The sequence below is a fragment of the Kogia breviceps genome, chromosome 1 (assembly GCF_026419965.1).
Source record: "Kogia breviceps isolate mKogBre1 chromosome 1, mKogBre1 haplotype 1, whole genome shotgun sequence".
NCBI lineage: Eukaryota > Metazoa > Chordata > Mammalia > Artiodactyla > Physeteridae > Kogia > Kogia breviceps.
In genome coordinates this window covers 176,464,377-176,535,776 of record NC_081310.1, presented here as the reverse complement: position 1 = coordinate 176,535,776, position 71,400 = coordinate 176,464,377, and the positions used below count along the sequence as shown (strand labels likewise).

Genomic DNA, 71,400 nt, shown 5'->3' with positions numbered 1-71,400 from the left:
ATTCCCTCTGGATCAGGAATGGTGAATGCCACTGGCCTAGTCAGTCTGATCTGGGTGGCCTCCTATCTCCTAGGTTTCCTGGCCCTTCCCCCTCCCTACCTGCCTCGGTGAATGGCCTCCCCATCCACCTGGAAGTCCTCCTGCCTCTGACCTGTCCTCCGACCCCCATATCCAAGTCTTATTTACTCCAAAGTGCTTAATGAACCTCACCCTGGTTCAGGCCTCATCATCCCTCTTGCCTGCACTTTGACCTCAGCTCCTCAATTGGTGTCTTTTGTGAAATCATCTGCTCATGTCACAGCCCCTCCTCAAAACACTTTCTACAGTTCCCACTGCCAGCCTCATCTCCTTCCATGCATCTTGCTTCTTTGCAAATGCTAGTCCCTCTGCTTGTAATCCCATGCATAATTCCAGGTTCATTTCCATGGTCACCACTTCCCTTTCTACTTTCAGACTCACCTCCCTCCCTCTCTTGTGTCCCCAGGGCACGATGTAGATAACACCAGTGTCACACCTATAACTAGGATGACCACATGATTTACTGTCCAAACCCAGGACACTTTTGAGAATGAAAGAGAATGCTATTATCAATTGCCCTGGTTCAACAGGTGTCAGATCAGTCTGTTCTGGGCAAACTAGAAGGTATGGTCATCCACCCTACAGCGAACATTGTCATAAAACCTGGCACTTGGTGCTTTCATATCTTTCAGCCCTTTGAGATGATATTGTTATCCCCATTTTTAAGATGAGGAGGTGAAGCCTCAGAGAGAGAAGAGACTTGTGGTCACACAGCCAGAAGGCAGCAAAGCTGGCCCGGGAGGTCAATCATCAGATTTCAAATCCTGAACTCTTCTGACTCTAGAGGTTGGTATGGGCCACCACCCCTGACTCCCCAATACCACAGAGTCTTACTGTCTAGGTTAGTCATGTGTAGTCCCCCCTCCCCAGATGTGGGGGGAAGGTAGAAATGCAGTCTTGCTCATCTTGTGCACTGGTCCCTCGCAGCACCTGGTGTAGAGAAGGTCTCAGGGTGGGTTTGTTGGATAGATGACTTCTTGAGGCTAGAGCCGTGTGTTTCATCTCAAAATCTGAGCCCCTTTTCCACACCTAGTACAGTACTTGCTGTGCATCTGTTCGTTCATTCAGTTAACACTTATTAAGCACCTACTATGTGCCTGGTACGGTGCTGGTGATACAGCAATGAGCAGAATAGATAAGGTCCCTGTTCTCATGGAGCTCACTTACAGTCCAGTGGGAAAAACTGTACAAAAACAATCACAAATAAACATAGTTACAAATCAGGGTAGATACTAAGGAAAAATACTGGGTACTGAGTTTGAAGAACTATTTTGGAGGTAAATTTAATAGGTTTTTGTCATAGATTTGACGGAGGACAGTGAGACAGAGATGGCTTTTGGGCTTCTTGCCTGAAACAGAGATGAAGACAAAAAGAAGGCGCAGTTTGGAGAGAGAAAAATGTCGGTTTGGATGTGTGGAGGCTGGAAGTGTCTGTGGGATTTCTGTTTTAATCTTCGCCACCTCCAGCCAGGTTAACTGATTTACCCCAAATTGCAACATTGCGGCCAGTAACAGAAACCTACTTCAGCTAGCCTAAACAAAGCTGGCCTCCAGCTAGCATGGTAGTAAGAGGGGCAGACTTGGGAAGGCGGGAGAGAAGCAGAGAAGGGATGTGCTCACGGAGACAATAATCAGACCTCCCAAGATGCAGTGAGGACCGTGGCGAGCGGCCGGGCAGCAGGCTGCGTTACACCCTGCGGAGTGAGCAGCAGCCCCACCCTACCCTCCTCCGCAAGAGACCAGCGCACCCCGGAGCCCTCGAACGAGGGGAGGGGGCTGCTCCGTGCCCGGAAACCCAAGCAGCCCGGGGGGGGCTCCGCTGCGGGACCTGCCAATCGGACTGTGCCTAGTGGCGGCACCACGTGACCAGCCTCCCCATCTCCTCCCCTCCTCGCCTTCCGGGGGAGACTGGCATCCCCGCCATCCTGCCACCCCCGCTCTCCCGCCCCCGCCCCTCGCGTGCCGCAGCCGCGCAGGAGTGGGCTCCGGCGAGGGGCCGGGATTCCGCCGCAGTCCGCTGCGGCGCGGGGGAGGGGCGGGGAGGAGAGTGAGCTGCCTCCGCAGCGCACGCAATGTTTTCCGTCTAGGTCAAGCGTACCCACTCCAGGGCAAGGCTGCCTCCGGAATCCCTCCGAGCCATTACTACTGCCGCTGCCACACAGTCAGGCCGCGGCATCCCTGGCCCTCCTGGACCACTGCCCCAGCCTGTCGCTGGGCTTCCTGCAGGGACAGCGGGGGACAGGAGGGTTTCAATCTGTCCTGCCCCACAAGCTTCGCAGCCACTTTTCTCTTACCGCACACCTCATGATGATGTGTCGCCCTGCTTTAAACCCCACACTGGCTCCCAGTAGCCCTATAGGAGAGCATTAAGGCCCTTCATAACCAAGCCCCGGCTTAACCCTTTCCAGTCCCACTGCTCTCTTGCACCAGAGACCCAGTCCCTCTGGACCTCTTGCCCTTCCAGGAACAGCCATCACTTTCATACTCAAGTGACTATTCTTGCTGTACTTTTTGCGTAGGGTGCCCTTTGCGAACCTAGCACATTCATAGACCCAACTTTATTATAATAATTCGATGGGGGGTGGGAACTGCTGCTGAAATGCTTCTTAGCAAAGGTCACAAATTTGAAAGATTACAGGGGTCAAACAGGAGAAATAAATAGGGCCAGTGGGCAGGGGCATATAAGAAGAACCTGGCTAGAGGGCGGGGACTCTGCTCTCCATTGAGGCCAACATGCTTCTTGCGGGGACTGTGGGTCCTATGACGCCAGATATTATGAGTGTAAAGGAAAAGCCACAAATCCAGATTTTTATGTGTAATCGCTCACTTTTAAAATATTGATTTGATATTTTGAACATCCTGTGGACCAGATGCAGCTCAGAGACCCTCAGTGTGTGACCTCTTCTCTTTAGGAAAGAGGATGGCTTTCACTGGGAAAATACTTTGAAAAACTGTTTAAGGTGAAGGTGTGGTCTTGAAGCTCCCAGAGGCAGCTGTTGTGGAGGCAACAACGAAGAGGAATTGGATTTTAATTTGTTCTTAAAACGACTCTAGACGTCTTAAGCTACTGAGGACTCAGGGAATCTACCAGAAACTTGACGACTGGGTTTGGGAAATGGGTAGGAACCGAGGCGGGGGGAGGGCAGAGGCAGCAGAAAGCCAGCCAGGACACCTACCCACCAGCATCAACTGCTGTGAATGATGGCAAACATTTCCTCATTCATGGGGTCTACATGAAGGCCAGGGAGGGGCCCTGTTGTGCTTGGACTTGCAGGGGGTGAGGGAGAGCGTGAGGGGGTGACTGGAGACTGGAGGGGAAGCCAGCCCCCCAACCCCTAAGGCTTCATACAGTGGGATAATGCCTGGAAGGGAAATTGGAGAGTTCCTTAGGAAGAGAGAGTAGAGACAATAGCCAAATGGCAGATATCCATGGCCAGGAGACAGGAGCTGGCCACAGCTGAGGGGGTAGGAACAGTATAGAGGGAAGTAGGATGCTGTCTTGGGAACCAGTGTATTTTTAGTTCACCCTGAAGTCTTTTGTAACTGTGATGTGGTCTCTTCCTCTGTCTCCCATTCCTGGAAATCTTCAAAAAAGTCTTCTAGACTCACTGAAGCTGCCCCGACTGGGGTGTTTGTGAAAATGGCTGAAGAGGCCAAGCTTTACATCTGTTTTGGCATAGTGCTGGTCAAAGACAGTACAGGCTGAATCAGGAGCTGGACTGCGAGATATCAAATCTCCCAAGAATTTGCAGTAATTTTGGTGAGGGTTTTGGAATGAGTGCTTGGTCTCATACCATGATCTCAAGGGGTCAGGAGGCCCCTGGCTGACATCTAGGTTAGAGTAATAACGAACCAGCTATAATTTACTAAGTGCTTACTTGTGCCAGACATTGTGCAAATACATACATTATCTCTGTTATCCCCACAGTGATTGTATGAGAGAGATATTATTATCATAATCCCCATTTTACAGATGAAGAAATTAAAGCCCAGAGAGGTGCAGTAACTTGCCCAAAGCCACAGAGATAGGAAATAGTGGAACGGACTCGCTCTCCAGCCGATTACCCCCAGCAGAAGAAATAATCATCTTCTCTGGAGTTTTCCTGGACAGCACTTACTATGCAGAGTTATAATTATTGTTTTAACTTGCATGTCTGTCCTTCCCACTCATCTATAAGGGGTCAGGAGCCAAGCTGCTAATTTCAAGTGCCTGGCACACAGTGGGTGCTGAGTACATGTTAAATCAATTAGTTTAAGGAAAGCCAAAAGCAGCACCTCAAGTCTCAGGTGTTTGTGCCCTTGGACAAGTCATTCACCCTCTCTAGGCCTCAGTTTTCTTGTCTGTGAAATGGGAATTATAGACCTCACAGGATTATTGTGAGATTTAAATGAGACCAGGTCATGGAATTTCTGTAAATTTCCATTCAACCAGCAGCTGTTGTTGCTGCTATAAAGATGATGATGATGATGACGACAACGACATGATGATGACTGAGAAAGGAGCAGGGGAAAGAAACCAGGATCCAGAAATTCCAGAGCCGTATCAGTTCAAACAGGGAGGCCTAGACAGTGTGCAACGTTTCCAAGACTACTGTGTCTTCATTCATTCATCATTGCTGGAACACCTACTATGTGCCACCACTTGATCATTCAAAACTCTGCAGAACAGAAACTCAAATTATCCTCATTTTTCAAGTGAAAAAAATGAGGTAAGATATATGACGTGGCTTCCTCAAGGGGAACACAGTGACAAGGTGGCAGAGGCAGTATTTGAACCTAGATCTGTGTGGTTCTAAAATCCTTGATCTTTCGGGCTTCCCAGGTGGCAGCAGTGGTTGAGAGTCCGCCTGCCGATGCAGGGGATGCGGGTTCGTGCCCCGGTCCGGGAAGATCCCACATGCCGCGGAGCGGCTGGGCCCGTGAGCCATGGCCACTGAGCCTGCGCGTCCGGAGCCTGTGCTCCACAACGGGAGGGGCCACAGCAGTGAGAGGCCCGCGTACCACAAAAAAAACAAAAAACAAAAAACCAAAAAAATAAAATCCTTGATCTTTCTGCTTTCAATTCCACAGCTTCTTCAGTCTTCACTCAATTCACCAGAACATTTATCAAGCATCAACTAAGTGCTAGGCCTTCTGCAGGGGTAGGGGATACAAGGCCCAGACTGTCTGAAAGCCATTTCTAGGTCAAGCTGGTGAGGCAGACAACTCAGCAGACTTTTCCAATTCAGTGTGATAAGCTCTGTGCTGGGTGAAGTGTGGGTGATAGGAGAGTGTACCATTGCCTTAGACTAGCCTTTCTCTTTGGTCTGTGGACCCCAGGTACATCTCAAACTTGCCAAGTGGTTCCCTTCAAGTCCACCTCTCTGGGGTGGAGGGGGTTTTGCAGTGGGGACCAAAGAATAACCAACAGTCCTCTCCATAAGAAATCCCTACCAGGGCTTCCCTGGTGGTGCAGTGGTTAAGAATCTGCCTGCCAATGCAGGGGACATGGGTTCAAGCCCTGGCCTGGGAAGATCCCACATGCTGCGGAGCAACTAAACCCATGCACCACAACTACTGAGCCTGTGCTCTAGAGCCCTCGAGCCACAACTACTGAGCCTGCATGCTGCAACTACTGAAGCCTGTGCGCCTAGAGCCTGTACGCTGCAACAAGAGAAGCCAGCACAGTGAGAAGCCCATGCACTGCAACGAAGAGTAGCCCTGACTCACCGCAACTAGAGAAAGCCCACGCACAGCAACAAAGACCCAACGCAGCCAAAAAAATAAATCAATAAGATAAATAAATTAAAAATTTTAAAAAAAGAAAAGAAATCCCTCCCAACCAGCCTCTCCTCTCTCTTCATCTCTGTCTCTGTTTCTCTCACAGACACACACACACTCCATGCTGACCGGAGGTGGGTGATGGGGTAATGCTGGTAGAACTGGTTTCTCCATCCTTCGGCATGCTCTGCCTGGGTGGTCCATGGTTCATGGCATTTGTTACCTCTGCCAAAACAACAGGGACATCCTGTTACACATTCATTAAAAAGAAATGAGGGAGGAAAGTCACCCAATCAATAGTGATTATCGCTGGGTGGTGAAGTTATTTGTAATCTCTATTTTCTTCTTTTTACTTATTTGCTTAACATTTTTTTTCTAGCATGGATTTATTACTTTTGTAATCAGTAAAACTATTTTAACAGTTATCTGTGGCCTCATAGATGTGGGAGAAGGTCTATGAGAAGCAGTCTCAGAAGGGGCTTTGTCCTGAGCACAGCAGGGACTAGACAAGGCAGCACACAGGGGAGAGGTGAGGAAGTGAGAGGTCGTTGAGGATTAAAAGCAAAAGCCACCATTCCTGAAGGCTTGCTCTGAGCCTAGGTCCTTCCTGGCCTTGATGTGCATTTCTCAGTTAACCCTCAAAACCAGTTTAGGAGACAAACTATTATTTCACAGCTGAGGAAACCAAGGGCCCATTTTATAGAAAAAGAAACCAAGACTCAGAGAGGGTCCATTACGTGCCTAGGAATGCACAGCTAGAAAGTGATGGAGGCAGGATTTGAATCCAGGTCTGTGTATTTTTAACTTATGGACTTAGTGGCCATTCCAAGGCCTCCCAGTTGCACAGTGCTTACGTATTCCCAGCTCCTCACACATACTCATTGATACTAGTACAATGCAGAGGGGCAGGTGAGATAAAGATCTGATTCTCTGGCCCTTTTCTGCAAGATGACCTAGAGTGGACTTGTTTGCAATTGAGAAAGCTAACTGATCCAGTGCTGATACTGAGTGCCCACTTCTAGGCCTGGTACTTTACATTCATTTTTTCATTTGCTCCCATTTTCCAAAATGAGAAAATTAAGACCAGAGAGGAGATTTGCTCAGCATGGAGCTGAGAAGTGGTAGCACTCCTAGAATCCTCCTTTCTCTCTTCTGCTACCTTCTGCCTACTGCAGGGGCTTCCTTCGAGAAACAAATGACTCAAGGTAAATTGCTGGCTGGACTTCCCCTTTCTCAAAACACAGGAAGTCTGTGTTGTTTGCCATTGTGAGATAATAATTTCAGGTCAGTTACAATATAGGCCACAGAGAGGATTGGGTCCTGGGGTGGGGGTGGCAGGCAGGGCTCCCTGCGACCTGGGCTGTCTGGAGACACCTGTATTTTTCCTTCCTGAGGTTCATGTCAGTGTGTCTGCCCAGGCTTGAAGTCACACCCCAGATAGCTGACCGAACTATTATGGAATTTAGAAAAATGAGCCCATGAGGAGAGAAGGGGGGGCCCTTCAATAATAATAATAGTAAGAGTGATGATGATGATGGCAGCCCACATTTATGGTACAATAACCTTTGTACCAGGCACTGTGCTAAGTGGCTGACACATGTGAACTCATCTGAGCCTCACTAACAGCCCTAGGAAGAAGATTCTATAGCTTTGGAACCAAATAAAATTGAATTCTAATCACAGCCATGCTGCTTCCCAGCTGTGTGACCTCAGGGACATTATGTACATTCATTCAAACGAATACTTTTGAGCACCTACTATGTGCCATACTTTGTTCAGTGAACAGAACAAAGATCCACGCTCTCGTGGTGCTTACAAGGGAGAGCAGACAACTTGTAAACATAATAAGTAAGTTATGTCAGAAGGTGATAAGGGCTAAGCAGGGTAAGGAGGTCAGGGAGTGCTGATGGGGTGGAGGAGGAGGAGGATGCAACGTTAAACAATGGTGTCAGGGAAGTGAGCCTGCAGAGCATCCCTGGTGCATGCTTCCCTATCTGTGCCATGTACTTGCATTCTGGGGGTGTTGTTTTTCGCTGTATAGCCTCTCAGCCTGATTCTCTGGCCCTTTTCTGCAAGATGACCTAGAGTGGACTTGTTTGCAATTGAGAAAGCTAACTGATCCAGTGCTGATACTGAGTGCCCACTTCTAGGCCTGGTACTTTACATTCATTTTTTCATTTGCTCCTTATCCAGACCTGAGAGGTAGAAATGATGAATCCCACTTTACAGATGAGGCAACCAACTCAGAGAGGTGGAGTGACCTAAGGTCACATAGCCAATGAGTGGCAGAGCCAGGGTTTGGGCCCAGGTGTGTCTCCAGATTACTCTCTTAAGGTGCCTCTCAGTGGTGATGAAAAGGCCCCGGGAGGCTTTTCTCCTCCAGCACTTGCTGCTGTTGTGTGCTGACAGCCCACAGCTCAGCTCTGCCTAGAGAGAAGGAGTCATGTAAATCTGTCCCTAAGCTAGAAAGATAGACAAGTTTGGGCTGCCTGGGAGGACCTCTAGGACCTGGAAGGGAACTGACTGCCTCACCTGGGTCAGTGCTTCAGAAGGAGAAGCCTTCCTCCCTACTGCCCCGTAAGCCAGAGACTTTTCTCTCTGAGGTCTGAGCCCAGTTGTCACTGGGTGGCCTGATTCCCATGGAAGTGTGGAGATAGAAAACATCTGGGGCTGCTGCAGTTGCCAGGCAACAACCAGCTACTCACTCACTTGACCAAGTCTTGGATCTGAGTCTTTTTTTTTTTTTTTTTTTTTTTAATTTTTGTGGTACGTGGGCCTCTCACTGTTGTGGCCTCTCCCGTTGCAGAGCACAGGCTCCGGACGCGCAGGCTCAGCGGCCATGGCTCACGGGCCCAGCCGCTCCACGGCATGTGGGATCTTCCCGGACCGGGGCACGAACCCGTGTCTCCTGCATCGGCAGGCGGACTCTCAACCACTGCGCCACCAGGGAAGCCCCTGAGTCATTTTTTTCATTTGCTCCTTATCCAGACCTGAGAGGTAGATATGATGAGCCCCATTTTACAGATGAGGAAACCAACTCAGAGAGGTAGAGTGACCTGACTAAGGTCACATAGCCTTAGAGATTCTTGGATGCTGTCAGAGATTCTTGGATCTGAGACCTGGAGACTTCAATTCTGGTTCTGATTTGCTGTGTGATCTTGGGCAAGTCCCTACCCCTATCTGGGACTCAGTTTCCTATCCCTTGTATCAAGAGCAGTCAGACTGTCTAAGCTGCAATATGAATAGACACCAGGTGGTCAGAATCAAAGTGGGGCAGGGCCAGAGGCTCAGGGGCTGGTCATAGGTGAGGGAAGACTCAGTCCTCCTCCTGTCCATCCTGTCCCAGCCTGTCTTGGCCCTGGTTACCAGCTGAGGGCGAGGGACATTTCCCTTCCCACCCTGAACTATTTTAGGCTACCCAGACTCCATCCCAGGCCTGCTCCTGCAGCTCAGTCTGGGAATCGTCTTTGTACTCACAAGTTAGTGCAGCCACCGCCCACCCATCATAACTCCCTGTGGGGAGTTTCCTCAGTTCCTGCCAAATGCAGCTATCCAGTTCTGGGTGTTTCCCTGAACACCCATCAGAGGACCTTCTGACGCTGTTTGCCGAGACTGCACTGGTGGTAAACCCTGAGGGTGGTGCATTCTGCAGAAATCAGCAGAGTTAACTCATTCCATTTCACAACCATAACAAAAAATGACCACAGCTGCAACAGCAACAAATGCTTTATGTCCCTGATCTCATTTAATCCTCGTACAATCCAGAGGGATGGGAACAAAGGCCTCATCTGTAAAACAGATGAGGAAATGGAGCCTCAGAGAGTGAAATGACTTGCCCCAGGTCCCAGTAAATGGTGGAGTCAGGACTCCCACTCAGAGCTGGTGCCACAGTCTGGGGTTTCAAACCACTGTAGGGCGCTATTTCTCCACAGTCCCAGAGGCACTGTGTCAGGGCTGGAAGGGCTCAACCCATTTTACAGATGGACAGAGCAAGGCCCAGAGAGACCTGACTTGTCCAAGGTCACACAGCAAGTTGATGTCAGAACAGATTCTAGGACCACTCCCTGCAAAGCCTCACCACACTGTTCCAGAAAACAAAAAGTGCCCCAGGCATGAACAAGAAATCCCAAATCTTAAGAAATCCCCAGTGTTTTCTAGGAAGTAGAACTTGTCTGTGCCTAGTGTTCACAGACAAGATCTCTTAAAGGTCTCAGGGTTAGGGCAGAGAGTCCCAGGCTAACTTTGGGCAGCAAGGGGACTGTGGGTGTCACTCTCTTGGGTCTGCAGAGGAAGTCTCAATTCAAGCCACTTACTGAGGTAGTTTGCATGCCTGGAATATTCTCCCGGTCAGTCATCTTTGCTGGTTAATGTTCACCTGTCCCCCTGTCCTGCAGGTGTCAGTTCAATGTCACTTGCTCTGGGAAGACCTCTGTGGGACCCCGTGTTCTTCCAACCATAGCTTCTCATGGGTTCAGCCCTTTTCCATAATAATACTGCCCACAGTTTGCCCTGTGGATTCATATCCGAGGCATATTTAAATAATACGAACTTATCCTCCAACCACTGACCTCCAAAGATGCAGCTCCAGAATTTGTATTTCCTCATAAAAACAAACTAATCTTTTAAGATGCTCTAAGATGATACATGCGTAATACAAAAGCAGACTGGAATCACCCTGCAGGTGCCAGATGCACTCCCAAATTCTCTGCCCAACCTCAATTCATCCCTAGAGATGGGGTCTTTTTCTTAAAGGCAGACCAGCTTCAATGTACAGATATCTCAAGACAGCCTTTCCTTTAGTTATTTCCTTCAACCAAGTTCTCAGACCCAAGCATGCAAAAGAATTATTGTGCATTATAGGTAATTTAAGGGCTTTCAAATGTAATTTTGAATGATGTATCCTTTCCTCCTGGGTGCTGACTTTAGAACTGAACCCCCTTCTGAGACACCCACACTATAATTATGAATGTGAAAGAGCACTGAATTTCTGTGCCCCACCCCCAGACCAGAAGCCCCATGAGGATCCGTTTGGCTCATCTTTCATACCCATATGTGGCACCAAGCTGAGCCCAAAGCAGGTACTCAGGAAATGTTTATTGAGGAAATGAATCACCTTTGCTTACTTGTGGAAATAAGCCCAGAAGTGGTCTGTGTGGGTCTAGGTGGCTCCAGGTACTCTCACTCTTTGAGGCCGGATGCCACTGAGGCCACCGTATGCACGTGCTCCCCTGCATGCACAAGGCAGAAGCAGTGTGAGTGTGAATGTGGATGTGTGCGTATTTATTGGCTCACACATTTATGGAACAACTAGAGGCAGTTTTCTATTTTTGGCACATATTCATACCAGTTTCCTATAGCTTCTGTAACAGATTACAATAAATTTAGTGGCTTAAAACAAGACAGTTTTATTATCTTATAGTTGGAGGTCAGAAGTCCAAAATGGGTCTTGCAGGGATTAAAATCAGGGTGTTGACAGGGCTTGCATTTCTTCTGGAGGCTTTAGGAAAGAATCTGTTTCCTTTCTTTTTCAGCTTCTAAAGCTGCATCCCTTGGCTTGTGGCCCTTTCTCCATCTTCAAAGCTAGCAGCCAAGCATCTTCCAAACTCTCTCTCTGTGCTTGCCTTCTCTCTTATAAGGACCCTTGTGACTATATTGGGCCCACCCTGATAACCCAGGATGATCTCCCCATTTTAAGTTTCTTGATGTAAACGCATCTGTGAAATCCCTTTTGCCATATAAGGTAACATTCACAGGTTCTGGGGATTAGGACCTGGTATCATTGGGTGGCCATTATTCAGCCTACCCTGCTCTATCGAACAAGATGCTCAGTCCGTGCTTGGTCAATGGCATCCTAAGAAAGGGAAGAACGACTGCCCCAGCAGACAGTCCCCAACGCGGGATCCTGAAGCTGTAAGAACTGAGAAATGCTGGGCAAGGTATAATCCAAAGCCCCTCCCACATGGAGGGAGAGACTGAATCATCACTCCCGCCTCCCCCGCAGGGCTTTGCTTTTTCTCCGCCTCTGGAATACTGGTAACTCCTGGCCAGCCTCTTCCAGGATCAAAATTTTTATTTCTTTAATAACTTGAAGGAAAAATTCGTAGGTTTGTTACCAAATAAGAAATCTTTAAAAAAAAATGTTATTGAACTATAGTTGATTTACAATGTTATGTTAATTTCAAACAACAGAATCTTGATTTCTATTTATTAGTTAACTGAAGAAAAGAACTGATTGTTTTGGTTAAGTCTGAAATTTGGAGTCAGAAAAACCTGGATTCAAATCTAGGCTCTGCCACTTACTAGCTGTAAACAGTAATTTTACCTCCGTGAGGAACATCGGATGAGTCTTGTTTTGTTTGTTTTTTGATCTGTAAAATGGGGCTGATAACAGAACCTCTATTGTAAGGCGGTTGTGACAAATAAATAAGATAATGTATATTGTGGTTCTCGAAGTGTGGTTCCCAGACCAGCCACGTTTAATCATCTGTGAATTAGCCCCACCCCTGACATACTGAATCAGAAACTCTTGGGGTGGGACCCAGCAATCTGTGTGGCAAGAGGCCTTCCAGAGGATTCTAGTGTAGCTCAAATTTGAAAGTCACTGGTATATATATCACCAGGTTCTTTATGCCTAACTCTCTCTCTCCAGTTATATTATAAACATTATATTTTATATTATATAATTATATTATATAACATACCATATATAATAATTGACATAATTTATATTATATATTGTATATAATTACATGTATTACATACTTATAATGTGCTAGGCTTAAAGAGCCTGGCACACAGTAGGCACTCAATAAACAATTCTCATTATTGCTATCACTATTGTTTACTATTGATAGTTCCAGCATATTCCCTCTGAGATGCTGAGTTGGGGATGTATCTCTCTCCCCTCATATCTGACTGACATTGTACATATTAAGGAGGTCTCCTAATGCGATCTATCACCCACACAGCTACCCTTTAATGAGGTGGTCTTCCAGCCTCTCCTTGCTCACTATTTCTCCAGACAAGTTAAGCCCCCTGGTCGCCCTGCTCATACCTGCACGCCAATTGTGTGTGTATTGTGAAGACCTCTCCCCAGGTGCCTCTTCTCCAAGGTCCCTCAACTGTGCTTAGGTCTCTCTCCAGCTGCAGGGCAGCTCTCCATCTTGCCTGAGCCTCAGATGAGGTCTGACCAGCCCTGAGGTGCAGGGGAGGTTTCCTTCTCCAATCTGGGGCTGGTGTTTCTACTTGTCTGCCCAGTGTTTGACAGCTACTTCACTGAGATGACTCACTCTTGTCTGAGGTCAACCAATACTCCCAAGCCTTTTTCTCCGGAACTGCCTGAGCTCTGGTGGTTCAGGTCATTGAGTACTTGACGTGTGCAATTCATTTCTTAAAAATAGCATTTACTTTCGAATTACAAAGGTAATTCATGCTTGCTGCAGTAAGTTAGGAAAACAGAGGGAAAATAATCACTGAAAATGGTTATTTTTAAAAGGACTGATTTTCAGAAAATGATACTATATTTTTGTAATCAAGGAAGAAGAAAAAAACCCCATAGTCAAGCAATTTCCGTTTCTGGAGGAAGAAGAAGAATAGGAGAAAACAAAACTTATCTGCCATAGGGAAATTTTGAATTCTAACATATACAGATATCTCATCTCATACATAATTCAAATGCATAACAATGTAAACTCATCTCCCAGAGACTACCGTTGCTAATATTTGGGGTAGAGCCTCCAGGCCTTTATAGTTAATTGTTTTTTTGCTTTTGTTCCCCCCCCCCCCCCCGCCCGCCCCTCCGTATGCGGGCCTCTCACTGCTGTGGCCTCTCCCGTTGCGGAGCGCAGGCTCAGTGGCCATGGCTCACGGGCCCAGCCGCTCCACGGCATGTTGGATCTTCCCGGACGGGGCCACGAACCCTCGTCCCCTGCATCGGCAGGCGGACTCCCAACCACTGCACCACCAGGGAAGCCCAACAATTGGTATTTTTAAACTTAAATCTAGGTCTAAACTTGGAGATAGACCTGGTTCAGATTCTGGCTTTTTAAAAATTTATTGGTTGTATCACTGTGGACAGTTTATGTAAACTCTTGAAGCCTCAGTTTCCTCATGTGTAAAATGAAGGTGAAAATATCTACTTCCCAAGATTGTAGTAAAGATGAAAAGTAATGGAAATAAAGCAGGCAGTAAGAGCCTGCAAAAAGCTTATATTTGGGTTGTTACTATTATTAACTTCACCTGGCCATCTGTTGCTCCCTTCCTGATCCAGGTCAGATGCCTCTCCCCTTTGTAGCCTTGCCTGGCTGCTCTCACACTTGAGGCTCCCTCCCCATCTTGTTGCTGTCCTGCGCCCATCCTTCTGTTATAGCATCAGACACATGCTGCTGTGCCCCTTACACTCTTTTTTTTTTTTAATTACTTAATTTATTTTTGGCTGTCTTGGGTCTTCATGCTGCATGAGGGCTTTCTCTAGTTGTGGTCAGCGGCACCTACTCTTCGTTGTGGTGCGCGGACTTCTCATTGTGGTGGCTTCTCTTGTTGTGGAGCACGGGCTCTAGGCAGGCGGGCCTCAGTAGTGGTGGCGCATGGGCCCAGTTGCTCTGCGTCATGTGGGATCTTCCCGTACCAGGGATCGAACCCGTAACCCCTGCATTGGCAGGTGGATTCTTAACCACTGCACCATCAAGGAAGTCCCTCCTAACACTCTTAAACTCCTCCAGAGCAGAGACCATGTTCACCTTGTTCATTTCTGCGTCCCCAGAGTCCAGCAAAAGGTGTGACCCAGTGTGGCTGTCTGCAGGAGTCTAGTGAGAGAATTAGAAGGTTCTGGGATAAGAATTTGCTGATGGAGTGCACGAATGAACATCAGGGAAGTTGAATGCATGAATGGATGAGAGTATGAATGAGTCAGTAGCAGCAGGCATCGCCCACCAGCCAGACCCTCTTTCTCCTATGGGAGCGAACCTTTCACCTCCCACGGTGGGCCTCCTCAGGTAGAGGGGCGGGGCTCCCGCCTGGCCCCGCTGGGACGAGAGGCTCCGCCCCTTACACCTGGCGCATCGCTGGGGGCGGAGCCTTTCAAGTCCTCTGGTGCTTGGGGTACAGGGGACGGCGCGGGGTCAGGGCTGGAGGGGTCCGGGAAGCTAGAGGGGGCTGAAGGACCTGCCCGCGCCAAAGGGGGCGGGGCGAGATCTCTGCACCCACACAGATAAAATGGTTTCCGCGGACGCAGCTCCCATAGTCTGCGGCGCCACCAGAGGCATGAGCTCTGGAAGGGCTCCCCGCCTAGAGAGCCGAGAAGCTGAGGCCTTAGGGATGGGAGGCGGCAGCCCTGGTGTCAGGGTGCAAGCCTGGCAGTTGCTTCCTGCCGCCAAGTCTGACCCCAGCCAGTTAGTTAGTTCGCTTGCCGTGTGACCTTCCCTAAGTCAGGTCTCCTTTCCCGCTCCAGTTTCCCCAACCCCGGGGCACCCTTCCGCTTTGGCGCATTGCGAAGCTTAACTCTGCCAGGCAACCTCCAAAATAACCTCCGAAAGCTAAACAAACTCAGAACGTGATACTCGACACCACTGAGCAGACCCTTAGGAGGAAAAGATTGCTCAGTCAGAGGGAAAAGTCGTTACTCAGAGCTCTTTCCTGCTTTCAGTTTCCTTACCTGTAAAAGGGCCATTGATAATAACTGTTCCCACCCCCACGGGATGGCTGTGAGGATTAAGTGAGCTGTTGTGTGTGATGTGTGATGGCTTTGCAACAACGGGAGCGTGTTACTCTGAGGCTAACCCTGCACACACCCTCAGCTGTGGCAGTAGCAGAGGCAAGAGGGCCTCCTGGGACATTCCTGAGCCTGGTGTGGCTACAGCTAGAGAAACTCATCTGGGTCCTCCCTGTTGACAGCCTGGCTGGCCTCAGAGCCTGTGGCGAAGGGAGTTTTTAGAGAAGGAAATGGTTGTGGTGAGACAGGGTGATGGAGCAACTTCTCTCAGAGATCTGGGAGGAAAGCCCCTCGCTCCTGGTGTGCTTTCATGGTGGGATGTGGAGCAGGCACTGGGGCCCAGCCCATCCTCCATCACTGCCAGAAAGTACCTGGTGTTTGCCAAGTGGTGTGATAGGGCAGCAACAGGTCTTAGCTCGTGGAGCCTCAGGCCAGCCCCTTGCCATCTCCGGGCCTTAGAACCTTCCTCTCCACAGAGAGGTTTCCCATGGTCCCCCAGAGGCTGGTCCCACCACCAGTCGAGCCTCTATTCTACCAGTCCAAGGGACAGCCCAGGGAAATAGTTGGAGTTAGATCCTGATTTTCTGGGTGACATGGGAGGTTGTTCCCCCTCCCTGGATCTCAGTACGGAGGGTAAGGCTGCATCTGGCTCCACAGTGGCATTATCTAGAACCGAAGATATAGTGTCCAAGACAAATATTTTGTAAACTCTGGGCTCGGGGACCATAGAAAGGCCCAGTGCTGTGGAGAGATGAAAAAATACCTAGGACAGTTGGAGGGCTTGACCACTGAACAGCTTGGAGAAGACCCAACCTTCCTGTGTTTCTACTGCTTCACGGGCAAAATGGGGATATTCCCCTCTGGGCCTCTCGTTCTTTCTCTGTAAAGTAGGAGGGGGATGGGCTCCAAGTGATTCTCTTCCCAGCTGTGACCCTGGGCACACACTTCACCTCTCTACGTCTTAGTTTCTCATCTGCCCAATGGGCGTTTACCCCTCCCCACTCTCAGGGTTGCTGAGCTCAGATGAGGTGAACGGGGAAGAAAGTGGACACTGATGGGGCACAGCCTGGCTTCATCTCCCCCTACTCCTTGAGGAATCTGAGGGTGCTATTCCCATGGTGCTTGCTGGAAGTGCCCTTTGGAATCATCTCTCCGAGGATCTGCTTACCGACCTTCAGTGGCCCTCCACTGTCCCGAGGGAATCAAGGACTAACCTCATCCTCCATTCAAAACCCTCTAGCACTCATACCTAATTCTTCCCGCTCTCCAAGACACACCAACAGCCTTCCCCAAACAAGCCTCTTACTTTTCCTTCTCCAGACCTTTACTCATGAGTTCAAGGTCCCAACTGGTCTTTCCATCTTCCCTCTAGATCTGCACTTCTTCCAACTGTCCTTAAAATTAGAGAAGGATACCCCCATGTACCCAGAAGCTGAAGCCTGGAACCTGGGATGTATTATCCTCAACTCCTTGTCTCTCACCACCCACATTTATACTAGCCTCATGTAGATTCACTCTCTGTGTCTCTCACAGGTACCTCAGGACCTTGTGGAACATGTGGGGACACTACTGAATAGCCCCACACCTTCCCTACGCTAGGCCCTGTACTCACACTGGAGGCCCAGAGGTGAGCCCGTTTTTATTCCTTAGGGGCTCCAGGCTGGTGGGGAAAGGGTCACTTAAGCACACTCCTGGACTTGCCTATCCAATCCCTTTACCATTTAAGCCCCTACACAATAGAAAACAGTGAGACCTATAAACATGGGTTGACAAGAACTGGATTCGCTGAGTGGGAAAGCCCTTTGGACCTCTGTTTTGCCATCTGCATAATGGTGTGGAATTGATTGGAAGAAGGGAAGTTTGGGGGCTTTTCCAGTTCCAGCAATCTTGAAAACAATGGCTCTCCAGGCCAGGGAGCAGGGGGAGACGGGAGACAGAGGCATAGCTGCTCAGATGCCTGACTAGGGCGGAGCAGGTCCTGCTCCTGCTGGGCAGTTTCTCTGAAGCCCCAACCCCCTTGTCCTCACCTTGCCTCCCAAGAGGGTGTAAAACCCTTTGTAAAGCCTTGCCTGAAACAGAGAGGCTGTTGTTTAGTCCTTCCTTCCCCAAGTCCTGCTGGGTTATCTGACTGGCCCACGGCCTAACCTGGCTGGTGACTGGCTGCTTCTTTCCAGCTGGCATGGGGCTGGAGACCAGGCTGGGGAAGGAGAGCCCTGGATCTCTGCCCAGAGGCTGCCGCAGCAACGGGTTCTCGAGTCAGATAGCCCTGGGATGGAACCCCAGCTCTACCACTATTTAGCTGTAAGGCTGTGATAATTTTATGTGTCAAATTGACTGCTCACAGGGTGTCCAGATAGCTTCAGACTTGGACTGGAACTAAACGATCCACTCTCCTGGGCCTCCAGTTTGCCGACTCACCCTGCAGATCCTGGGGCTCGCTGGCCGCCATAATCGCATAAGCCAATTCTTTATAAAAAAATCTCTTTTATATATATGTGTGTATATATATATGTATATTTATTATACATATATGTATAATAAATATTTTATAGGTATAATATAAATACATATAAAATATAAATATAAGCGCATACATACATACAAGTATGGAGATATACATATCTCCTATGAGTTCTGTTTTCCTGATGAATACACAAGGGGCTTTGGGCAATTTGCTTGCTCACGCTGAGCCTCTATTTTGAAATGTGTATAAAAACACCGAATAACCGTTTCTTGCATAAGTACCACTTGCCTGCTTTAGAAATCCCATTATTTACTGAAAAGGACTCCAAATCTTCTTGGTAAGCATTTCAGCGCTCTTCTTTGCCCCGCCCTGGCCCACCTTGCCAAGGCTCAGTTTGCCCCATCGCTGACTGCACTCTCCGGCTCTAGCTGGACGCCCGTTCCCTCTCCAGGCCCCCCTGCCTTTGCACCAGCTGTTCCTGCCTTTGAAATGCATGTCTTCCCTTTTGTCTGCTTGGTAAACTCTCACATATCCCTCAGGGCCCATCTCCAAGGTGTCCTCCGCTCAGGGCCTTCCCCTTCTTCCTTAGGAGTTGTCCGTGCCCTCACGGTGCCCGGCACATCCCTTGGCCGGCCCACACTAGTCATGCCAGGTTGAGGTTGTCGGTCTGTGTGTCTGTCTAGCCAGACTGTGAGCCCCTCAGAGGCACGACTCCAAACCACCCATCTCTGTACGGAGCAGAGTGGTGATTTCCCCTTCTTTGCGTTGGTTCGATATTTTTCATTTTACGAAGCACTTTCAGATCCATGATTTCACTTAAACTCACCGCAATGCAGGGAAGGAGACAGAGCCAGGATTAAGGTCTCCGGTTCGTCCTACCTCTCCAGACAAGGCCTTTTCAGAAAGGAGAACTCAGGTGGGGAGTGGGAATTGGTTCTTTGGCTTCTAAGGCCTGCAGCTCAGCAGAGGCTGGAAAGGCAAGGCCAGCTGGGTTGGGGGAGGGTGGGCAGAGGGTACAAGGGCAGATGGAGGCCACAGGAGAGGGTCAGGTCTGGTTCTCGGTGTGTCCCTGTCTGTGGGGATTTGGTCAGCTCTCTTTATTTCTCCATCTTCAATCTCTTTTGCTCCATAAGATGAAGCTCTTAGGGCCAATGTGGAACACAGAAGATAATCAACGAGTGAGTGCTCTGGGAATCAAAGGGACTGAAGCAACTCCATAGATACACAGCAAATACATACACACAAATATATTCAAACCCTCAACTGTTCCCATGTTTCTGACAAGTGATCTCTTATTGTCTGAACCCCCTCCCCGGGGTTCACAGTATCCAAAGACCCCTCATTAGAACCCCCAAAAGATATTCTCCGTAATGGCCTACAGGTCTTCACAATGGGACCCAGAGTCCCCTGAATGGGAATGAGACCCCCTTGGGGTCCAAAGATACCCATCCCACTTCAGGGCTTGAGGGCCCAGTGCTCAAGGGCTTAGAGCTTCCTCCAGTTCACAGGTCTTTTCTGAGGGTGGTGCCCACATCCCCAGAGGCCTGCCCAGCCCTTGCTTATGATTCATTTCATTCAAAAGTAGTCTGTTTGCAACATCAAGGGCGTGAAGAACCATGGTCTGAGCGTTCGCTCTCAGCTCTGGGCTACCAGTAAGGGGTTACTGGGCGCCCTCTCGGGCAGCTCTCATGTCCCTCAAGGAAGTTGTTTCCCAGGAAATTGCCTTGGGTGTCTGTCATTCCAGGGATGGTCTGGTCCAAGGCAACGCTGGGAAAGACAGCAGAGATTTTCCTCCATGATCTCACCGGGTATCTCAGAGCCCAGACATGTGGGTTCTTGTCCTAGCTCTGACTCGCTGTGTGGAGTGGGTGAATCATTTGGACTTCCTAGGTTTCAGTTTGCCTCTAAATGGGCAGGTGGGCCCTACCTCAGGGAGGATCCAGCAAGATTAAAGCTATGGAAATTCTTTGCTGTTGACATTTGAATAATGTGAGAAAAGTACTGACGAGAGCGAGGAGGGGACTGTGAGGCATTGGGCCTGGAGTCAGATCCCCCTTGTGGCCAGATGACCTGGGGCAAGTCATCTGGGACTTGGTAACATTCTTCCCCCTGATGCTTCGCTGAGTAAACCAGCAACTCTGCATCCTTAGGCTCAGACTGCAACATCACTTCCTCAGGAATGCCTTCTCTGTCTCCCAGAGAGGTCAGCTCCCTATTATAAAGTTCTCCAGCTATGTATATTTTTCTAAACAACCCAAACAACGGTAAATCATTAATTATTGGCATGCTCACCTGTTTAGCATTTGTCCTCCCAGCCAGACTGTAGGTTCCTTGCAGGCATCCTGTCTGGCCTGTTCTCCAGAGGTCAACATGGTGACTGAACCACAGGTGCTCAGTAACTGTTTCTGCATCGCCTGGAGGCTTCTTTGAGCCTCAGCTACCTCACTGGACTACTGGAGAAACCCAGAAGCTAGAGGATGAAACGCACAAGGAAGAGGTGTTTGGGATGGATGGGCAGCTCTGTGAAGGGCTTTATCTCAGATTGGAGGGGATGGAGTGCCCCCGAACAGGAAGGCAGGATGGCCTTTGGCCTCGGGAAGGGAGGAGGTGGTATGGGCCACCTGGGACTCCAGAGGCTCCTGGCCCTCCCAGCTGCCTCCCACAAAGCCTGTGTGTGGGCCCTGCTCTTTCCGGGTGGGGAGGCTTCAGCTGTGCCTTGGCAATTTGGTGCTCAGTGCAGCCTCTTGCTGCCTCCCACCTGCCTGTTCAGCCCCATTCCTCGAACACATACACACTGCCCTCTCCCCTGCCTGCCACATGGCTCTCACCCTTTCCTCCACAGCCCCAGGCTTTTCTGCCTCCAGGTCTTTGCAGAGGTTGTTCCCTCAACAGGAACGCACCTCCCCACGCACCTCCCCCGCTTCTCCACTTGGAAGATGCAAGACACAGTCCAGCTCGGTGGACTTCCTATTTGAAGGCCTTCCAGGTCATTGCAGGCAGAGCCAGTTGCTTCCTCCTTGGAGCCCCACAGACCCCTCCGTGGGTACCCTTCTCTCTGTGCAGTGCAGTACCTACCACACTGGGCTGTGATTGGTTTTCCCATCTGTGCCCCAACCCCACAACTGACTGGGAACCACTTGGAGGCAGGGATCAGCTCAGCCCTGCTCTGTGGCTTAGGTACACAGCACAGGGCCTGGCGCCAAGGAGAGATCCTAACTAACGTGGGGCCTGGCTTTCCTGGCAGGAGAGACGACTTTGTGGTGCTCCCAGTGCCCTGCCCATCACAGGCCATATAAGAAAGGAAGGTCAAGGACAGGGGCAATCTTATTCATTCACCCTCCAGGAAACTGAGGCCCATGGAGGGATCAGGATTTGCCCAAGATCCCATAACACATCAGTGGCCAAGCTGGGCCCAAAGCCCGGGGTCCTGATGCCTGGTCCCCATTTATGGGCTGTAGCAGCCTTGCACAGTGTCCTGGCTTTAAGCCAGGGCGCCTGGAGGCCCCTGGGGCCCAGGCCCTGCAGCTGCCCACTCCACACTGGCTCAGCCCTTCTGGCTGGGCTCTCAGCCAACTGCAGCACGAGGCTCCGGATGCCTCTGCCAAAGGTCGCTGTCAGCAATTTGGGGAGGTGGCCAGGTCCTCTGAGTGGCACAGTCACAGCAAGGCCTGGACTATGGGCTCTGGGGAGGGCCTTCCAGCTGGACAGTGTCCTCCTTGACAACCTGATGAGAACTTGATTAAACCTGAGGTAAGAATCCGAAGTGCACAGAGCAGAGCCTGGCACTGAATATGCACTCAACAAACACTCGTTAGCACAGCATTATTATTATTACTATGATGATAGTGAGAACCCATATAGTACAGAAACTAAAAGCACGGGCCCTGAAGTGTGCCAGCCAGGGTGCAAATCCAGGCTTCACCACTTGCCAAGTAAAGCAAGGTACTTAACTTCTTTATTTTATTTTATTTTATTTTATTTTTTTGCGGTACGCGGGCCTCTCACTGTTGTGGCCTCTCCCGTTGCGGAGCACAGGCTCCGGACGCGCAGGCTCAGCGGCCGTGGCTCACGGGCCCACCCGCTCCGCGGCACGTGGGATCCTCCTGGACCGGGGCACGAACCCGCGTCCCCTGCATCGGCAGGCGGACTCTCAACCACTGCGCCACCAGGGAAGCCCCAAGGTACTTAACTTCTTTATGCCTCAGTTTTTCGATCTTTAAAATAGGGTCCTTGGCGAATTAAATCAGTTGACTTGTATGAGGTAATTAGAATGGGGCCCATACAGAGTGATTACTGAGTGTTAACCATTGTTATTAAGTGGCCCAAATCCCCGGACTAACAGAGCAGCCTCCTCCCTGGCCTCTCTATCCCTTCTCCCCTCTACATTAACATTCAAACTGACCACATCATTCCATTCCTGTTTGAAAATCTTCCATAACTGGATCTAGGACATGTATGTGTCCAAACTCCCTGGCAGGAAGGTAAGGTGTGCTGCTCCTTGGCCCCTGCCTGCTCCCCCCGCCTCATCTTCCAGCCCCCGGCCCTTCCTCCCAGGCCCTAGCCATACAAATACTTGCTGTCCCTGGAGGATGCTGTGCTTTTTCATGCCTCTGTGCCTTGTACAATTTTTTTCTTCTTTCACCACCCAGCAAATTCCTGCTCCACTTTCAAGGCCCAGTTCCAAGTTGACGCCCACAAACCTTCCCCATTGCACCCAAAGTTACAGGTATCCCCTGCTTTTCAAAAGTTTGCTTTGGGCTTCCCTGGTGGCGCAGTGGTTGAGAATCCGCCTGCCGATGCAGGGGACACGGGTTCGTGCCCCGGTCCGGGAAGATCCCACATGCCGCGGAGCGGCTGGGCCCGTGAGCCATGGCCCCGGAACCTGTGCTCCGCAACGGGAGAGGCCACAACAGTGAGAGGCCCGCGTACCACACACACACACACACACACAAAAAAAAAAAAAAGTTTGCTTTACACCCCTTTGCTTTTTACAGAAGACCTACATTACCTTAGTACCTGTTTTTGCTAACCAAGAGAAATCTGTAGGGGATTTTTGCTTTTACAAAACAAGGCAAAAAGCGAAAATAGCATTCAGCAGCGTTTGTTTTGCATCCAGCTGTAGAGGCAGTGTGCATCCTGAGCAGAGCAGTGAAAGCGGCACCGCGGAGCTCCTTCCCTGGGAACTACACTCAGCATCTCAGCATCAAGCCGCCATAGCTTTGAACTGTGTCTGTGAGCATCTGTGCTTTATTTTGTGCATCCTTGTGTCCTAAGGTAATTGCTTCTTCACCTTATGCTGTCTTAGCTTATGAAAGGTTGCAGTGGAATGCTCTGCTTTCGGATAGCAGGGGAAACCTACAGTTGCTCTCACCTGTGTTCCCACCATGTCACCCAACACTGTAATTACCTGTCGACATGTGTTTCTCCCTGGACTGTACCCTGTGCTTCTTGTATCCTCTATGCCTTGCTCAGCAGCAGCAGGCCAGAGGCAGGAGCCCAGTGTTTGCTGAAAAGGTGGACTTTGAATCATCCATCCAGAAATACAGCTCTGGATCAATCCCCGTGCTAGGCACTGGGGGAGAAGAGGAGACTGAGACCTACTTTTTGTCCTTGAAGAGGGCCCAGTCATTTGGGGAGGTAGGATGAGTCCATGTATTTATATATAACAAGGTGCCTAGGTGGCTTCTGGGCCCAATCACTTTTCCAGGAGATGAACTGGAGGTTGCCAGGTAGGTGTGGAGAGGGAGGAGACTCAGGGAGGAGAAATAGGGTGGTGCTGATTTCAGGGACCTCTAAGTGGTTCTGTTGTGCCAGAGCATAGAATACAAGGGGAAGATGAAGGTGCACGGGCCTCTGTGTGGCAGGCTTGTGAGTCTAGACTTTGCCCTGCTGGTGATATGCCTCCCCTGCCCCTTGTGCTAGGAACTCTTGACCTGGAGATGAGTTTCTAGGGCATTTCTTTGTTTCCCCCTGTGAGCAAGGTGGGCTGAGGTAGGAGCTAGTAGGGAAAGGCAGCCCAAATAATAAAACACATTCGACACAAAACCTGTCCCCAGTGGCTGCTTGGCAAATTCCTACTCATCTTTCAAGGTGTGACTCAGATGTCCCCTCCTCTGAGGGCTTCCCCAATCCTCCTGAGCTAAGCTGGTCGCTCCCTGCTGTGTCTTTACTGCTCCCGCCATGTGTCTCTGATTTTACATTTGTCTCCCCTACTAGACTGTGAGGTCCTTGAAGGCAAGCAGTCTCATTCATCTTTTTGTTTCTTGGTCCCCAGAGCCCAGTACAGACAAGAGTAAATTTGTCGAATCAATGAATGTATCTATTTTGCAGATGAGGAAGTTGAGGCTCGTAGGATGTGAATGATACACAAAGGCTGCCTAGTAAGGGGCAGAACCAGGACCAAGCCCAGGTGTTGGGAGTCTATCCGGTGGGGACGGAAGGCATGACGTCAGACAGCCGTGGTCACAGCTTGTCAAACTTTCAAAGGAATCATGCCTCGGTTCTGATCCCCGCTGCCCTGGCAACAGCACAGCTGAGAGAGGAGAAGAGAAACATATCTTGAGCATCCACTGTGTGAAGACCTAGCATGGGACACTCTCACATGTGGGATCCTATTTAATTCTGAAGAAGGCATCATTATCCCCATGGTACAGGGGAGGAAGTGCACAGGAGTGAAATGACTTGTCTACCATCCATCCCCCAGTCAGGGAGAAGCGGAACCTGGGGGTCAGGGGCTCATATGCGCAGGAGCAGGGGTTGGGTGGGGACTCTCAAAGGGGATTACCTGGTACATCTTTTGGATGGGAGTGCGGGGGCTCCAGTCCTGGGATTGTGCTCTCTGACCCTGGGAGCACCTCCACCCCAGAGACAAAGGACCTCGCATTCTGGGTGTCTGCCCAGTGCCGTCATTCCTATCGTTCTGCTGGACTGGAGCAGAGCATGTGAGGGACCACAATGCTGCCGCTGCAGGCTGCGACTCTGGCCCGGCTCCAGCCCAAGCCCGCCCAGCTCTGCAACGTCCCCACACCTGTGCCAGCCCGAGGCCAACGCAGCGGAGGCTCAGGGCCTGGCTTTGGTGGCCTCAGGCCAGCGGGGCAGCAAGGGGCAGGGGAGGGCACTGACCTACAAGGGAGTCGTAGTAGCCCAAGCCAGCATCCCAAGGGAGGGGATTCTGGCCCACCCCGACCCCAAAGTTACAGCGACTTCCTTTTTGTCTCTTAGCTGCTCTGAAGGGAGGACGCGTGGAGTAGGATGTGGAAGAGGAAAGAACTCTAAAGGCCCTGCTGGGTGGGGTTGGTGTCACCATGTCTCATAACTCCTATAACAAAAGCCCTCAGTTCCTGCAGAGCCATCATGTGCCAGGTTCTGTGCTGGAAACTCTATTAGGGTTATCTAATTTATTTCTCACAACAGCCCTGGGAGGTAGGCTCCATTACAACTCCACTACACAGCTGAGAGAAATGAAGCTCAGAGAGGTAAAGTGACCTGCCCAGGTCACACAGCCTGGGCACAGAGAAGCTGGGATTTGAGCTCAGTCTGGCTCCAGAGCTAACAATGTTCTTCAAGTCATATCATTTTGGAATCCCAGACTCCTGGGTTCTATACTCAACTGCTTCCTTAGGCAAGTCCCAACCTCTCTGGCCTGTTTCTCTTCCTACAAAGTGAGAGGATTAGATAAGGCAAATCCGAGAACTCTATCATTCTGTGTCTATGATGTGCCTCCAGCCCTCAGAGGAGGTCACCATGGCAACTGTAAAGGGCAGTTCACTGTGTCAAGCCTCCCCAAAAACAAAGACGAAGTGCAGTTTTTGTGAGGAGCTCACAGAAGCCTAGTGGGAGGACAGCCTCGTGCAATTCGCATGGCTAGGCATTATCACGTATTATGGGGCTCAGGCCTTGAACTGGGCCATGAAGAAGCAGGATTTGAAAAGGTAGGTGGAGAAGGAATTCCAGGTAGAGGAGGCAGCATGAACACAGGCTGGGAGATGAGACTCTGGAGCCTAGCTTTACACTCTTCACTACCTCTATGATGACCTTTGAGGTCAGGCCACTCCACTAGTGCACAGGGTTCTCAGGTGACTTGGTCCTTTTCACTCACTTGTATCATGGCTCCAGAGCCAGATAAGCTGGGTCCAAGTCCCAACTTCAGCACGTACTGTGTGTCCTCTGGGCTTCAGCTTCTCATCTGTAAAATGGAGATGATGAAGGCACTAACCTTGCAGGTCGCTGTGGGGATTAATTGAGACAATGCCTACAGAGGGTTTAGCATGAAGTCTGGCACGTAGAAATGCTCATCACATCTTCATGGGAGGTCCTTCCCTCCTCTTCACCCACCCCATTACTCCCCATTGCCTAAATCGTTCATGTCAGGGTTTAGTTCCGTCTCTTCTCCTCCTCGGTGAAGCCTCCCTTCTCTGGCTGCTGCAGCCCTCACTCACTGCCTTCTCTTAACTTCTGCAGCCCTTGCCTATGCCACACAGCTCAGCGATTGAGTCAGATTCCTGTTTGTTACCTCTCCAGGATCTAGACTGCTTTCCCTTTCTCCAAAGTCTCAATACCCACTGGGAATACACAAGGTTTCAGGGAAGCTGATTCTACTCCCTCCTGCCCCCTATTCTAAGGGTAAGGCACACGATCTAAGCTAAGCCAATAAATAACCCCTGCCCCTAATGGCCGATTCACAAGTGGGCCGATGACCTTATTCAGCCCACAGTGAATCTTGCTGGAAATTCTGGGATACAGAGTCTCTCTCTGGCTCCAGATGGTATAGAGCATAGACGTGAGGTCTGGAACTACTGCAGCCATTTTTGCCGTCATGAGAGAAGCCAGCCTGAGGATGATACTGAGAGTACAGAGCTAGGGGACTAGCAGAGAAATAGAGTCCTGATCAAATCATGCCCGTCACGCTCCACTAGACTTTTCAGTGGCATGAAACAAATTTCCTTTTTAAAGCCAGTTTTCTGTTATTTGCAACTACGATCATCCTGATTCAAACACCATCTAGTTGAACAATTTTGTTTACCAAGAGATGTATTTATTCACTTACATATTGATTAGGCCCCTGCTACAGACCAAGTGCTATGCTAGCTGTTAGGGATTCAGCAATGAACAGTACTGATGTGGACCTACCCTCCTCAAGTTTATAGTCTGGTGGAAAGAATCAGGGATTTGAATGACTGCTTTGGGAGCTGACTCTGATGTTGTATTTAACCTGCTTAGCATCCATCCCCACTCCTTTGGATTGTAGAACTCTGACTTTTCTTTAGATACCATCTAAAGGGCTGATCAACGGACCTAGGCCTGGCTGACTGGCATATTCCATGCCCCTGGCTACAGCGATTCATTCAGTAATGGGCACAAGAGTCAACTCTGGGACTGCAAACTTTAAAAAAAGGTCCAGTACTTCTGCCAGGGGTCACTTAACTGGAGAAACATAAGCCTGGGATTTCCTTGAGTTGAGAGTGCTAAGACTAGTTGTGACAGCTGGTAGCAATAAACTTCTCTGACTTTACTCGTTCATTCAACCAGAATTCAGTAATTCAGTGCCTCCACCCATGCTTCAAGATGGGGAGAGGGGGATGAAGCAGACACGACCCCTCCTTTTGAGGTCAGTCTGAAGAGAAGGACGAATGAACAAATAATCACAACACAGCATAGCCATACTAGGAGTAATCAGAGAGGGCACCAGCTCAGCCTGAAGGCATTCGTTTTTTTGTTTTTGTTAAGCATGCGATACATTAAACACAGAAAAATGAGAAGACCCAAGAAAAAATTTAGAAAAACTCCTTGGTTCCAACACTCAGCTATGATCACAGTTAAAATGTTTTCATCTATAACCTTCCAGATGCTTTTTCTATGTGTACAAACTTAAAAACAAAAAACACCCGAAATGCAATGTGGTATATTGGGTTGGATCCTGAAACAGAAAAAAAAGAACACTAGTGGAAGAACTGGTGAAAACCAAATAAAGTCAGAGTCTAATAATGTACCAATGTTAATCTCTTAGTTTTGACAAATGTACCATAGTTATGTAAGATGTTAACATTATGGGAAGCTAGGTGAAGTGTATGCAGAAACGTTCTGTACTATCTTTGGAACCTTTCTGTAAACTTAAAATTATTCCAAAATAAAATGTTTACTTAAAAAAATGGACCCATTCTCTATTGTTTAATAACCTTTGTTTATTCACTCAATAGCTTATCATGAAATTTTTCTGTCTTGGAATGATTTCATGATCGCATACTATTTCATCCCATGAATGAATCATAGCCTATCCCCCCTGTTGCTGGAAATTTAGGTTGTTTCCAATTCTTACCCTGTCATACAAATGCTGCACATATTTAGTCATTTCCTTAGGATGTTTAACAAAGTGGAATTGCTGAGCCAGAACCAGCTAGGGAACAGATACTGAGCACACAGGCCATCAATGTTCTAAAGCCCCTGATATACATGAACCTGTTTAATCATGCCAACCACAATGCGGAGGTACTGCTCTCATTCCCTTAGGGCAATTTTCAGCCCAGTCCGGCACCTCCCTGGTGCCCCTGCCTTGGAAGCACACAGATCTCTCCCATCGTGCTCTTTTGCACTCCCTCTCATTTTGACTTCAAGGGCAGTTCCTGCAGGCAGCCATCCAGTGGTCTGTAGAATAAGAACAGGTATGGTCAGCCCAAGAGGTGGTTTCAGCAAACACTGCAGTGAAAAGCTGCCTGTCCTGGTTTGGTGCAGTAGCCAAGGGGGATGGAGGCGGCACTGGGGAATAGGCATGGGTGAAGTAGACATTCTGAAATACCTGGTAGCTACGGTAAGGTCCATTTTTTCTTTTTTTTGTGTGTGGTACGCTGGCCTCTCACTGTTGTGGCCTCTCCCGTTGCGGAGCACAGGCTCCAGACGCGCAGGCTCAGCAGCCACAGCTTGCGGGCCCAGCCGCTCCGCGGCATGTGGGATCTTCCCGGACCGGGGCACGAACCCGTGTCCCCTGCATCGGCAGGCAGATTCTCAACCACTGCGCCACCAGGGAAGCCCCCGGTAAGGTCTTTTTATCCTCAGCAAGCGGCCATGGGAAAGGAGGGGAAAAAAGGGTCATTTATTGGGCAGCTGCTATTTTTCAATTCACATTGACTCTGCCCACTCACAGATGGATGCTATGATCCTCATTTTACAGATGAGTTCGTTGAGGCTTCACAATTAAGCATCTCCCCAAGGTACACAAGTGAGCTACAGTCAGTGCCAAGATCTAACTACAGGTCATCTTTGTCATCCCCAAACCCATGTCCACACCACTAGGCACATGACTGAACACTGAGCTGACAGTAAAACTGAGGGACTTCCTCCTCTTCAGTCCCACAGCAAGGGATCACCCAATTCGTGGTCAAAGCACCAACGTGGAGAGTTTGGGAGAAGAGGGAAGAAGAATGGCATGTGGGCTAAGTTTACGGTGGGCTCTCAACCCTATGTGTACATGTCCTCGTTTCCTGCTCTTCTGTGTTCTCGACATTCTTCTTCTTCTTAATATTTATTTATTTGGCTGTGCTGGGTCTTAGTTGTGGCATGCGGGATCTTCATTGCCGCGTGCAGGATCTTTAGCTGCGGCGTGCGAACTCTTAGTTGCGGCATGTGGGATCTAGTTCCCTGACCAGGGATCGAACCCAGGCCCCCTGCATTGGGAGCATGGAGTCTTAGCCACTGGACCACCAGGGAAGTCCCTCAACACTACTCTTGAGCTGAAAAACTTCCCTTCTGTGGTCCCTATGCTTGGTTTGAAAAACACTATTTCCAACCAGTTGTAGATTTCCCAAGCATTCTAGGGGCTCACTAGGTAAAAGCTGCCAGTGAGCACCAGCGGTCTCTACCTTCCCTCGGGCCATGCCCTCTGCCTGGAACACTCATCCTCCCACCACCAAGCCACCCTGATCCGCCTCCTCCACAAAGCTACCCTCTTCTCTGCAGTCTGACCTCCTATGCCACATAATTAGCCCTTTCTCCACTCCCCACTTCTTTTCCAAAATAGACTCAAGGCAGTTTACAACACACATCCGAGCACAAAAACACTAAAATTACAACAGCGGAGTTCGGATGAGGTGGAGTAAGAATTTTATTAAGAAACCATGGCAGAGGAAAGCATAGCAAGTGAACATAAGGCGAGCTTCCTCACAGCCAGGGCAGAAAGGAAACAGTAGAAAATGAAGCATTTCTTACCTAGCAGAAGAAGGCAGACCAGCTAAATAGGAAGCAAAAGTATCTCCTAGCTCTAAACTCAAGAGCGACTTGTCTCAAAAGTCTTTTTTTCTTTTTTCAAAAGTCTTTAAGGGACACCGTACAGTGTAATAATTTGCTCTACAGAGATTTCACCCTCCAAAGTGCAGATCTATTCGGCCTGAGTTACCGGCACAGTATCGGAACTTAAGTCTTGTCTTGCCCTTGCCCTCTGACACCTTGTCTTTCTCCTCCCTTCTGCTCTCTGCTGGGGGCACCTCATCCAGACTGGGCACCTGCAAGAGGCCATTCTGTGAGAGCGGTTCACCATCACATTGCCCTGGATGACTCTAAACACAGGGCTGCCACGTTCCCAAGATGTCAGGAGCACAGCACTCCCTCTGGGGTTATGAATAACGCAATGCCATTAGACTTATGAAGCTGCAGCCTGAGAGGGACGACCGAGAGGCAGAGCCTCCCGTTGCCACCCTTTCCAGAACTGGGGGGGAACTGACTCCTCTCTCCCACAGTAATTCGTCCTTCTGGACCAGGGGTGGTTCTAAGAGCTTTGCAAATCCAGTCCATTGGTGCTTTCACGCCCATAGCAAGGAAGCAAGAAAGAAAAACGACACAGAGAACGGCCTTACCCTGAGGCAGCGCTCCTGACCCAGGCCCTTCACTGTGCCAGAGCAAACCTACTCGAATTCTGCTCTGTTCATTCAGGCTGCTCCATATTGCACGAGTGCCTTGAGAATCTTTCCCTTCTCCCAGCAAAGTGTCAAAACAATTGGTGCGGTGGCAAGAGGTTGAGGTGTGGAGCCATGGACCAGGCTCAGCCATTCACAGGTGTATGAGCCTCAAAATGCATAGACATAAGATGGAGATAATAATAGTACTTACTTCCACATGGTTATTGAGAAGAATAAATAAGATAATGTATGCAGAACCTAATTATGAAAATACAAAAACACAGAATTCTGCATACAATTTCAGAGGTCCACAGACTTCTAGGAGATCTTCAGGTTAAGAATCCTTACAACCTAAATGTCAAATGACAGATGAATGGACAAAGATGTGGTATACATATGTACAATGGAAAAGAAGATGTGGTATACATATGTACAATGGAATACTACTCAGCCATAAAAAAGAATGAAATAATGCCATTTGCAGCAATGAGATTTGCAACTAGAGTTTATCATACTAAGTGAAGTAAGTCAGAAAGAGAAAGACAAATACCATATCATATCACTTAGACATGGAACCTAAAATATGGCACAGGGGACTTCCCTGGTGGCGCAGTGGTTAAGAATGCGCCTGCCAATGCAGGGGACACGGGTTCGAGCCCTGGTCCGGGAAGATCCCACATGCCGTGGAGCAACTAAGCCCGTGTGCCACAACTACTGAGCCTGCGCTCTAGAGCCTGTGAGCCACAACTACTGACCCCACATGCCGCAACTACTGAAGCCTGGGCATCTAGAGCCTGGGCTCTGCAACTAGAGAAGCCACTGCCATGAGAAGCCTGTGCACCACAACGAAGAGTAGTCCCCACTCGCTGCAACTAAAGAAAGCCTGCGTGCGGCAATGAAGACCCAATGCAGCCAACAATAGATAAGTAAATAAATCTTAAAAAATAAAATAAAATACGGCACAAATGAACCTATCTACAAAACAGAAACAGACTCGCAGACATAAGAGAACAGACTTGTGGTTGCCAAGGGGGAGGGGGAGGGGGGAGAGGGAGAGGGATGGACTGGAAGTTTGGGGTAGGTAGATGCAAGCTATTACATTTAGAATGGATAAACAAGGTCCTACTGCAGAGCACAGGGAACTATATCCAATCTCCTGGGATAAACCATAATGGAAAAGAATATAAAGCAAGAATGTCTCTATGTGTGTAACTGAGTCACTTTGCTGTATAGCAGAGACTGACACAACATGTAAATCAAGTATACCTAAGTTAAAAAAAAAAAAAAAAAATCCTTAACCTAGCCTGGTTCCTGAGTCGGGAAGGCAACAGCTCTTGCCAACACACACATTTTCTCTCTGAACTCCGTCAGCATACACTGAGCACCTGCTGTGTGCCGGGCATCCTGGCCCGCGTGGATGTCTCGGTCACCAGTGTTGTCAGCACATCTGAGGGGTGGGGATCATTCCCATTCAATTGATGAGGTGCTGTGACTTGCCAGAGGGCTGGTGGTGGAGGAGTTGCTGCTGAAGTCTGTCTTCTGACTCATTCAGCTGTCTTCCTGAGAAAAGGCTGGTGAGGCCTCCTGAGGACCAAGGCTGCTCTTCACCCTGCCCTGTCTGCGACATTTCATGCACACGAAATCCTAAGCACACACCTTGGGTCCTCAGACTGGCAATGGTTTCCCCCACATCAGCTCCGGTGGTGTGGGCGTCCGTGAGAAAGAACCCATCCGGAGGAGCCCTTTCTGCTGCAGCGGTGCCAAGTCACTCAGTGACTTCAGCAACAAGGTCAAGGGGAGACTCTGGTGTCGGAGACCGAGTTCCGACTCTGCTTCTTACGGTGCCCTCAGGAACGTGACCACCACCACTCTGAGGCTAGGCTTCCTCGAGTGCGATAGGAGAAGACACCTCCAACCGCCTAGGGTGCTTCGTGGGGTCGTAGGTGTGAGGCCACTGCGCAGTAGCTGGCGTGTCAGCCCTCCCTGCATGGTGGCGACTCTTACCTCAGCCAATCTCGGTTTCCAGATGAGGAGACCAAGCCCGAAGAAGTGAGTGAATAACAGCTCACCCGGTCTTCTTTCAATTTATCCTTTCCAACCATACTATGCGTGCTCCCAGGCTGCCTCTGACAAAGGTTTCCCCCAGTTTGTCGCCACGATGATGACGGACGGGAAGAAAATTTTCATGGAGCATTTATTTAATACCTCAGGGGATGAAAAGGTCAGGGCAAAAAAGTCATGTTGACACCTGAAAATGCCTCTGTAGAGGTGGGGGAAGTGGTGGAGTAGCAGAGGGAGGAGTTGGAAGGGGGCAGGATTTCACATGCCAGGGACAACCCTGACTCCCTCCAGAGCAAGAGCACCTGCCTGGAGAAGGACAGCGCTTCCAGCCCAGCTTCCTCTGTTTTCAGGACAGCTGTCATTTTTCAGAAACCTCACGAGCAAAGGCAGCCCTTCCAAACAGCGTGAGAGCTTCAGTTTGGACAAATGATTTCAGCTCATTTTTGCAGGGGAAGAAATGGATTTACAAAGCAACCAAGAATACTATAGAGGCAGCTGAAAAGGCAGCCAAGAATCTGGCTTAGGGATTAGAAGCACTGGCTTTCTAGGCTGCGGACAACCGTCTGCTCAGTAATCATCCAGCCTGGCAAGAAGCAGGTATTTTTTTTCTGTGTATCCTCAGTTCCAACGAGCATTTATCCAGTGTCTGTTGTGTGCCAGGCACCAAGCAAGAAGCTTCTTCTTATAAATTTCATTGACTGCCAGTGAGTCTGAGAAGGTGGCATCACCAAGTCTCTTTTTCACATGGGAAACAGGAGCAGAGTGGATGATTGGCTGGGATTCGTCGTACATCCCCTGAAGTCCAAGCACAGTGCTGGTCTCCACTAGACCAAGCTGCCTTGTCCTTGGGCTCAAGAAAATCCTGCACATCAGCTGAAGGTCAAGAGAGTGCAGGCTCTTCTGATGAACATACACTTGGACCTTCCTGCCTTCTCACGACTTCCAGTGACCACAAGATCCAGAATTCAATGTCAGATCCAGAATTCAATGTCATTTTACTAGCCCACATCCCCTTAAAAAAAATGCCACAACAGGGGATACAAACATTTAGCACACTTTATTGATTTAGGGGCCAAACAAGGCAGCATTTGGACAGTTAAGAAAGGCACCTCATTGAAAATAATACATCACAGTGTTGTTGACTGATCCCAGTCACAGGATTTGAGGATGGAAAGGACAATCTTTGGATAAGGTCGCTTAGGACACTTGCTCATTTATTACAAAGGGTCCTTTCACACGACACGGATGGAGGAAGGCAAGAGTGTAGGACTGTGGCATATGCTGGGTGGCTGTCGAGAGCTTACCCATGAGAACCGGTGGGCTGGTACATCAGTGGTAAGTTGGGAAGGGAGTGAGACCAGCCTGCTCCACCTGCCCCATGACTCCAGTAAACCTGATTTGCTGAGCCACTACCCCCATGAACATACTCTGTATCTCTTTCAAATGGGGAGATGACTTTTTGATCTCATGGTATGGGGAACCAGGGTTAGTAGTCAACTCCTGCCCTGTTCCAAGCTACAGGACAGACAGGACAACAGTGTGATTTCCTGCATTCCTGGGCTGGCATGAGGTTCTGATAAAAGCTGAGGTCTTAGGGCACTGGCTTTAAAAAATATCGTCACCAGTCTGGAGTAAATGACAATGTGATTCCTTAGAAATAATACTGCATCTCCCTGTTTCTATTTATACCCTCCAATCAGTGTTTTAAAAAAATCAATTTTTCCCTTTGCTTATACTTTTTAGGACTCCTACTCCCTGGAAAAGAAATTGCTTCACTACAACACTGCTGCTCTTCCCATTCTCCTCCTGAGCCCTCACCACTCCTCCCTCTCCATCCTTACCCTGACCACCCCCCTCCCCTCTGCCCAGCACCTAAGAGCAGGGATCATGCCGCAGGGTGATGAGCAGTGGTGCAGTCTCGCCTGGCCTTCTGCTACTAGGCTGAAATAGAGAGGAAACAAGAGAAAACAAAATGGGTTTTTAAAAACTAAGTAAATATCAGAGAAGCATGGCATGCACGCTCCAGCAACCAAATGCATTAAACACTGGACATTTCTCTGCCAGGTGAAAGCTCACATGCCTGCTGAGGTTAAGGTTCTGGAATTAAATGAAGCAAAAATTGAATCGTACCTACCCCTAAAAGGGCATAAGCAACCCCGACGATCTTCCAGTTTTCACTGATAGCCCCAAAATCACACGCACGTGTGTGCACACGTGAATGCATATACATGGATGACAAATATTTGAGTAAGGATCATGCACACTCTATCAGCAAACATTCAAGGACCTCACCTTTGAGGCCAAATGCCTGTCCCTACTGGAAGAGGAGTCGACTCCCAAGATTCATGAGGCCACCCTCACCCAGAGAAGGAGCCCAGATCCCCACAGACATAGATGACAGTTTTGGTTTCACTCCCCTTCCCTGTCCATTCCCAGAAGTCATGTGCTTCCCAGAAACACCCCATGCCAGATTAGGTTTCCGTTAAGAATGGATGGAATTAGTTTACAGCCAGGAAACAAGGCAGAGCAGAGTCAGCAGACACTCACTTGAAACAAAGAGGGAAACGAGATGGCCACGTTCCCATAGCCAGCTTCCAGGTGGACAGAGGACAAAACCTCTGGTGGTCCCACAGACAGCAGGAGAACTCAGGTCAGATGGGGACTGGACACCTTTTATAGTCCACTAAACTGAGTCAGCAGATTACACTGGGCAGGTGGCATTATTTATTGGACCTGCCACTGATTTTTTTAATGGTTTTTTTCCAGAGGCTGCTGTTTTTGTGGTCCCTCACAGCAGTCTATTAATTCATCTGTTTGCCCCAAATCAAACCAGAGACCAAAAGGCACAGCATGGACCCCAGGAAATGCTTAATAGTTGGGAGCTGAGGTTAGGAATAAAAGCTGGTTACTGCCATAGGTGATCTTATTTTTGGGGTGATCCTTTCTTGGGGAGACTGGCCACCACCATCATGACGCAAGGGGTGAAGGATTGGATCTGGAAGGGAGATGGTTTGAGTTTAAAAGGGATACATCTGATTTGGGTTTCACATCTTGCAGAGAGACTGGGTTTGAATAAATTTTAATCAAAATGATCCCAAAATGGGGCTTCCCTGGTGGCACAGTGGTTGAGAGTCCGCCTGCCGATGCAGGGGACACGGGTTCGTGCTCTGGTCCGGGAAGATCCCACATGCCGCGGAGCAGCTAGGCCCGTGAGCCACGGACGCTGAGCCTACGCGTTCGGAGCCTGTGCTCCACAACGGGAGAGGCCACAACAGTGAGAGGCCCGCGTACTGCAAAAAAAAAAAAAAAAAAAAAAAAAGATCCCAAAATGATCCTCAAATCACTGTTTTGTTCATACTTGGAACAGAGGTGAACATTAAAAATAAAAACAAACCTACCTTGCTCTCTCTTTGGGGAAGTGAACTGGCTGCCCTCAGATGCCCAACCTGGATGTTCAGAAGATAGCCTAAATTCAAAAGCACCTTTCACCTGGTTTAATTCTTTGGCAACAATTCAGTATTCAACACAGGTCCCAAATGATTCCTACTTTACAGAACCATGGTGCAGTTCACTGAAATATTCCAACTTGGCCTGGCTCTTTCTACGGTGATACCCTCTCCCAGTAATTTCTGGAATCTATAATGTAAGTGCCTTTCCCTTCCTGTTTAGGGGGAAAAAATTAATGATCCCTTTCCACACACTGACTCATTTGGCTTTTCATTATGGGTGAGAAAACAAGTGGAATTTCTGGCCAACAGTCTGCCACTAGGAACTGTGGCCCTGCCTGACTTCATGTGACCCAGGACTTCTAACCAGCTGTTGGAGATGGAAAAAATACTAGGGAACTGGAATGCCTGGTAGATACCTGAGTGAGTTTATTTTGGTCAAAAAATAAAATCTAGAGTATGGCTAAAGAAATAAACAGCTAGTAAAGCAATCTTGCCTATAACTTAGAAGGTAGGAGAGTGTATACATACTTATCCCGACACACTCATGCGCGCACGCACGCACACACAGATGAGATGAGAGTTGCACACACGCCAAGGATACAGGAAGCAAGTGCTTTTTTAATCGGTACGTCAGATGATACTCTCGCTGGCCTGAAGAAGCTTCCCTCTGCCTGCTCTGCCGTTCCCACCCCCTCCTTCAACAGGGATAGGGAGAAGAAAGAAGTTCCTTTTGGACCCAACATTATATAAACATAACCAAGTCTTTACATGTGGCTTTGGAGAAGGCTGCTAGGATGCTTGCAAATACAACGTCAGGGGTCTGGGATGCGTCGACGGCCGAGTGGATCCCCCGTTTACTGTAGTACTCCACCAGCGGGGCAGTCTGAGTGTGATAGGCCTCCAGGCGGATTTTCAAGGCCTTCTCATTATCATCTGATCGGTGGACCAGGGGTTCCCCGGTGATCTGAGAACAGGAAGAGGGTAATGAAAGGCCAGGACTCAGCAAGTTCTCCTAGTCCAATGCTGGACGCAGATCTGAGATGCTGTCTGATCCCAAAGTCCATCAGAGGGAAAGACAAGACAATCTAGACCCCCTCCAATAAAGAACTATAAAGAACTTCACTATTCCCAGCAAGTTGGTCCCAGGAGCAGACCACTTGGTCCAGAGAAATCAGGGAGCCTTAAACAGCAACTGTGAGGAAAGGGCTGAGACGGGGGACAGACAAGGTCTTTCTCTCATGGCTTGTGCTCAGGCTGTTCAGCTTCCAAGACAAACACTTCTGGGTGAGAAACAAGAAAGACAGAGGCCCCCGAGACCACGAGAATACATCAAAATAACAGATGAAGTAGCAATTAGGATCTCAGCTGCATAAGTATTCAGTGTTTTTACTGTGGTGCCGGCCATCAACATTCTGAAAGTGGCAAGTGACAGGGAACACTGAGTGACAGAACTGCCAACTCTGTGAAACGTGACTAAGTTGACAGATAGCTTTGGAACCTGTATGACCTGATGAATTGTCTCATATGACATAGGTAAATCCAGGAAATTCTTACTGTTGCCTGCGTGTTCTAAAACAGACAAGGTGGGCTTCCCTGGTGGCGCAGTGGTTGAGAGTCCGCCTGCCGATGCAGGGGACACGGGTTCGTGCCCCAGTCCGGGAAGATCCCACATGCCGTGGAGCGGCTGGGCCCGTGAGTCACGGCCACTGGGCCTGCGCATCCAGAGCCTGTGCTCCACAACGGAAGAGGCCACAACAGTAAGAGGCCCGCGTACCGCAAAAAAAAATAAATAAATAAAACAGACAAGGTGAACTATTTATGGCAAATATTACAGTGAACATGTATGAGACCCCCCCTTTTACATCTGCAAACAATTAAAGACTGTATAGGAACTTGGCAGTGTTGACCTGGCCAAGCTCTTCTGAACCTGTAGGGCACAGTATAGTCACTAGAGAGAGAAGATATTCTTCTGATGCAGGACTGGTCAACAAACATCTCTTCAGTACCGTCCTCCCAACTGTGGCTCTAATCCAGGGCTTCCAAGCAGCCTTCTCCTGATTAGTTCACCATTTAGGTTGCCATGATGCCAGGAAGGGGCTGCTCTGGACAAAAGACAGGTACAAACTGGGCACTGGGAAGTGGCTGGCACTGGTGGCTACCTCAAGGTCAAGCAATAAACCACTTGGAGGGACACTCTAAAGATGAGCCACAGCCCATGTGATTTACGTGACAGCAATATTTCTCATGGTTAAGTTCGTAATATTGGTAGGAATAAAGAGAAAATGGGAAGAACAAAGGGAAAAAGAAAAAAGAAAAAAAAGCAAAGTAAGAGAGAGGAAGGAAAGAAAAGGAAACTTCTCGTCCTGAATTTACATACATCATCTTTCATGGGCTCCTTTGGGGGGTTGAACTCCTCGTGGTAGGAACGGCCGCTCTTGGGGTGAATCAGTCTGAAAAACAGCAAATGAACAGGAATCAGGCTGCCGGAACCCCAGGGGTCTCCAAGATGACAAGCACAGACAGAGAAGCTGGATGCAAGGACTTTAATCCAGCAGAGAACCTCGTTACAGGAATCTCTTGTTTAGGAAAATAACTGGGCATATGCCAGAGGGAGTATGTTTTCTCTTTTGACCAACATTAAAATACGTGTCTGGCTGAAGAGGCTGGTATAACGACAGCCTAATTCAGCTGTGTGAGACCATTCCGATTCAGGCCTTAAGCTGAATTCAGGGGCTATAGAGCAACGAGTCATGATCCCTGCTCACAAACAGTGATTAATTTAGAGGGGGAGACAAATGTGGAAATAAATAACTACAATAAATTGGTAATCCTTTAACAGAGATTTGGATAAAGTGCCATGGGGGACAGAGGACAGAGAAACTAACCTTCTTTTCTAAACTAGTTTGGTTATAAAACCAGAAAGGTGCTATAGGAAAAGCATGTGCTATGGATGCAGACACCAGCGACCACACAGACACAGAAAGCCCAGCCATCAGAGGGAAATATTCAAGACATCAGGGAAAACAACATATTAAGTCATAGAATAAAGAGCTCAAGAAGAAGCATTTACTTGGCACAGAATATGTAGCTGGCAGCTGCATCTCTGCCGTGTCCCCTTAAGCAACAAGCCCACGCTCCTGACTGGGAATGGTCACACCACAGGAGTCCCGAAACCTAAGAAGGGAAGGAGGCAGGCCAAACACTGCTCAGCAGCTGGTGCCCACAACTTCGCGTGGCTTCCCAATTCTATGCCAACCAAGGTCTGCTTATTTAACTGATGGCTACTCTCCTCATGAAGGTCTGTTAGGCCAGAGCTTCCCAACATTTTTCACCTCTTGGCATACACAGAAAGTACTCAGGGTGCTTGCTCTGGTGGCTGAGGGGGTCAATATCTCAGCATATCAGTTGGGAAAGTCTGGGTTAGACTATCGAAGCCACACGTTTGAAAAATGGGATACTGTGTTTTAATGACAGCATATTTTGGGGGGCCAAGTGGTCCATTTATAGAATAAGGTGGTCCATTTACAGCATGGGGGACAAGTTGATAGCAGAGTGAGTAAGTTACACTGAGTGGGCCTGTGACTGCAATCGTGTAACACGAGGTTGGGCCCTCCTTTATTTGAGTTGCTGGAGGGGTTCCTCTGGTGCATCCACTGGGAAATGACATCCACTAGGAGACCCAAGGAGAGGAAGAGCGGAAGCTGAGGGGCTCAGCTACAGCTTTCCTTTGGAAAGGGCTGGGGGCATGAAGTGTGGACCATGTTTCTTTTTTTTGGCCACACTGTGCAGCATGCAGGATCTTAGCTCCCCATCCAGCATCGAACTCATGCCCCCTGCGGTGGAAGTGCGGAGTCTTAACCACTGTACCACCAGGGTAGTCCCTGGACCTTGTTTCTTCACCTTCTGGAAAGCACAGGGCACACAGCAGCCAGGCTACAACAAACACAATTCTCTCCTCTGCACGTCTCTACATCAGCTCTTGCACATTCCCAGATACCCTCAGCCCTCCAGTTACATATAACACTGCTCCTTCCCCACTTTCAAATATCATTTTAAGAAGAAGGCAAGACTCATTCCCTAGAAGGGAAAAGAAACCAATCTCCAAGTTCTTAAAATGGGACTGGTCTTAAGTACCAACCAAAACAGCTCTACAAGCCACTGAACGTGGCCTGGAGGCGGAGGTGAAGATGTGGAGGGATCGGGCTGGGATGCTACAGCCACTGCTACCTTGGGTGTGATACTTCAGACACCTGTTTTCTCATCCACAAAATGGGGATGGTACAAGACATTAGGCTAATGATACCAGAGAGCCAACACTGAATAGGTTAAAATCAAAACCCACCAGCCATACTTATGGCAAGAAATAAAGCAATAACCCATACAATTATTAGAAGTGAGGTCAGAGCCAATTCCGAAGACATTTACAGTGGGGTCCTTATCATGTCAGATTTAAATAAGATCCATATTAAACTGATAGTTCCTGACTCTTTTTCTTGCAACAATCAGCATAGTGGACGAGGAGGCAGAAAACAGCTTTTTGGTGCTAGTTCTGCCACTGATATGCAAGTGGGCTTGGAAAAACACCTTTACACAATCTGACCTGTTCTGTTTCCTCCTCTGTAAGGGAGAGGGCCACACTATACCACTCACTTCCAAACCGAGAGACTGAGTCTTGCCTCCTTTGCCCTCTACAATTCTGGAGTTTGTTCTTCAGAATCTCTCAGTGCCCCATCAGCCAACCCCAGTCTCCATCACTTCACCGGTGAATCACATCAGGCTCCTCCAAGTGGGGTCCTTGTCTGTTTCTTATTTCCCTCAATTTAGCCTGTATACCAGGACCAAGATAATGTTCTTAAAATGCTGTATCTGCCACAACACCTAGTGGCTTAAGAACATCCCATGATGCCTGCCTCAGTTGTGTCTACCCTCTCTCGCTTGGCAGACCTTCCCCAGCCAGGCTCCCATTCCACCTTCCCAACCGTGCTCATTCTACCACCCAGCCTCCCAGGCCATCTCTCCAGCTCTGGACAGACACTCTGCCAGAAGCCTTAGCTAGAGCCTCTCCCTCAATGCATACTCATTCTTGCCTCTACTCCCTTCTGGTAAAGCCTCAGCAAAATCCTCTCTATCCAGGAAGGTCAAGTCTCACTTTACACCTCTCCTAGCCAGACTTCCCTCCCTGCCCCGAGGCTGTCTTCCTGGACCCCTACTGCACTAAACAGCCCAGGTTTCATGTAGGGGTTGTAGACCCTCTGAGGTCAGACATGGGCACCAGCATATTGTTCTATATTCTCTACTGGTCCCCTGCTCCCAGAGCTGTGCCTGCACAAAGCAGGCACTTAGGAAGCTGAGCTGATCAGATCAAAGGCCCCTCGTGTCACCTAGTACTATTAACATCTGCTTTGCAATGTCCGGGACCCCAGCCCTGGTCATGCCCCTTCCTGTCAACCCTACTGCTTCTTGGACTACATCAACTTTCTTTGCCTACTCTGTGCCAGAGCAAAGAAACAAAATTCCTGCACTGAAGGAGCTTATGCAATAGCTGGAAACATGAAACCTGGACATTTGCAAAGAAAATTAATATAAGGTGGATCCCACTGTATCGAACACAGCCTTCCAGCAGAACACCTCTAACGCTTACTCTGCTGCCTCTCTCCTTAAAGATATGGACTGAAGACACATGGAGAAAAATGTTCAACCTCATTAGGAAATCAAAGTAATAACATTTACAATCAGAAAACACTGCCCTCTTAATTAAAAACCTTACATGTACTACGATGGTCACAGCATGAATTTAACAATGGAAAACCGGAAGAACACAGATGTACAACAATTGGGGAAGAATTAAGTAAATGATGGTTCATGTACTGTGAAATATCATGCAGCAATTAAAAATAATGGTTATGGAAGTCTCGTTCAAGATGGTAGGCTGACCACCTTCCTGAGGCTCCATTAAAGTGACTGAGGGATTAAAAAAAAGCCATATAGCCCATAATAAGGACAAGAATGGGAGGGTCTGTTAGTGGTTGAGAGCTTCCCACATATTTTTGGAAGGCACAAAGCAGATGGTAGCATGGTAGTGAAAGAGGGCTGAGGAAACTGTAGCCTAAAGCAGTGGCACTTTTTAGGAGCAAACTCATCACAAGCAGAAGCATTTCTGTGTTCAACGTTAACTACTATAGAGAAATAAGCACTTTAAAACAAAACACACAAAAAAATTATAGTGTTATTTGCTAAGCTGGCTGTACCATGAGCAAGTTTTTCCTCAGTTTTCTAAACTGTGTAGATGGTCCTATTATTTTTATAATAAAAAGCCTACAGCAATGTATGGCAACTCCAACTGAAATCGGACTTAAAAAGCACTAAAATGGAGATACACATGTAAGGAATTTAGTATTTCTTAAGCACCCAGGTAAGCAAGGCTCTGAAATACGCACAACATGCTATCTACCATGCATATTGGGTCCTCGAAGCAGGTACTATTACTTCCTCTCTACATATGAGGAAACAGCCTTAGAGAGGTTAGGAAACTTGCCTAGGGTCAGAGTTAAAAGGTGACAGGACTGAGTTGCTGCTGGACTTCAGATCCCTTGCTCTTCCTTCCACATCCCCATCCCATGTCACCAAATAAGGTCAATCCATGTGGAAACGGCACTAAGCTTCAGGGCTGCGATTAGGCTGGAGCGGTTCCTTATCGTCTGACAAAGCTCTGAGGAAGCATGAAAAGAAGGGACCTTCAGGGGACAAATACCTTCCTGTGATTCTCCGGATCAGCAGAGAGTCTGGGATGCTGAATTCAATCACAGAATCAAGCTTCTCTTTCCTCTTCTCCATGAGGTCATCAAGCTGTAAAAGAGTGTGTGGCCCACCTAAGCTACCAGAGCTTGATAAGACCCATTTCCCTCAAAGGAATAAAGAGACAGAGGGCCAGGATTTGCTTTCATGCAATGGTGATACAAAACCAAGCCACTCACCATTTCTGCCTGCCTCACAGTCCGAGGGAAGCCATCTAGAAGAAAACCATTTTTGCATAGAGGCGTCTCCAAATTCTTCTCAATGAGCTCCACGACCATTTCATCGCTCACCTGGAAGTCAAGAACAAAACAATCTTGGGGTTAAATCCATTAACTAGGTGGCATTAGCCCAACTCCAGGGTCATAAGTTTATGTCTGTATAACCTGATTACTAAACAGGTTCTTGACCCCAAAGAAGCAAAAGTCAGAGCAAATATGGAGTGGCTCCATTTGGAAGATTCAGTTTCATGATTATTTCTGTGGCTGCCATATACACATTCTCTTCCCTTGAGATTCTCCTGTGTCCCAGTAATCTGGGTGAGGGAAGAGGAGTGCCTATCACCCCACCAGGAGACCTCCATTTCTTAGGTCCTGAAGGCCTCTCTGGCCATTAGTCAGAGTCCTAGCAATCAGATAACAGCTCCTCAGCAATCAGCTGTCTGCAAGACATAAGTGAGGACATATGGCTGAGAGACCATCTGAGGAGGGCTCTAGGAGAGAATGGTGGTTGACCAGAATGTAGAAAGGCACCAACTTTACCTGTTTCACAATTTTGATTAGGCTAACAGTAAAGCAACCCAGGCTGTCTCGGACATGAAGAAACAGAGAAGTTCACTGACCTTGGCAAGACAGGTTCAGAACCAAGGAACCAAGAAGCCAGCCCAACACTCCTCTGAGCCTCTCTAAAAACCCCAACAAGGATCCTTCCTAGCTTCCAAAAACTGGTTTTCCTCCTCGGCTTTCACTGCAGGAAAAGTTCCCTGCCAGTATTAGAGTGAAGGCTGCCCATTTTGGTAGCTAATGCTCTTATCTCCTAGGGCCAGCTGTGAACTTGGGGACAAAGTATAAGCTCTGCGACTAAGGGAAGGCTGGAGATAAGTAATCTCATTGCCACAACCCAATTTTTTCTCAGTACGGGATCTTCCACCAAAGTCCAAAATATCTAGCTTTATGGCTTGACTTACAGCTTCATTAACATGAAGAGAAAGCTAGAAGTAAAGGGGCAGCTGGGCGCACAGGCAGGGCTACCCCAGGTCCAGAATCTCAAAGCCTGACAGGAGGCCCAGCACCCGCCCCAACCAACGTTCTAAGATATGTAAAGACCAGAGAGCCAAGCACAAAATGACTTCTTCCCAAGGCCAAGTCCCAGAATAACTCAGTTACAATTAAGCTCTGGCACTGATCAAAAAACATTTAGTAGGTAATAAATTGTACTTCTCCAATCAGATCAACTGGACTAGAAACAAGAGAAAATGCTATTATATTCACCAAATAAGAAGGATTACTTTTGTCAACTGCCAAGCAACCCCTCTGTTAAAGACACAGAACAGAATCACAAAAGTAGATTAAAAACACTTCTGAGACTTCCTGAGTCCTCTCTTGAATCACCCTTGAGTTCTGGCCTAGGGATGGCAGTTTCATTCTTGGCCTTAAAACTGGGTATATTACAAAATGTGCCAGCACAAAGGAACTTCAAGAATACCGTGAATAAAATAAGTGTCATAAATTCAGAATGAACCAAGTAACTTGCTACTGTAGAAGTTCACATAGCGTGCCAGTTTGTTAAAACACCCCGCCAGCACAGGGCTGTCCAACAGAACTTTCTACAATGATTAAAATGTTCTATATCTGTGTGGGCTAGCAAAAACTAGAAATGTGGCAAGTGAAACTGAGGAAGTTAATTTTAAATTAAATTAAATTAAAATTGATTTCAGTAGTTACATGTAGCTGGTGCTCACCCTGTTAGGCAGGGCAGATCTAGACTCTGAGGAATATCAACATTCACTGGTACCACTAAAACCTACCAGTTTCCCGGCATCCATAGTCGCCTTCAGCTTTTTTCCCAGCTCTGAGCCAGAAGCCACCATGGCCCTCAGCATGTCCCCAGTAGCCAAATGGCAGACACAGAAGTTTTCAGCCAACTTGGGTGCCTATGAAGGGGAAGACAAAAAACAAGATATGGTTAACAGTGCAGGCCTTGGAGTTAGACTGCCTGGGTGTGAACCTGGCCCTGCCACTTACTGGCTATGTGAACTCTGACAAATGCCTATTTCCTTACCTGTAACTGGGATAAAAGTACCTTACATTATATTCTAACATATGATTATAGGGTTGTAGTTAAGAATTACATGAGATAATACATGTAAGACACTTAAAACAGTGCACCTAGCACAGGAAGCCATCATAAATATCAGCTATTATCACTACTTCCACTAGACACACTAGTGATACATAAGCCTCAGTTTCCCCATTATAAATGGGAAAAACAGAAACAGCAGTACCAACACTTCACACGGTTGCTCGGAAGTTTAAATGAGTTCATGTATATAAGGCACCTGGCACAATGCCTGGCATGTAATGTACTGAATGAATATTCGCCAAAGGGATGGACGTGTGGCTGTCAAGTACCGTGGTCACCAGTGCGTGAGGCAGCTGGAGCCAGGCGCAGAAGTCTCCCTCAGGCAGACTCGGTTCTTCCCTTCCCTGTCACTAGGTAGCTGCATTATCTGGGCCAAATCACTTAACCTCTCAAGAGGCTCAGTTGTCTCATCTGTCTAAAATGAAGGCAAAAAGTCTCTGTCTCAGAAGGTAGCTGTGAGGATCAGAGGAGATATATATATGTGAAGAGCACCTGGCAAACAGTAAGTGCTTAGTAGCTTTAGGGAGCAGTATAGCCTTTTGGCTAAGAGCATGGGCTAGAGAGTCAAACGCCTGGATTTCCGACACCAGGTCCACCAATGACTGGTTATGTGACTTGAGAAGAATTGTATCACTTTTCTAAATTTTAAATTTCCTCTAGGTAAAATGGAGATGGTAATAGTCCCTAAATCACTGGGTTGATGAGATTATATAGAATTCCACATATGCAGGGCCAGGCACTTTGTAAGTGCTCAGTGAACATCAGCTGTTACTGTAACCCCAGTCTTAATTCCATATTCATTCATACAGAAAGAAAATACTAATACTTCGAAAAAGCCTCTTCTAAGAACCTTGCTGGGTACCAGGGAAACAGATGAATAGGAGACACAGACTCTGTCCTCTATGAGCTCATAGTTTGGTGGACTATACCACAGAATGAAGACTAGAAGAGAAGAGACCCTGGAGAGTTCAACACTGGTTTCGTAGTGGCAAAAAAGAATGCAGAATTCATGAGGAATAGAATCAGTTCAAGGAGCCTACCTAACACTTTGCTTTCTGGTTCAATTGTTTTGGAAAAGAAGTAGGGTGGGAACCTTGTTCAAACCAGTTCATTGGGAGCTTTCTTAGGTGCACATGGTAAAGGCTAAATAGATAGGGCTCAGGGCAACAAGCGCTGGTTTGTGACTCATGGACTGATTCAGCTCAGAGAACTAACTGACTTCATAGCAAAATGGAACCCAGATGAGGTATTTAAAACCGCACTTGGGAAACCAGTGAAGGTCAGGATGCTCTGGTGATGGAAAACCTTCTGGTCCTTCGGGCTGGCACAGTGGCCACAAACTCAGAGGGCTGTGCTTTTCTGCCGATCTTTCTCCTTGGTTGCTGAAATTAACCTGGGTAAAAAATTGGGAGGTCAGGCTTGTTCCAGGGGAAAGAGTAACCAAAACACCAGAGAAGAGCTGTTAGCACAGAACCTAACCTTCCAATTTTTACCACCCTAAACCACAGGACTCACTCTTCTGTGCTATTTCAGGTGACTAGACTCTACGGCTGTGTGGAAGCACACTCCCAGAGGGAAGACACAGCATGGCGGAAGACTAACTCCTTCATTTCTTGCTGGCTGCACGGGAGTCAATGGGGTGGGCTGCAAAGAGCATGAACTTTGGAGTCAGACAGATTTGCACAGGAACCCTGGCTGCCCTCAATAGCTTTATGACCTTTGGCTAGTTACTTAATTTCTCAGAATCTCAGTTTCCTTACCAGTCAAATAGGGATAATGTCTACTTCATAGGGCTGTTGTGAGGATAAAATGAAATAAAGCACCCAAAATATCAGACACACCGTAGGCATTCAATAAATAAAAGATCTCCTTTCAAGTTCTTTTTTGCATTACTCTTTACTTGCAAACTATAGAAGAAGCCTGATGAAATAGCTGTATTTCATTCCCCTTACACTTCACGCTTATACTTTTTTTAGAGGAATGCTTCTCCTACTCCAAACCACCTGAGGGTACTGCTAAAATGCAGATTCTGATTCTACAGGGTGGGCCCTGAGCATCTGCATTTTAAACAAGCTTCCAGGCCTGGCTGTGCTGCTGACCCCTGGACCACACTCAGCTGCTGCTGAGGCCCTGAGCCACATGTGTCTCACTAGCCATGGGCTACTGTTGAGCCCAAGAAATAGGCCCCCCATCTGTATGAGAAACCTGTGGTTTGAGAAGGGGGTGTGGTTCAGAATGGCTAAAACCACTAGGGAGGCAGCATGGTGAGGTTAGTGTTCTCAAACATCAGTGTATTATCACAATCATCTGGGGCACTTGCTAAAAATACAAAGTCAGGCCCGCCCTTAAAGTGTATGACTGAGTGGTTTTCAGGTAGCAGGGCGGGATTCTGATGCACACAGATTGTGAAGCCCTGGGGCAGGGGTGCAAGACTGGGTTTTATAGTGGTACAGATCTGGGATTTACAGTTTACTCACTGTGTCACCTTGAACAAGTTATATAGCCTTAAGGCCTCAGTTTCTGCATCTCTAGTGTACAGTAAGTCCTACATACGAACCTTCAAGCTGCAAATTTTCAAAGATGCAAACGTGCATTCACACGTCCAATCACGTAAGTTCACATGTCTGGCATACATTGTCACGTGCGTGCATCCTCTACAAGTGGTTGCGCTTTTGTGTACTTTATCGTACAGTACGTAGTATATCGTACAGTACGAAGTATCGTATCTTTATTTCAAGCCCAGGATGTCCTGAAACAAGTGTAAAAGCAGCAGTGATGTAGCTGGTACTGCTAAGAAGTGCCAGGAACTGGAGGTTCAGCGAAAGGACGAAGACAGAAAAGAGGAAGAAATAACTGAAGAACCGAAGAGATTCACGACGCAGGAAATGGCAAGGGGATTTCCTTTATCTGAGGAGGCACAGCACCTGAAAGTAGAACGGTACACGAAGGTTGCAGCAGCCGTTCAGAATGCAATCCAGCAGTACTGTGCCATCTATGACGAGGAAAAAAGAGCTACTACCCAGACACCACTGGATCATTTCTCCAGGAGGGTAGATAGAGTTGAATCCAGCAAGGAACCAGAACCTGTGCCATCACTATCAGACGTGAGTGAAGGTGCAGCCTGCCCTCTGTCTCCTATTGCTGACGATCCTTCAGCTCTACCATCACCCACCTCCTTTCCCTCCTCCTGTCATTAACTCTTCTTGCCTGTTCACCCGATGCCCCTGGATGCCAGCTGTTGTACTGTACTACTGTATTTTTCAATGTACTGTACTGTAAGATTTAAAATGTTTGCTTTATTTTATTTTTATGTATTACTGGTGTGAAAGGTATTATAAACCTATTACAGCACAGTACAATACAGCTGATTGTGTTAGCTGGGTACCTAGGCTAACTTTGTTGGACTTACGAACAAATTTGACTTACCAACGCGCTCTCAGAATGGAACTCATTCGTATGTAGGGGACTTACTGTACAGACTACAATGTCCACTTTCAGAGCTGTTATGGGGATTTGGCAAGATCAAATACGCAAAGAATCCAGCACAGTGCCCGGCATTTAGGGAAATAAAGGGAAAATGTCAGTCTTTAAGATCTGATTTAATCAAGCTCACTTGTTTTCTTACCTCGAAATCATCTTTCTACTGCAGCCTTTCCCACTTCCACCTCCAATGCTTCTGCACATGCAGCTGCAATCATCTCCTAAAATACTGCTGGACATACTACCCCACCCCCCAACAAACACACTCAGAAGCCTCAACGTTCCCCCAGGGCAACAGGGGAGAAGTCCCAATACCTTAGTCCAGCACTCAGTGTCGTCCACAACCAACTTCCTATACCTCCCAAGCTACTCAAATTTGCCTCCACAAGTCCCCTACCAGGATGCCCTGTACAACGCCAAACAGCTGCTCTATATATGCTTTCCAATTACATAACATAAGCCTCTCCATGGACCTCGGCTCAAGATCCTCTCTATGCAAGAATGCCCTCTCCCTTCCTCCTACTGGTCCAAGCCCTACCCTCCTCTGCAGTCAAATTCTGAGCATATCTCTCCCACCAAAACCCCTCCCCAACTACCCTTTCTTCCTCCAAGAAGGAATCATATCAACATCAGCTAACTGGGTATTTGCAAGATGCCAAGCAATTTTTCCATGCATTGTTTTACAGTATTTAGTATGTATAATACATAGCAAATACGTGAGGTAGTAACTATTTTTATCTGCATTTTACAAATGAAATTCATAGGCTAAGTTGCCCAAGGTCACAAAGCTAGTAACAGCAGATCTGGAAACTGGCCTCAAGACTGTAGAGCCCTAGCTCTTATCCATGACACCACATGGCTTTACTAACACCACCACCACCACCCCCCCCCAGAGCCTTAGTGGCTGTCCTTGGGGAAAGTGTGTGTATATGTGTGGAAGGGAGCACAAGGAGGCCTTCACAGTGCTGGCAATGTTCTGTTTCTTCATATGGGTATCAGCTACACAAGTGTGTTCACATGGGAAAATTCATCAAGCTGCCCACTTAGGATATCTGCACCTTTATGTATATTATACTTCAATTAAAAAGTTTTTTAAAAGCACAGAAACCTGTGTTTGAATTTCAGCTCTGCCTGTTAACTGACCATGTAACCTCAGGCCAGAGATCCTTTAATCACTATAAATTGGATATATTAGTACCAACATCAGTGGGTGTGTAGGAGGAAGAATGGAAGACTCTCAACAAATTATAGTTCTTGTCTAACCCCAAACTGTCCTAGCATTTGTCAGTCACTCATCTCACACTTCCCATATGGTACTCTGCACTAGTAAGTACTGCTTGCATGCATGTTCATTTCTGCCCCTACACCTAGACTGATAACAACGATAAGATGGTAATGCTGTTCAACAATCAGTCATGAATTCAAATCCTATCTTTGCTACTTTATGTATGTCCCGGGGCAAGATACACACTGGGCCTCAGTTTACCAGGCAAAGGCAAAGATAATAACAGGACCTTCCTCCTAGGGTTGCAGGATTAAATCAGATGACACCTGTAACATCTTTGGCTGTGGGGGGTAGGGTCTGTCACATAACCCAGCAAAGGGTGACTATTTTGCAATATTATACCCTCTTGAGGGCAAGGGCTGACCTGTATCTCTAGCACGGAACTTATCCAACAAAACATGCATAGGGCAGGAGACAAATCTAACCCAGGGCAGCAGAAAGCAGCAGAAAGAGCAGGAGCTTTGAAGTCATTCAGATGCAAGATCAGCCAATTACTTGCCCTGTAACCTAGAGAACAAGCTCTTTGAGTTTTAGTTTCTCTACCTGTAAAAGGGGGAGTAAGAGCATGGGTCTCACAGAGTTGTTTCTGCACTGTGAGCGTCAATGCACTGACATAACTGATAGAGCCTGCCCTGCAAGATGGCAGCTGACAGCCTAAATATGCTGGCCTTGGAGAACTGGTGTCAGCTGGACACATGGAAGAAACTATGAAAGGGGCTGGCACAGGAAACTGAAAACATACCCGTTTTGGCCACACCACAGGAACATCTAACCCTAAAAGGGAGACAGGGAAGTAAGATTATTTAAACAAAACAACAAATCCAAGTGTTCCAGATGTTTTAGACATTATTATGTTGATGGAAAAGCAGGTAGTTTTAAAATGTTTAACTATTTCAGTTAAAAATAAAAAGTTTTAAAAGGAAACAGATTATTTCAGTCATGCCAACATTAAATACCTAAAATACTGAGTTATGCAGGTATAAAAGGAAGCACTAGTGGGAAGAAAACAAACATTACCGAGCAGGCACTAGGCACTAACCCACGTTAGGATTTTATATCAGAGGTCACAAACATTTACCAGGCAGGCAACACAAATGAAGTGGGTCAAATATAAGCAACAGGCAGCGAAGAGGGCTACGCAGGGGACAGGAGAGCACATGGACCACCCAAAGCAGCATCCCCACTCAACTGCATGCCACGCTGGAATGGAGGCCCAGAACCACTAGATCTGACTTCTCAAGAGAAACGAGAGCTCTGGAGTTTTAAGTGAAATTTCACAACTGAAAACACGGTGTGGTCAACTTATTATTTTGAAAGCTGACAAATTAAAGGAATAAATCAAGCATTTAACCTACCCTTACTGTACAAACCATACCAAATAGTAGGTGAGAAGTTTCCCTTTATAGAACTATTTCAGCTAATAAATGAAAAGGGAATGATCTATGTAGAACATTACCATTTTGCCACCCACAGTGAATTCCTGGACTCAGGCATTGAACACCAGAGATAAGCAGATACAGTATGTCTCCTAATGGACATCACACCACCACCTGTGATGTAGTTGGGCCAAAAATTGAACCCAGATCTGGTTAATTGTTTTTTTACAGGAAAGAAAGAGGAAGATGTTAAATATGGCATGGGGATACAATAAAAAAATTCTCAGAAAGAGGGATACTCCCAGAATAAACAACTTCCACAAAAAAGCTGCAAGGAAAAAAAAAAGGGGGAACCTGTAAATTAAAAGGGACTTGAAATGATCATATTTGTGAGACAAATGAATGGAAATGTAAACATTCACTGTTATTATTGGTTTTAAGGGATAGTGTGCTTGTTTACAAAAAAGAATTCATCTTTTAGAAACACACATTGAAATATTTACAAATGAAGTGTTATAATGTCTGGGAGCTGCTCTAAAATAATCTGTGAAGGGAGAGTGGATGGGGAAGGAATGGCCACCAGCTGATGGTAGCTGGGGCTGGATAATGGGTACATGGGGGCTCATTACACAATCCTGTCTTCTTTTGTGTATTCAAACTCTTCATAATAAAAAGCTAGGGTGTGTCTGCAGGCTAAATTCTGCTGCAGGCTGCCACTTTGCAACCTCTGTTTTAAGAACAGTTTTTAAAAACTCCATTAAAACTACAACCACCAGTATTCCTATTATTCCAGTTATGGAGAGAAAGGTGAACAGAGGTTAAGCAACTTGTGTAAATCTTACCCTTAAGTCCCAGCTCTAACCACATCTCAACTTCCACAAGGCCTTCTTTGACCAACTCCCATCATACATACACCATTATAAATCAGCTCATAGTATAATTTTCTTCAAAACTTCCTGAAAAAATCACCCTTTACACCGAGATACAGCTTAGTTGGGGGGTGGGGGGATATGTTACTAAGATAGGGAGTCAATAATTAGTGAACACCTACTATGTGCCAGGTTGTCATCTAGGTGTGCTTTACACACCTAAAATTATATAACATAATTTTCCAGTATCCTTGTTAACTTTTGGTCTAGGGGGGCAAGGACCATATCAGTCTTCTTTACTGCTCTGTCTCCAATGTTCGGTGCTCATGACATGTTGAATGAGTAAGGTAAGTATTAGCCCCATTTTTCAGGTGAGAGCAGTGAGGCTTAGAAGTTACAAAGCTTGCTAAACTATAAAGCCCTTGTCTCAGCACAGGGATGGGATGTCCATTTCACAACTACTGAAATTATTAACTTCAATATGAACTAAGAAAAAACAACTGATGCATTTGAGCTACCTTGTTTATCTCGGTCACTCACAGCAAAAGTCCGTAGAGTTTGGGATTAAACATTCCTAAACTGCAGGTTACCTAATAACTGAGGGTGGTAGCAACAGGAAAAGAGGAGCATTCAATGTTACTGAGGACAAGGGGGTTAGGTGACAATGACCCCCAAGGGCAAATCGGCTCTGGCTATAGAGAGAAAAGGGAAAGTGGTCTTTCTTCACCTAGCAGACAGAGCCAAAAAGCAAAGTCACAGGAATGAAATGAATCTCTAAGACTCTCCTTCTCCTCATCACCCACATGAATCTGTGTTCATCCATTTCCAGTAACCTCATCAAATAATGTGTTGAGGGTCACAGGAGCCCCAAGAATGAGTAAGACAAATGATCTGTCTGCCAGGACTTTGCAATCTTTGCAAGGGCTCAGAAGAGAAGAGAGGGCACAGAGCAGCACCCAAAACCCCATTCCCTTAGCAGATCAGACTTTCAGGACTTCCCTCTTTAGACCCTAACAGCAAGCAAAAACTTGAGGGTGGGGGTGGGGGGCAATGCCAGACCCCAGGCAGGAGGAGGATATTGATAATCCAACCTATGCGCTTCGAAATCCTAAGTGAGATCATAAATCCCAACCTTGATCTATGGGCCCATTATGTCCCAGGTGCCAAGTGATGCCCCACGGTCAGCAAAAGGTAACTTCAGACTCCAATCACTCAGAACCCTGAGGTTCCAGGCTCCATGAAGTCAATTTTGCTAACTTGAGAAAGCCGCCTGACTTCTCTGGGCCTGTTTTCTCACCTGTATATTGAGGTACTCTCTCCCATCCCCGCAACTTAACTGTCTCAGGCAGGTCATACCTCACTTCTCTTAGCAGTACTCCCTCCTAACCAGCACAGGCCAGCTCCCGCTTTCCCCCATATGCGGGAGATGCTGCTCCACCTCCAGGCATTAGTCATTACCAGAAACGTCCCCCTACCCCGAGTGCCTGGAACGTAACCCTCGACAACCCACTAACAAATCGCAGGCAATCTGGGGTCCCTCCGTCCACTCGGGTTGTAATCTACATGCCTCAGCCCAGGGCTCACCTTACCCTTCAAATCTTCCCGGCTTCTAAACCCTTAAGGGATCTAATCAGTCCTTAGGATCACCTAACACGGCACCTCAAGCCTGGGTCCCTCAAGAACTCTAACTCAGACTCCCTCGACCTCCAGTTTGGACCCTCCCCCAAACACCTGCTAGAACCCCAGACGCCAGCCAGGGTACCCCTCCAGCCTTCAGCCAGCGGCCCGGCTCAGGGGCGACCCGGACCTCCGGCAGTCCTGACCTTGGAGTCCCACGGGCTCTGCCGACAAGCCCGTCAGCAACTCACCTGGGTACCCTTGCCGGCTCCGGGAGGCCCCAGAAGCACGGCCCGGATGCCTTCAGGACACTCTCTAGCCGGTTCGGCCACGGGCACGTTGGGAGCCATGGCCGCCGAAGCCTCTCGCAGCTCAACTCGCCTGCGGTCCTCGCAAGTCCAGCGCTTCCAGGCCAGCGCGCCACGCACGCCACGCACGCCCCGCTCGCCGTTCACACTGGCCCGTCGACACGTCCGTCAGTCCGCTCCGCCCACCCCTGAGCGCGACGGACACTTCCTCTTACCAACCACTCAGCGATACTGGGGAAGGCTGCTTTTGATTGGACAGAATCTGTAAGAGAGTAAGGAAGGGGCGGGCCATCATGGACAGGGGTGTGGGGCGCGCGGCGGGTATGCGGAGTGGGCGGGAAAACATGAAGCAAGCCTAGAGACCCCGCTGGGAGTTCGAGGTTGGCTTTTGACAGTTAATGACACAGGCAACCCCAGTGAAGTCCTATAAAATTGCCCGTGGGAGTACAAATGGGTGAAATCAGTCTTAGAAGACAAATTGGCAAATATGTATCAAATATCCTTTGGTCCAGCAATTCCACTTCCAGGAATTCAAAGGACATAATCTACAATATACGTAAAGATCTAACGAAGAGGACTTGAGGATATGGGGAGGGGGAAGGGTAAGCTGTGATGAAGTGAGAGAGTGGCAGGGACATATATACACTATCAAATGTAAATTAGATAGCTAGTGGGAAGCTGCCGCATAGCACAGGAAGATCACCTCTGTGCTTTGTGACCACCTAGAGGGGTGGGAGGGAGGGAGACGCAAGAGGGAAGAGATATGGGAACATATGTATATGTATAACTGATTCACTTTGTTGTAAAGGAAAAACTAACACACTATTGTAAAACAGTTATACTCCAATAAAGATGTTTAAAAAAAAAAAAAGATCTAACGAAGATACTAATTGAAGCACTTATAACAGCCCCAAAGTCCAAAACAAGTAAATAAAAAAACAAAAACGAAAAACAAAGGCAATATGTTAAACGTTCAACAATAATAGCTTAGTTAAATAAATTGCAACAAATTTGTAAACTGGAATCCCCCCCCCAATGCATAAAATATTTAATTGCATGGGAAAATGTTCACCAAACGGGATACAAAACTACAGTTGCAACAAAATCCCAATTTGTTTGATAGTTACAAGTGATGATCTCTGTATAGTGTGATTACACGAGCTTCTCCCCTTCTTTGTGCATATTTATATTTTCAAAAAATTCTATAATGAATTCTGTAATAAACAGGAAAAGGTAGTTTTTCTCAAAAGACATGACTTTTTCTTGGACAGATTTTTGGTGTGTGAAAGTTTCATCCACAACCCCGCAATGAAGCAATCCCTGAGGTCCTGGCAAGACCTTTAGTCCAGAGAGTGATTATAAAACAATTATGTTTCCCCACAGTTATTGCAACTCATTTCCTTCTTTTTTTTTTTTTTTTTTTTTCCTGCCGTGCCACGTGGCATGCAGGATCTTAATTCCCCGGCCAGGGATCAAAACCCATGACCCCTGCAGTGGAAGTGTGGAGTCTTAACCACTGGACCGCCACAGAAGTCCCGGAACTCATTTTCTGTATCCTGGAAATGAATTTTCTATCTTTTCAGCTTGGTCTCTTCTATTCTACCTCATAAAAGAAGTTAACATTCATTCCTCACGCCCACACTGGACTTCCACAGGGTTCCTGACCTTGAAGGATGCAGGGATTTTTATGCCCATTTTTCAGGAAGATACGCAGTGACCAGCCCCAAGTCACACAGTAGCAGTCACAATTAACACTGAGAATGGCAAGCTGGTGCCCCAGAGAGCACAAGATTCATGGGCGTGAGGGTGGGGAACAAGCATATTTTCTCTGGTGGAAGCCTCTATGCGCCCCAAATTCACCTCAGTCCAAGAAGACCAGAGTTTATCAATGTTTCATGTGCCCGAGGCACCAGGCAAGAGGGAATAAGAACAGCCTTTCCCTTCTACCGTCACTCCCCACAGTGATCCTGACCAGGCATGGAGCCCCCGGGAGACAAAGCAGCTGAGATTACACAGAAATACAAAAACCGTCAGGTTTATTCATTCAAATTATTATATATTATTACATTATTATTATTTATTATTATTATTATATATTATATAAAAATTATTATATATTATTATCATTCAAATAACAAATTATTCATTTGTTAAATGTCCTAGTTTGGGGGCATATTAAGGATCATAAAGGGAATATTTATAGCCCAGGGAAAGGAGAGAGTACTCCATTCATTTATTCACTCAACTGTTAAATTTTAAAAATATATATTTTATTTACTTATTTATGTATTTACTTGGCTGCGCCAGGTCTTAGTTGCAGCACGCAGGATCTTCATTGTGGTGTGCAAGATCTTTAGTTGCGGCACGCATGTGGGATCTAGTTCCCTGACCAGGGATCGAACCTGGGCCCCCTGCATTGGGAGCACAGAGTCTTATCCACTGGACCAGCAGGGAAGTCCCCCAACTATTAAATTTTAATAATAACTGCTATCATCTACTTGTTATTGGGTACTGTGTACCATCACTGTGCTCAGCACTTTATATGCATTGTCTCATTTAATTCTCACAACAAAATATAAATGAGGTAACTACTTTATTATCCGCATTTTTTAATTTTTAAAAAATTTTTAAAAGATTTCTTTATTATTATTTATTTATTTTACTCATTTTTGGCTGTGTTGGGTCTTAGCTACGGCACGCAGGACATTTTCGTTGCGGCGTGCGGGCTTGTCTCTACTTCTGGCGTGAGGGTTTTCTCTTCTCTAGTTGAGATGCGCGAGCCCAGTAGTTGTGGCGCACAGGCTTAGTTGCCCCGCAGCATGTGAAACCTTAGTACCCTGACCAGGGATCAAACCCCCGTCCCCTGCATTGTAAGGCGGATTCTTTACCACTGGACCACGAGGGAAGTCCCTGCATTTTTTAAATAGAGGAAACAAAGGCACAGAAAGGTTAGGTCTGTCTGACTGGCTGGTACCCAGCACTGTCAGGTGACAAGACAGTTTCTGCAGATGTGGGACTCATGGTGCAGATGCATTCCAGCCAGAGGGATCATGGAGGTTTCTGTGAGAGGGACCTTGAAGGTTACAGAGGTTTTGGCTTTGGGGTGGGGGGAACATTTCAGGCTGAGAGAACGTTTGGAGCAAGAGTTGGGTGTGTTATGGGGTTTATTCAATGGGCTTTGGGGAATCAGGAAATTTCTTAGGTAGGATCGTCATGACTAGATTCACATTTCATAAAGATCGCTTGCAGGCCAGACTGCAGAGGAAAGAAATGAAAGCAAGACAAGCTAAGAAATCTTTCTGTTAGTGTTTTGTGGTAGACAAAATAATGCCCCACAAAGATGTTCACATCCTAATCCTGGAATTTATGATCATTTTATCATACTTAGCAAAACAGATTTTGCAGATGTGATTAAGTTAAGGATTTTGAGATGGAAAGATTATCCTGGATTATCTGGATGGGCCCAATATAATCACAAAGGTCCTCATAAGGATAAAAGGGAGGCAAGAGAGCCAGAGAAGATGTGATGACACAAGCAGAGGTCAGAGTGGTGTGATTGCTGGCTGGGGACCACAAGTCAAGGAATGATGGCAGCCTCTGAAGCTGGAAAGGCTGGAAACAGTCTCCCTTAGAGTCTCCAGAAGGAGCACAGTTTCTGCTGACACCTTGATTTTAGCCCCATAAGACCCATTTTGGACTTCTGACCTCCATAATTGGAAGACAATACATTTGTGTTGTTCTAAGACACCAAATTTGTTAACAGCAGCAATAGGAATGAATGCATGTTCTTGGGGTGCAAGCAACAGAAACAGACTCTGGTTACATTAAGCAAGAAAGAAGTTAATTGGGAGGATACAGCTGTACAACTCCCAGCCCCAGGAGTGTGAGGAGCTAGAGCTGCTTTGGGTAATCTACAATAGATTTCAGGATCAAGGGAACAATGCTGAGGGGAATGTTTATTTCTTCCTCCAGCTTTTTTCCATGTGGAGGAACCCCCCCCCTTTTTTTTTTGCGGTACGCGGGCCTCTCACTGTTGTGGCCTCTCCCGTTGCGGAGCACAGGCTCCATACGCGCAGGCTCAGCGGCCATGGCTCACGGGCCCAGCCTCTCCGCGGCATGTGGGATCTTCCCCGACCGGGGCACGAACCCGTGTCCCCTGCATCGGCAGGCGGACTCCCAACCGCTGCGCCACCAGTGAAGCTCTGGAGGGACCCCTTTTAGAGTAATACTCTTGCTTCCTGCTGCACCCCCTGATCCATCTATCCTACCCAGAGGAGGAGGAGGAAGAGTGACTTATCTGATTGGTAAGTTTAGGGAGAAGGAATGGAGCTCAACTCAGCTCTTCCTTCTTCTTTCTCTTTCAGATCCACCTGCCCACAAGAACCATGTTTTTTGCTTTCTTCCTCAATGTTCTAAATTTGCCAGGGTCTGGCCCTCACAGGAAAGACTACAGTTTTCCAGCACTGCCTAAGACTGGGTGGAGAAGATTAATTTGGGGGTTCAGTATTAGTAAACCCGCTTGTCAATCGGACCGAAAGGGACATCCCCAACAACTTTGTCAGTAATAGAGCTGATATTCTGATCTCCCTCTGACCTACTTCGGTAGCTATCTCTCTTTTGTTTCTAAACTTGGGTGAGGCTACCCCCAAACAAACAATTTCTCATGGATGCTATGATTGGAATGACTCAGCTCAACTGTTTTCTGTATCTGTGCCATTCCATTCAATAGTCAAAGTCCTGGCTTGGCTTGGATCTCATGTTCGCCCCTTGGCAAATGTGGAGAGTACCTTGACTGACAGTCCCCTCAAGACTTCAAGAAGGGAGAAGTAATTCCCCCAAAGCAAATGATGACAGTTTCCAGAATAAAGAGGGAAGAACTCTTGGACATGACAGCTGTCAAGGCACAGGTAGCTATTGCAAAGGTCCAGGAGAGAGGTAATGAGGAACTGGACTATTCTATGGGGGTAGAATTAATGGGACTTGACACCAGACCAGATGGGGATGAGAATGTCCTAATCATGGACCAGGTGAATAGGGGGATGCTGGTGCCATTAATATTCATCTCATTCATTCTTCAGTTGATTGATTCAATATACACTTAGTGAGCATATATTATGTGCCCAGTATTGTGCTTTGTGCTAGGGATCCAGTGGTGGACGAGAACGGCAGGGTATCCACCCTCATAGAACTTGCAGTCAAGTGGGGAAAAAAGACAAGATGGTGAATTTCAGTATAGTGATGGAGGCTATGCTGGGGAAAGAACGGGCTGCAGCAGGAGCACAATGGAGTGGCCCCTAGCCTGGATTTGAGGGGACGTGACATCTAAGAGAGATGAAATCTCAAGAATGAGGAGGATCTGCCTAGAGAGGAGGGAGGAGACAAAGAGAACAGTGTGTGCAAAAAAGTCTGGAGGCAAGAGAGACTATGGCAATTTGAGGGAACCGTGGTACTCAGCAGGAGAACGCCTCTCTTATGTCATGGAAATTCTATGCTGCAAAGAGCTTGGGGAAAAAAGAGCCATGGCTCACCTACAGAAATTGAAAGGGTGGAACCTTGCTTGCCTTCCTGGCAACTGGGGAATGAGCACATGACCAGGCCTGACCAGTGGGATGTTCCTGCCCAGGACTTTGACCTTTGAGAGAGAGAAGTGAAGTGGCGGAGCCTGTTCTTGGGGGGAGGGGAGAGTCCCACAGCAGCTGGTGGTCAATGGTCAGTAGTGGCCATTCAACCAGGCTTTTCCTATGCCACGTCTTTGCCCGTGTTCTTAGCCTAACTGCTTTTGGTTCCTATCCATGTTTAGAATTCATAAACACCCCATGTTATTCAATCAATGTTTTCACTGTTTAGGTTAGGCACCAAAACCCCGATCGGTACAGAGCTGAGAGAGGGTCAGCCTGACTGCAGCTGCAACTTGAGAGGGTAATAAAAGAAAGAAGAGGGCGGGGAGGAAGGGACTCACAGGAATTTTCCTAGGGGCTTCTTTTTTTTTTTTTTTTTTTTTTTGTGGTATGCGGGCCTCTCACTGTTGTGGCCTCTCCTGTTGCGGAGTGCAGGCTCAGTGGCCATGGCTCATGGGCCCAGCCGCTCTGTGGCATGTGCGATCTTCCCGGACCGGAGCACGAACCCACGTTCCCTGCACCGGCAGGCGGACTCTTAACCACTGCACCACCAGGGAAGCCCTTCCTAGGGGATTCTATGGAAGGCTTTCTTCTCCAGTAAAAAGAGAAATGCCCAGGAGGAACATATCCCTTCCTGTTTGCTTTTGGGTGTTGAGGGAGGACGCAATACTTAGTTTAACAGCTATCCTGGGACCATGAGGGAGGAACCAAGAGCCTCAGAGAAGCTGACCCAGAGTCTGACATTACTGAGCTGCTCAATTAAACAATCTAGTAGCACCACCTTCCTGTAAGTTTCTTGTGATGGGAGATAAATCCCTCATGTTCAAACCACATTCATTTGGGTACTCTGGTACCTGCTGCTGAAGGCACCATATGGGACTTGGACAAGTTACCTAACCTCTCTGGGCCTCAGTTTCTCTTTGCAGAGTGAGGATGATCATACCTGCCACATAGGATCATGGTGAGTATTGAATTAGTTGATGGATATAAAGTATTTAGCACAGTGCCTTAACTATTACTACCTGCATCAAAACCATGGAGCAGATGCATTTGTCTCGGGAGAGGGTAGAGAGAGGAGAAGGGGAATGAAGTCTAAATCAGGGGACCCAGAACTTAAGGGGAAAGAGGTAGCCAGCAAAAGAATTGGGGAATGATTAGAGAGTTAAGAGGAAAACTTGAAATTTCATTCTACCCACCATAAGTTTTTTCATCTGGAAAACTCCTACTTTTCCTTTAAAGCCCAGTTTACTTATTCCCTTCTCTATGAAGTCTTCCTGGGCACTTGACCCACAGCCTCACACTCTGCGTTAGTTGTCCTGATGCTCTGGCTCCCAGAGCACACCTTCTTTTTCTTGCACTTGTCATGATTTACTGTAATTTTCTGCTTTTATTGTGATTCCTGCCTCAGACTGCAAATAAACTCCCTGAGAGCAGGGGTGCCCTGGCTGGATCTCTTGCTCCTAGTGTGGGGCCTCTTGGCTAGGGGTAATAATACAAGCTAACATTTAGTGATTGATAACCCTGTACCAGGCACTGTGCTAAGTGCTTTGCACATATTTTGTAATTTAATCCTCATGACAACTTTATAAGGTAGGTGCTAATATTACTCCCATTCTTCAGATGAAGAAATGGAAGAACTAAAAGGTTAAGTAATTTACCCAAGGTCATGGCTAGTCTATGGCAGAGCTGAGCTGGACTACAAAGTCAGGTGGCCTGGCTCCCTAGCCTGTACCGTTAACCGTATGCCACATTGTCTCTCATATGCCATGGGCACTGATAAATGTTTGTTGATTGAAATGATAAGAAGGAGTGTTACCAAAGCCAAAGAAAGAGTTTCAGGGAGTACCTTAGTCAGCTTCAGCTCAGTCATGCTGCAGTGACAAATAACCCCAAAATATTAACTTACAGAAAAGGTTACATGTCAGCTGCAGGTCAGCTGTGGTTTTGTTATACATCGGGGATGGTGGCTGAGCAGTCCCTATTGAGAACAATGCTGTTCTCAGGGGAGGGACAAAAGGTACACAGCTGTGTTAAAGATGGTTTGTACTAGTGACAGCGGATAGTGTGAGTATCTTCCCAAGTCCATGCTCAGTGATGTCACATTGGTAGCTTGAAATCAGTCACAGTGGGAGCATTTATACTGTAGAAATTGGCAAATACTTTTTTCCCCTTAGAGAGCCTGTTGTTAAACATTTACCAGCCCAGCACTAAAAAAGGACAATGATGTTGGGTCTTAAAGCTTCTGCCCAGAAATGGCACAGGTCACATGCACTCACATTTTACTTGCCAAAGCAAGTCTCATGGCCATGCTGCAGGCAATGAGAACAAGAATATACTTCTCCCACTGGGAGGACCCCAGTAGAAGGAGCAGTGACTATTCATGAGCAATAATATAATCTGCCTTCGTGAAGGAGTCAAAATGAGGACTGAGAAAAGCTCCTTGGAACTGGCCTCAAAGAGTTTGTCCATGACCTTTAACAAGGGAGCAGTTTCAGTTAGAGTTTGGGGTGGAGGGTAGATTGAGGTGGGGGAGGTGTGAGTCGAGGTCCCGCATCCTTGAGTCTGGGCGAGGAAAGGACAGAGGCAGTGGGGAGCTGATAACCTGAGGAGTAGCCAAGTGGAAGGCAAGGTGTCTTCTAGAAAGAGGCAGGCTCTTTATCAGCCTGTCATTTTTAGTGTCAACCAATCTCTTTCTGCAGCTATGGTTTTTCCACCTTCATGCTTCATGTGGGGGATGACACTAGGGAAGGCAAAGAATGAAAGAGAGAGAGTCTCATTTGAGGATGCTAAAAGTTGAGGTCCTGGCCTAAGGAAAAAAAAAAAAACCAGAATCCATTCCCCACTGCCAGAATCAAACATTTTCATAAATATGGGGGACCCTGGGGGTAGGTGGTGTGGGGAATGGCAATGATAGGATTCCCAGACAGGTATGGGAGATCCTAGAGCAGATGAGGATCTATCACTTTTCTGGGGACAGGATTGGCGGGTGGGAGGGGGGCAATGAAAGCATAGGATCTCAGAGTCCCACCCCCACCCCCAATTCAGGGCAAGACCAGGGACCTGAGACACCCCCATGGGCCCCCTCCTGACCCAGTGTGCTGCAGGGCATCAGAATGTGTAGTTGCCCATTGTGGGTTGGGGAGCGGTGGGCACGGGTGACCACCGTGGACTAGAAGAGGCCTTGAGGGGGTTACAAGGAGCTCGCAGTAGGGTCCTCTGTGGACTGATGACTGGAAAGCAAATGGGGACAAGGACAGCCCTGCATGCCCTCTTAGGAGGAGCCTAGTGTGGTGGTGAGCTGCCGCCGCTGCTGTTTTAGCAGGCTCACAGTCCCTTATCTAAAACCAGATGTGGGGCTTCCCTGGTGGCTCAGTGGTTGAGAGTCCGCCTGCCGATGCAGGGGACACGGGTTCGTGCCCCGGTCCGGGACGATCCCACATGCCGCGGAGCGGCTGGGCTCATGAGCCATGGCCGCTGAGCCTGCGCGTCCGGAGCCTGCGCGTCCGGAGCCTGCGCGTCCGGAGCCTGTGCTCCGCAACGGGAGAGGCCACAACAGTGAGAGGCCCGCGTACCGCAAAAAAAAAAAAAAAAAAAAAAAAAAAAACCCCACAAAAACCAGATGTGATTCAGAATTTGGAGTACTTTGGGACTTTAGATAAAGGTGATATGGGGCACAGCAGTGCGTGATGTAACACTGTTAGTGTGGTCCAGGGCAGCCCCATGTAATGAAATACATTAATATTTCTTCAGTAAAATGTATGGGGTGCCTAAAGATTACAGAGTCTCATATCCTTCAAACCAGACTGTCTTTCAGGTCAGATTTTGCTGTCAAGTTACTTTTGGTGCCAAATTTTCAAAGTCTTTCCTAGATCAGTCCTGGAAGACGGCCTGACTCCTTCCTTTCCTTCCTCCCCCTCCCCCAGATCCAAGTGGTCGGCAAGTTGCATCTGTCCTATCTCCTTAACACCTCTTGTGTCTGTCTCCTTCCTTTCATCTCTCCTTCTACCTCCTGGCTCAGGCCACCTTCCCCTCTCACCAGGATTATCGCAGCTACCCGCCTGGCTGACCTCCTACAACCTCCAGTTTCTCTCCCGTATTGCCCTCCGAGGAACTGCTCTAGAAAGCAAACTCTTGGCCTGGCTGGGGTGTTCCATCAGGAGAATGAAATGATTAATGACAAATACCAGCAGAACTAAAGAATGTCAAGTTTTCTCTAATGGCCCTGGGTATGGAAACATCTGTGTTTTTGGTTTTTTTTTTTTAAAGTCTTTACTGAATTTGTTACAATATTGCCTCTGTTTTTTGTTTTTGGTTCTTTTGGCAGAGAGGCATGTGGGATTCCAGCTCACCGACCAGGGATTGAATCCGAACCCCCTGCATTGGAAGGTGAAGTCTTAACCACTGGACTGCCAGGGAAGTCCCTGGAAATATCTGTTTGGAGTCCACTAAGCAGGAGACGACGTGCATGTTCCCAGATAGAGGTACAGGTAGCTCAGGACCCCCAAAGTTCCACATTAAGATGTAAGCTGCTGTTGCTGCACAGAAAGAGGGTTCTTCTGGGTGTGAGAAGCTCCCATCTCCCATTCTCAGGAGTCTGGTTCCCTCCTGGCTCCTCCTGACTGCTCAGGCAGGAGCTGATTATGTGCCTACCTGGTAAAAGCAACTGGTACAAAACACACATCTCCCACCTGCCAGAGTGCACCCCTTCTGGGGCTCCATAACCTCTCCTGACCTGGCACCACTTCCCAATCTCTGTAGCATGCTTGCTGTCCCTTTGCCACCCAAACCACAATGCTGAGATGTGGTTGTCTGAAGAACTGGCTGAGCCCAAGAGACATAAACAAGCAAAGCCTTTCAGCTCACAGTGTTTTGAGGTCACTGTGGCCCAATGCTAATTTCCATAAATGCTGCAAGGCTCCCAAGAAAAGGCTTATGTTGTTAACAGCAACAAGTACATGCTTTGGGGGGAATGCTGTACATTGGACACTGCCTGTGAGGAAACCCTTGTGGAATGAGCCAGAAGTTCTCTTGGAAAATGATGACACAGAGCAGAGGGCACTGGGTTGGAAGTGCTCCTAGAACAACAGTTATTGAGCACCTATTACTTCTGGTGGTCAGAACTCTGTGGTCCCTGTGTCAGGGGCCTCAGGTGATGGTGGACACAGACAAGAGGGTGAGCACAGGATGATAGTACAGTGTGATAAATGAGGTGGGTTGGCTAATTTAGTCATCCATTCATCTGATGCGTATTTATTGCGCTCTCCTGATATGCTAAGGACTGGGCATTTAGTGTAAACCAGACAGGGATTCTCACTGCCCTGCTGAAGTCGATCGTCTACCAGACATGAAAGATATACACAATGTACTAAGGAAGCATTTAGTAGAGGTGAATAAACTAATCTGGGATGGGGATGGGGGTTCTGGGATAACTTTACAAAGGACATGACTCCAGAACTGAGTCCTGAAGGATGAGCAGGAAGGAGGCAGCAAAGAAGAAGCAGGAAGGGTGTTCCAGGCAGAGGGAACTGTTTAAGCAAAGGCCTCGAAGCATGGTAAGTGCAAGTAGTTTGGTATGACTAAAACACAGAGTTTAAACTAAAGAGGGGCAAGAGATAAAGTGAGAAGCTAGTCTGACAGGCACTATTTATCTCAAAGGGTCCTGAGTTCCGGGTTCACTTGCTTGGACTTAGCCTGAAGATAATAGGAGACACTGGAAGAGTTTTGAGTTGGAGTGTTTATTAGTTAGGAAACAGGTTCAGCTACTATAACAAAGATTCCAAAATAACAATGGCTTAAACAAGATAGATAACAAAGATTCCAAAATAACAATGGCTTAAACAAGATAGAAGTTTACTTGTCACTTATGTAAAAACCCAGGTAGGTAAGCCAGAGTGGGCATGGTGGCTCCACAATCCTCAGGGGCCCTGGCTCCTTCCCGCCCATTGCCCGGACATCCTTTAATATACAGCTTCCTTCTAGTGGTGCAAGAGGGCAGCTCCAGCTCCTACCGTCACATCTGCATTTCAGCCAGCAGGGAAGAGTAAAGGGGCTGTGGAAGACACACCCCTTCCCTTGAAAGACATAACCTAGAACTTTCACACATCACTGTCATTCACATTGCTCCATCCAGAATGTAGTCACGTGGCCACCACTGGCAGCCAGGGTGCTGGGAAACATAGTTTTTATTCTGGACAGACATGTGCTTATCTAAAAGGTAGAGGCTCTGTTACTAAAGGAAGGATGGATGCTGGGGGACAACTAGCTGTCTTCAACAGGGAGTGTTAATCCTATTTGCCTTTTGGAAAGGTGTCTCATGGGTGGAGAATGGACTAGATGGTAAGAGGTCAGAGCCAAGAGTATAATCCAAACGTTAGCTACTGAGGCTTGAACAAGGCAGAGACATCTGGGGTGTGGGAGGTGGACAAAAAAGGCCTCGGAGATATTTGGAAGTTGAATGGACAGGATCTGGTGACCAGTTGACTACACTTTTAATTTACTGTACTTAAGATAGTACTGTGCCTAGCACAGTGCCTGGCACACAGTAAGTGCTTATGAGTGAATGAATATATGAGGTGAAAGGGGAGTGAATGAGTGAGTGAATGTATGAGGTGAAATGGGAGGAGTCAAGAACAACAGTAATAATAATGGCTTCAGGAACTAGTTTGAGGAATAGCAACATTTAAAGGTAAATATCAAACAGTTTAAAAAAATAACATACCAGTTGTAATCTGTCACTCCCCCTTTCCTGATGGGCACTCCCCCCCCACCACCTCCGTGATGTCTCCAGCTGGTTCCAAATGGTTTCAGTCATTTTTAGTTTTTAGTGCAGTTTCTCTCTCTCTCTCTCTCTCTCTCTCTCTCTCTCTCTCTCTCTCTCTCTCTCTCTCTCTCTCTCTCTCTCTCTCTTTTTCTTCCTCTTTTTTTTGGCCACCCCTCACGGCATGCGGGATCCCAGTCCTCCAACCTGGGATCGAACCCGCTCCCCCTGCAGTGGAAGCGTGGAGTCCTAATCACTGGAGCGCCAGGGAATTTCCTAGTTTTTAGTGCAGTCTCTTGTTTGGGGGCATTAACTTGGTTTTCCCTTTTTCAAAGGTCAATCTCTGTTGGATTCGAAGTCGCATTAGGCAGGACTGGTGGCGGGAGAGGAGATGGGCGTGCTGTGTTCTCTCTTCCTCCCTGCCCTCCGGTGGAGGAACAAGAAGGAAAAAAAGACTTGTTTCCTTAGGTGTCCCCAGCTGGTCCTTGGCTGACCCCTCCGTGACTGCTTATGGCCAAGCCATGGTGCTAAAGGCTCTGCGTCAAACAGCGTTCTCTGCTGGCAGCCTCGGACTCCCGCCTCACGGCTCACATCGTAGCCCCGCCGGCCTGCTGCCCGCGGATCTTCTACCCTCTGCAGCCCCAATCCCGGGGCCCCTGGACATGCGCAGAATCAGTCTTTCTTCCTCTTCTTGCCTAATTGCCACCTGGTCACCTCCTTGGCCTTGTCTCTCCAGTGCCCTTTCCCCTATCTCGGTAGCACCAGGGCGGGTCGGCAGGTGCGGCGCTGGGCTGACAACCACGGGGAATGAGCGGTGAGACGCCCTCTGGTGGCACTGCGAACCGGATGAATAATTCCCTTGGCTCTGTGCTCATTATCTACCACTGTGTACTAAAGCACCCCAAACTTCACGGCATAAGCAGCAATCAGCACTTGATCACGCTCATGGATTCTGTGGGTCAGGAATTTAACAGGGCACCTGCGGTGCGGGGGGGAATGCTTGGGCTCTGCTTGCTGTAGGCAGCCTCCAAGATGATTCCCAATGACCCCTGCCTGAGTCTTCAAGCCCTTGTGTAGTCCCCTCCCACTTTGCATCAGGTTGGTCTGTGGGCCCAGTAGCATATGGCAGAAGTGATAGTATGTCACTTTGGAATCTAGGTTATAAAAGATACTGTGGTTTCTGCCCCCCCCCTCTTTTTAAAAAATTAATTAATTTAATTTAATTTTTATTTTTAGCTGCGTTGGGTCTTCGTTGCTGTGTGCCGGCTTTCTCTAGTTGCCGTGAGCGGGGGCTACTCTTCGTTGCGGTGCACGGGCTTCTCATTGCAGTGGCTTCTCTTGTTGCGGAGCACAGGCTCCAGGTGCGCAGGCTTCAGTAGTTGTGGCTTGCCGGCTCTAGAGCTCAGGCTCAATAGTTGTGGCACACGGGCTTAGTTGCTCCGCGGCATGTGGGATCTTTCCGGACCAGGACTTGAACCCGTGTCCCCCGCATTGGCAGGTGGAGTCTTAATGACTGCGACGCCAGGAAAGTCTCCCTCTCTCTCCCTCTCTCTCCCTCCCTCCCTCTCTCTCTCTCTCTCTCTCTTCCTCTCTCTCTCTCTCTCTCTCTCTCTCTCTCTCTCTCTCTCTCTCCCCCTCTCTCTCCCTCTCCCCCTGTCTCCCTCTCTCTCCCTCTCTCTCTCTCCCTCTCTCTCTCTCTCTCTCTCTCTCTCTCTCTCTCTCTCCCTCTCCCTCTCTCTCCCTCTCCCTCTCTCTCTCCTTGTCTCTCTCCCTCCCTCCCTCTCTCTCTCTTTTTAAAAATTTTTGATTGACCTTTTCCTAGATTTAGAAATCTCAAGTAAAGATCCTATTTCCCCCAATGAATTATAATACAGAGCATTTCCCAGCACATCCCAATAAGGCCAATAGAAATTACTTTGAACTTGGCACGCTTTTCTCCCTGGGGAAACCTGGTAATAGTGTTGAACACACTCTGAGGCTCAGCCTCTCTTTTGGATCACTCACTCTGGGGGCAGCCAGCTGCCACGTTGTGACGACGCTCATATATGGAGAGGCCCATCTGGAGAGGAACTGAGGCCTCCGGCTAGCCCCAGAGGAAGACTTAGATGACTGCAGTCCTGGGCAGACCGCTTGACTGCAACTTCATGAGAGACCCTGAGTCAGAACCAGCCAGAGGGGCTGCTCTCGGATTCCTAACTGTCAGAAACTGTGTGAGATGATAAATGTTTGTGGTTTTAAGCTGTTACACTTTGGGGGTAATTTGTTATACAGTGATAGATAACTAATACATTGCTCCATGATGTCTGGGCCCTTAGCTTGGAAGACTCAAATAGCTGTGGGCTGGAATCACGTGAAGGCTGCTTCATTCACGGGCTGGTGACTGAGCTGGGATGACTTGAAGGCTCAGCTGGCACTGTCACCTGGAGGACTGGCTGACATGTGGTTTGTCCACGTGGCTTGGCTTCTCAAAGTAGCTGGGCTCCGAGAGGGAATGTCTCAAGGGGGAGAGTCTATGGAGTGAGCTTTCCAAGAGACTAAGGAAGAAGTTGCAAGGTTCTTTTTGGCCTTGTTTCAGAAGTCACATGGGTCACCTTCTGCTGCATTCTGTTGTTACAAGTGAGTCACCAAGACCAGCCCACATTCAAGGGGAGGGGATGTGACTGGTCCTCCTGATGGAGGAGTGATCAGATTACACTGCAGAAGACCAAGTGGGGCAACTGATGCTACGGTGGCCATAGTTGGACATAGCAGCCGAGAGGAACCAATCCATCATTCCCTGCTCTCAGGGAGAGAGAGACACAGCCTGTGTCCTGTGAGTAGTGCTGGCTCTGCTTAAAAGGCGCTTCCTACCGAGCCCTGAGTGGAGCCAGCAATCCTCTGAGCTTGGAAGGTGGAGTACTTCCAGCCTTTTGTTCTCATCTCTGGATTCTGGTGTTAATTCTACCTTTCTGGATAAACAGAGAAGGTCCCATCTGGCACCTTGTCCCACCAAGTTGCACTACCCTTTCTTTGCCAGCCACTGCAATTAGCATTCTTTAAAAAAATATTCATTTATTTGTTTATTTGGCTGCATGAGGTCTTAGTTGCGGCATGCAGGATCTTTTTTTTTTTTTTTTTTTACTTGAGTCATGTGGGATCTAGTTCCCTGACCAGGGATCCAACCCCAGCCCGCTGCATTGGGAGCATGGAGTCTTAGCTGCTGGACCACCAGGGAAGTCCCTGCACTTAGCATTTTGCCTCAGTCTATCCCACACTCATCCTACTAGCTATGACCACATTTTACAGTGGAGGGATTCATCTGGCCAAGGTCATGTAGCCGGAGGGTGGTAGAGCAGGGACTCAGCACCCTGACCCCTAAGTCCCTGCTCTAGTGACCCTGGGATTCCAAAAAGCTTACTGGTTGTTGGAGCCTTAGCCCTGGTCTCCTCAGGGCTCTGCCAAGGATGAGGCAGGTGTGCGCAGTGTGAGACGGAAGGGCTGCCGGGAGGTGTTCAGAGAGGCTTGGCTTCAAACCCCTGACTGAGGGTGGGGGCTAGTTGTCAGGTGCACTGTTTGGATGAAAAGGGAGGAAACGAGAGAAGGAGAATTGGCTTTTACTTTCTTCTTGGGCCTGTCCTCAGCCAGTGAGCTTTTGAGTGGCCAGAGGTGACAGCCCTGGCCTAAGGCCCCTCTGTGTTTGTTGGACAAGAAGCCCCTCTCTGTCCTGGAACCTCTGGGTGGAGATCCTTCTGAGCTCATGGGGCCTGTGGATTCTGGGTCTTGGAGTGATTTCTGGCCTCGGTTTACAGGTCTCCCGCCAGTGTCCAGCCTGCCCTACCCCACCACCTCGCTCCCTGCTGACCCCTACTTCCCATCATGCCCCACTTCCAAGTCCCCGGATGTGACAGTTCCCCCCACTTACTGCCTGCCAGGCACTGAGCTCACGTTGGGGACCCAAAAATAAATGAGATACAGCTTCTGTCCTTGGGCAGGTCAGAGTCCAGCAGAAGGAGAAACATGCAGAGTTAACTGGCAGATGTCAGGTGTCAGCTGAAAAAAAAGCACAACCTAAAAATTGAGAACTATGTTTTATTCAGTGGACATACTGAGGACTAAAGCCCAGGAGACTTTTGAAGAGGTAAGGGAGGAGAGAAGATATATAGGAGTTTTGCAAAAAAAAAAAACCCAGGTAGTCAGAATGTCAAAAGATTACTGTTTTTTTTTTTAACATCTTTATTGCAGTATAACTGTTTTACAATGGTGTGCTTTACAACAAAGTGAATCAGTTATACATATACATACACATATACATATATACATATACATATACATATACATATGTTCCCATATCTCTTCCCTCTTGCATCTCCCTCCCTCCCACCCCTCTAGGTGGTCACAAAGCACCGAGCTGATCTCCCTGTGCTATGTGGCTGCTTCCCACTAGCTATCTAGTTTACATTTGGTAGTGTATTTATGTCCATGCCTCCCCTCACGGGGAGGGGGAAGCTTACCCTTCCCCCTCCCCGTGTCCTCAAGTCCATGCTCTAGTAGGT

General features: G+C 47.9%; 1 protein-coding gene across 5 annotated transcripts; it reads right to left on the bottom strand.

The window, feature by feature from the left end:
- Nucleotides 1-33,994: 33,994 nt before the first annotated feature.
- AK2 (adenylate kinase 2) lies at nucleotides 33,995-54,637 on the bottom strand. Of its 5 annotated transcripts, XR_010836334.1 has the most exons (9): nucleotides 54,437-54,637; nucleotides 45,224-45,349; nucleotides 43,380-43,490; nucleotides 43,157-43,251; nucleotides 38,783-38,855; nucleotides 37,174-37,369; nucleotides 36,355-36,402; nucleotides 35,504-36,246; nucleotides 33,995-34,897 (listed from the first exon to the last, which is right to left on the bottom strand). XR_010836334.1 is itself a non-coding variant. In XM_067012179.1 (8 exons), the coding sequence occupies exons 1-8, from the start codon at nucleotides 54,533-54,535 to the stop codon at nucleotides 34,893-34,895; spliced, it is 753 nt and encodes a 250-aa protein (XP_066868280.1). In that variant the 5' UTR covers nucleotides 54,536-54,637; the 3' UTR covers nucleotides 33,995-34,892. The 5 variants fall into 5 exon arrangements, 4 of the variants coding, with proteins under 4 accessions (XP_066868280.1, XP_066868288.1, XP_058927230.1 ...); XM_067012179.1 differs by lacking the exon at nucleotides 35,504-36,246; XM_067012187.1 differs by lacking the exons at nucleotides 35,504-36,246; nucleotides 36,355-36,402 and adding an exon at nucleotides 51,066-51,097 and having other exon boundaries at nucleotides 54,437-54,603.
- Between the last annotated feature and the right edge of the window lie 16,763 nt (nucleotides 54,638-71,400).

Bases quoted from the DNA above. Each gene is read 5' to 3' on its own strand.
- AK2 (XM_067012179.1), bottom strand. From the start codon at position 54,535: ATGGCTCCCAACGTGCCCGTGGCCGAACCGGCTAGAGAGTGTCCTGAA. The intron at 45,350-54,436 runs GTGAGTTGCTGA...TCCCCTTCATAG, and splicing joins GAGCCGGCAAGGGTACCCAG to GCACCCAAGTTGGCTGAAAA. The intron at 43,491-45,223 runs GTAGGTTTTAGT...CTTGACTTCCAG, and splicing joins CTATGGATGCCGGGAAACTG to GTGAGCGATGAAATGGTCGT.